Source organism: Eutrema salsugineum, unplaced genomic scaffold (genome assembly GCF_000478725.1).
Source record: "Eutrema salsugineum unplaced genomic scaffold, Eutsalg1_0 scaffold_23, whole genome shotgun sequence".
NCBI classification, from domain to species: domain Eukaryota; kingdom Viridiplantae; phylum Streptophyta; class Magnoliopsida; order Brassicales; family Brassicaceae; genus Eutrema; species Eutrema salsugineum.
The window spans coordinates 1,237,520-1,296,085 of record NW_006256805.1 but is presented as its reverse complement, the minus strand read 5'-3'; the positions used below and the strand labels follow the sequence as shown (position 1 = coordinate 1,296,085).

The 58,566-nt window shown below is 40.9% G+C and overlaps 3 protein-coding genes and 3 non-coding genes across 6 annotated transcripts; 3 read left to right on the top strand and 3 right to left on the bottom strand.

Annotated features, from left to right (window-relative positions):
- Nucleotides 1-15,824: 15,824 nt before the first annotated feature.
- Nucleotides 15,825-17,351, bottom strand: LOC112086128. The gene is made up of 3 exons (XM_024154905.1): nt 16,856-17,351; nt 16,471-16,708; nt 15,825-16,410 (listed from the first exon to the last, which is right to left on the bottom strand). The coding sequence occupies exons 1-3, from the start codon at nt 17,349-17,351 to the stop codon at nt 15,825-15,827; spliced, it is 1,320 nt and encodes a 439-aa protein (XP_024010673.1).
- Nucleotides 17,352-20,314: 2,963 nt separating this feature from the next.
- LOC112086162 lies at nt 20,315-20,419 on the top strand. Its single transcript, XR_002899340.1, has one exon. It is a non-coding gene; the product is annotated as a small nucleolar RNA R71 (small nucleolar RNA).
- Nucleotides 20,420-26,005: 5,586 nt separating this feature from the next.
- On the top strand, nt 26,006-27,105 carry LOC18015400 (ubiquitin-conjugating enzyme E2 11). Its single transcript, XM_006397416.2, has 2 exons — nt 26,006-26,031; nt 26,622-27,105. The coding sequence occupies exons 1-2, from the start codon at nt 26,006-26,008 to the stop codon at nt 27,103-27,105; spliced, it is 510 nt and encodes a 169-aa protein (XP_006397479.2).
- Nucleotides 27,106-43,800: 16,695 nt separating this feature from the next.
- Nucleotides 43,801-43,907, top strand: LOC112086149. Its single transcript, XR_002899329.1, has one exon. It is a non-coding gene; the product is annotated as a small nucleolar RNA R71 (small nucleolar RNA).
- A 4,160-nt stretch (nt 43,908-48,067) lies between these two features.
- Nucleotides 48,068-49,942, bottom strand: LOC112086127. Its single transcript, XM_024154904.1, has one exon. It carries the CDS (start codon nt 49,940-49,942, stop codon nt 48,068-48,070), a length of 1,875 nt encoding a protein of 624 aa, XP_024010672.1.
- A 5,634-nt stretch (nt 49,943-55,576) lies between these two features.
- Nucleotides 55,577-55,681, bottom strand: LOC112086161. The gene has a single exon (XR_002899339.1). It is a non-coding gene; the product is annotated as a small nucleolar RNA R71 (small nucleolar RNA).
- Between the last annotated feature and the right edge of the window lie 2,885 nt (nt 55,682-58,566).

Sequence of the window (58,566 nt, the reverse complement as noted above, 5' to 3'; positions counted from 1 at the left end):
TAACCAATCCTCTTTCAAAACCACATGCACTCTTGTTTTCTATTGTCTTATATGCAGATATGTGTAAACACGTTGGAGAGAAAGAGGAACGACGCAGTTTTCAGTCACCAAAGACAGAGACCTGCGATTTGCCGGAAAAGTTCCCGGAAGGATTCAACACAAGAGAAAGCTCAGTTTGCCTTAGAAAAATCTCAAATTTTAATACAATCTCGTCCTCTAGTCTCTCTCTCTTTTAAAGGCATTTCCTTGCTAAAAAAAAAAAAGAAAAAATCCGAAAATAAGAAAAGAAAGGAAATAAATGCCTTACAGAGTCTATAGAGGTCGAATTTTAAGTCCCAAGGCAACTGAAGTTCCATTTTATGGAATTTTGGAGACCATTTTCTGATTCCCGGAAAGAATCTAAGTCTGGGGGAATAGCTGTTGACAACAAAGGAGGAAGGATTATGCAACAACATTGGATAAGAAGAAGTGACTGAAAATTGCGGTCATCAACAGGTCCTTATCTCTCTCGCGGTTTTGCATATTATCTTGCATCCTCCAGATTCATCAGGTAACCCAAAACACTTTAACTCTACCACTTAAACAGCCTTTTAATGCCAAACGCCGTCTACCCTGGATGATGTTTTTAATGAGAACTCACTATTGAACTTAATGAATGTAGAGAGCTAGTTGACTGGAATCAAGATTTAGATAGTTTAAGTTTTGCATGATGGAAAAAGTGGACTATTATCTTTTGTGTATTGGTGAAAATTTTCCAGACTAAGTTGTGGATTGATGCGCAATCTTTGGTCCTAGTTTAGGAGTTCATGTCTCTGAGATTTGTGCATTCCCTATTTTTGTTTTCACTTAACCAGTTTAGACTTTTGCTTTGTTTGAGGACAAACAAAGGTTTAAGTCTGGGGGAGTTGATAACACCGAATTTTGACCACTTTTATGGATCGTTTTGAAATACTTTTTCTATGTTTTTTATTTCTTTCAAGTACTTTTATTATGTTTTTCTAGTATTTGTAGTTCCAAGACTCTTTTTAGGAAAATTAGGGAAAAGCTTAACAAAATGGATAGAAGACCAGATTTTTAGCTTAGAGTCAAACCGTCAGAAGTTCACCCCCGATTGAAGGCTTCTCACCGTCTGATCCAGCTTAAATTTGGAGATCTCAAAGATGGCTTAATTTGTGTCTTGATACTTGAGAAAAATTAAGACTTGATTAGAATCCTAAATCACTTGAATCATATTTCATTATTGTCATTAGCATGTCTAGTTTAACACCAAAGCACCCTAGCCATCTATCATGTCTAGAATCTCATGCTTCCATCATTTCATATTCATTCACTTGTTTAGATCATTTGCTAGTTTCTTAATCTTTTTTAGTCTTTAGTTAATCACTTGTTTGAATCAAAATTCATCATATTGATTGGATTAAGAGACTATTGATAACACCGTATTTTGACAACTTTTATGGATCGTTTTGAAATACTTTTTCTATGTTTTTTATTGCTTTCAAATACTTTTATTACGTTTTTCTAGTATTTGTAGTTCCAAGACTCTTTTCAGGAATCTTAGGAAAAAACTTAACAAAATGGATAGAAGACTAGATTTTCAGCTCAGAGTCTGATAACACCGTATTTTGACCACTTTTATGGATCGTTTTGAAATGCTCTTTTTATGTTTTTTATTGCTTTCAAGTACTTTTATTATGTTTTTCTAGTATTTGTAGTTCCAACACTCTTTTCAGGAAACTTAGGGAAAAGCTTAACAAAATGGATAGAAGACAAGATTTTTAGCTCAGAGTCATATCAGAAGTTCACCCCCGATTGAAGGTCTTCTCACCGTCTGATCCAGCTCAAATTTGGAGATCTCAAAAATGGAACTATCAGCTTTCCAGCCCACTTTACAGCTTGGCAATCCAATGGTTCAATCAAAAGATACGCGAAGAGCAAGAAGTCCCAGAAACAAGCCGGCAAACATTTCCACCCGCGGCCAACAGCCATTTCACCATGGTCAGAGGCTTCCCGACCGCGGCCAAGCATCCATTCCCCGCGGCCAGCCAATTCCGAACTAGAAGGCCCATTTCTGAAGCCCAAAATGATTCCCTCATTTAGAGAAACCCTAAGTGACGCCCAGAGATGTCTTGAGCACTATAAAAACATGTTTTATGATCCCTAATTCATATGACATCATATGCTCTTATTGTTTTAGAATACTTTTTAAGATTTAGCTTTTAGGGAGAGAGAGATTTGTCTCTTGAACCCTTGTTCTTCCTTTTTCAATTTCGATTATTGCTCTACTTTTTAATACTATGTTTTTGATTTCGTTCATCATGTCTGAGTAGTTTTATTGTTGGGTATAAGGGATTTTCGATGGGGATATATATGTTCGATGAGGATTCCATGAGCTATTGAAGCCGAGTATTAGAACTTTTTCTTCTGAATTTACTTTTATTATATGAGACTAGCGTCATGAACTACAATCTGATCCAGATGCTTGGTGACACGAAAGTGTTAATCCAGTGTCAGATCTAGTTTGGGAGATCAAAACAAACATAGGAGTGGAAACCTACCTATGGGCGACTTGTGAATGCTGACGAGTCTTAAACATAATGCATCTTTTCTCTTCCAGGGCCAGAGTGGAAAGCTACTGGTCAGGGTTGAGAGAGATAGTTGTCTATCATCACGACAGTGGCGTATTCATACGTTGGTGACTCTAGTTCGAAAAGTTTAAGCTAAGATCTTATCAAATTTACTCTTTAGCAATGTTTTGATTCGTTCATACCCTAGAGAAAACTTCCCTGAAACCCAGCTCCTTCTTTTCTATAGATTTACACCGATTTTATTTCAAGCTTGAGTTCATCATTTTCATTCTCTTAATCGATTTTTATTTAAGCAATTAGGTTTAGCCGTTTTTCTCGTTTTTAGTCGATTTAATTAAGTTTAGTTATTATTTTAATTCCCGTATTTTCTCGTTAAGATTAGTTTTTACATTATGAAAGACACCACCAAAACCCTTACCAAAATTGTCTGGTTCTAGACTTCCTTACTTTATATTTCTTTCGAAGGCTTTTGTAGGAAAGATCCTCCTTCCATGTGGATTCGATCCCTAAATGCTACAATCGATCAGCTGTGCACTTGCGGCTATTGATTTCATTTAGTGTAAAACTTGACACCCTCACCACACGACACATCAAGTTTTTGGCACCGTTGCCGGGGAAGGCACGCGTTTTCTTTTCCGCAAAACCCTTACAAAGGTTGGTAAATCGACTCTAAAACCCTTTTTCTACATATTTCCATTTTTTGGTTCTTTTGTTTCCATTCCTGAAGCAATGGACCCTATAAATTGAAATCCCTACTATGAGGGAGGTTTTTACAACACTCCTCAAGCCACCAGACGCAGAGAAGAACATCAAGCTCGAGATCTTAGCTACATGGATCGATACACCCATCTGAATCACCCATACTACCGGCGCAGAGAGCCTGCTCGACGCCGAGAAGATCCTTATGGTCCTCCTCCGACCTATTTCGAGCCACATGCTTACCATCCTCCACCACAGAACCCTCACCAAGAGGACAAATTGAGGCTCAGCAAACGTTTGGGACGTCTCGAAGGAATGATAAACCAGTTTTTAGATCAGCAAATTCTCACCGAAAACACCCTGCTCAAGAGGATTGATTCAATTTTCGAAGAATTCAACAGAAAATTTGATGATCTGGCCAATCATGTACGAGTTCTGGAAGAACAAACCCACAAGGACGCACAAACACTAGCTGGGATGATCAACCAAGTCACAGCATAGCAGACAAGGCAAGGGTATGACATCATACAAAACTCAAGTTATATTGTCGAATCAAAGCAGCAGATCAAAGAAGTTAGAGAATTCGCCTCCTGGTATAGAGAGAAGACAGACGAAGAGTTGCAGGAGATCGAGCACAGGCTGAACTAACTCGAGCTCAAGGCACGGGAGATTGATGCAAGAATTGGACAGATGCCCAACATTGAGCCAATTGTGAGATTTTCTAAGAAATCTCCCAAAGATCCTGATGAAGATGTACAACAACACCCTGGTATGAATTCAGATGATGCTAGTTTACCAAAGAAAGAATCTGAAGAGGTTTGCACCAAGTACGAGAAAGAGGAAGCAAAAATGAGCCGCGGGTCCGTCCACTCTACCGCGGCCAAGGCTCCTTTTCCCGCAGTCGCGAGGCCTCTGACCATGGGGATTGGTCGTTCAAATTCGCCTCCGGGATTTGAAAGAAAGATGGTACATCTTCTGGCCCAACTTCAACCTCCAGCACCTAAAAAAGCAACTCAGGGAGAAAGAAACCAGGTTTCAGATGAAGAAACAGATTGGCAGGAATCATTACCTTGTATGATGGCAATGGAATATGTTGAGGATTCAGCTGACTCTTCAATCCAAGGAGACCCGATATGCAGCAAGATAAAGATGCCATACATCGATTCAATAATTGAATACAACGCTGCATCTTTCTTTTGTGAGTCCTATTCTGCATTTGAAACACCAGCCAACACTTACAAGGAAAGGCAAGTTCGAACTCTTTATAAGGTAAAGACTGTAGGTCAGTTTCTCATCTCTTGTTCTATTAGAGGTGAAATGTTTAAGGATATTCTTTGAGACTTGGTATTAAGCACCTGCGCAAGACTATAGCAAAGATTAGTCTAGCTGATGATTCCAATGCAACACCTAAAAGAATAGCTCATGACCATTCCTTTGAGAATAGGAGATTGCATTGTGCCTGTCGAATTCTACATTGTCGAAACAAGAGATGCAGCACCCTCAGTGATTCTCAGATGGACTTTACTAGCAACTTCCGGAGCTATAATGGACTGGCTAAACCGGAGGGTTTTATTTGCTAATATCGACAAAGATGTCTTCACAGAAGCTGTCCCATACAATAGCAAAGCAGGAAAACGTTCTCCAACAGAAGAGTTTGAAGAAGAAATTTGGAGTGACGAAAAACCTGCTAGGCTAAGCAAGGACATGTCGAAAAAGACTTGTCTCAGGACAAGATCTTCTTCATTGGACTAAGCCACGTCCTACACCAAAGTCGAGCTAAACGACATAAAACAAAAGCGCTTAATGAGAGGCAATCCATTAAGGTATTCTTTTCCTTAGGATTTTTCTTTCTTTTTCTATTGATCTTTTTCTTTTTCTTAGTTTCAGGTGTTTTTCATAAATCAATAAAGCCAAAAAATCAAAAAACCGAAAAAAAAACAAAAAAGAAGGATGGTCCCTGACTGCTCGGACCAGCAGGAACCAAGGAGAAGCAGGAACAGGCCGCAAAGTAAGACCCCGCGGTCACAGGCGTTCTGACCGCGTGAAACACCACTTCGACCGCGGCCGCGTCTTTCTGACCGCAGCCGAGCACCATTTTACCGCGGTCTCGTGACCTCTGACCGCGGTTAATGGTCGTTCAGATGATACCCGACCCCAAACCATCCACTTCACCTCATTCCACCTCACCAAGCCCCACTCCACCTTATTCTTCACTTCCCACCACCTTCCATCACCACCTATCACCTTCCCAAACCTCTTCGAATGGATCTGGTCCATCTCAACCAGCATCCCGGATCCAGGTAAGTTCTTTTTGGCCTTACCAAGTTCGATTATCTATGCATTTTTCTCATCCAATCTCGACTTGTTTCACACTGAGGACAGTGTGATTTAAGTCTAGGGGAGGATTTCATCCTTTCTAACCACTTTTCTTTCATGAGTCTTGCATTATCTACATTTTTTGGATTTTCCTTAAAGTTTTTCAAAATCGATTTTCAAAACAAAATACGTTTTAAAGGGAATGGTGAACATGAATCAGTGATACTTGACTGTAAGCTTTTAGATTGTTCCTAGTGACATGCTCATTCATGATTTAGGACTACACTAGGCGGTAGCTAAGCACATTTGAATGAAGTACCCCAGAGGAATTTGAATGATTTCGATTCAGATGAAGGAATACACTAGCTCTGTTTGATTTGGACTTAACTTGAACTTAATTCTCTCATTAAAGCATTAGACCAGGGAAACGAATCATACATTCAGGACTCTTTTACCCTTTCTACCACTCTCTGTTGATCCTGAATGGCTAGTTCATCTTTAGCTAGTTCCCCACCTGAACCAAGCCTTTTTCAAACCACATGCACTCTTGTTTTCTATTGTCTTATATGCAGATATGTGTAAAAGCGTTGGAGAGAAAGAGGAACGATGAGTTTTCAGTCACCAAAGACAGAACCTTGCGATTTTGCCAGAAAACTTCCCGGAAGGATTCAACACATGAGGAAGCTCAGTTTGCCTTTGAAAATTCTCAAATTTTGGTACAATCTCGACCTGTAGTCTCTCTCTCTGTAAAAAGCATTCCCCCTTTTCAAAAAAAAAAATAATAATAAACCCGAAAATAGGAAAGGAAAGGAAATAAAAGCCTTAGAGAGTCTAGAGAGGTCGAATTTTAAGTCCCAAGGTAACTAGAATTCGATTTTATGGAGTTTTGGAGATCATTTTCTGATTCCCGGAAAGAATCTAAGTCTGGGGGAATAGCTGTTCACAACAAAGGAGGAAGGATTATGCAACAACAATGGACAAGAAGAAGTGACTGAAAATTGCGGTCATCAACATGTCCTTATCTCTCTTGCGGTTTTGCATATTATCTTGCATCCTCCAGATTCATCAGGTAACCTAAAACACTTTAACTCCACCACTTAAACAGCCCTTTAATGCCAAATGCCGTCTATCCTGGATGATGTCTTTAATGAGAATTTACTATTGCACTTAATGAATGTAGAGAGCTAGTTGACTGGAATCAAGATATAAATTATTTAAGTTTTGGATGACGGAAAAAGTGGACTAGTATCTTTTGTGTCTTGGTGAAAATTTTCTAGACTAAGTTGTGGATTGATGCACGATCTATGGTCCTAGTTTAGGAGTTCATGTCTCTGAGATTTATGAATTTCCTATTTTTGTTTTCACTTAACCAGTTTAGACTTTTGTTTTGTTTGGGGACAAACAAAGGTTTAAGTCTGGAGAAGTTTATAACACCGTATTTTTACCACTTTTATGGATCGTTTTGAATGTTTTTTTAGCTTTCAAGTACTTTTATTACGTTGTTCTAGTATTTGTAGTTCCAAGACTCTTTTCAGGAAACTTAGGGAAAAGCTTAACAAAATGGATAGAAACCAAGATTTTCAGCTTAGATTGAAACCGTCAGAAGTTCACCCTCGATTGAAGGCCTTCTCACCATCTGATCCAGCCCATATTTGGAGATTACAAAGATGGAACTATCAGCTTTCCAGCAAATTTTACAGTTTGGCAATCCAACGGTTCAATCAAAAGATACGCGAAGAGCAAGATGTCCCGTAAACCAGCCGGCAAGCATTTCCACCCGCGGCCAACAGCTATTTTACCACGGTCAGAGGCTTCCCGACCGCGGCCAAGCATCCATTCTCTGCGGTCACGCACTTCCCGAGCACGGCCAGCCAATTCCGAACTAGAAGGCCCATTTCTGAAGCCCAAAATGATTCCCTCATTTCGAGAAACCCTAAGTGACGCCCAGAGATATCTTGAGCACTATAAAAACATGTTTTAGGAACTCTAATTCGTATGACATCATATGCTCTTATTGTTTTAGAATACTTTTTAAGTTTTAGCTTTTAGGGAGAGAGATATTTGTCTCTTGAACCCTTATTCTTCCTTTTTCAATTTCGATTATTGCTCTACTTTTCAATACTATGTTTTTGATTTCGTTCATCATGTCTGAGTAGTTTTATTGTTGGGTCTAAGGGATTTTCGATGGGGATATATATGTTCGATAAGGATTCCATGAGCTATTGAAACCGAATCTTAGAACTTTTTCTTCTGAATTTACTTTTACTGCATGAGAGTAGCGTCATGAACTACAATCTGATCTAGATGCTTGGTGACACGAAAGTGTTCATCCGGTGTCAGATCTAGTTTGGGAGAGCAAAACAAACATAGGAGTGGAAACCTACCTATGGGCGATTTGTGAATGCTGACGAGTCTTAAACATAATGCATAATTTCTCTTCCAGGGCCAGAGTGGAAACCTACTGGTCAGGGTTGAGAGAGATAGTTGTATATGATCACGACAGTGACGTATTCATACGTCCGTGACTCTAGTTTGAAAAGCTTAAGCTAAGATCTTATCAAATTTATTCTTTAGCAATGTTTTGAATCGTTCATACCCCAGAGAAAACTTTCCTGAAACCCAGCGCCTTCTTTTCTATAGACTTACACCGATTTTATTTCAAGCTTTAGTTCATCATTTTCATTCTCTTAATCGATTTTCATTTAAGCAATTAGGTTTAGCCGTTTTTCTCGTTTTTAGTCGATTTCATTAAGTTTAGTTATTATTTTAATTCACGTATTTTCTCGTCTGGTTCTAGACTTCTCTACTTTATATTTCTTTCGAAGGCTTTTGCAGGAAAGATCCTCCTTCCATGTGGATTCGATCCCTAAGTACTACAATCAATTAGCTGTGCACTTGCGGCTATTGATTTCATTTAGGGTAAAACTTGACACCCTCACCTCACGATACATCAGCTATCATCATGAGCTAGTGTCTACCCACACATTTGGATTGATAACCCCCACAAAAGGCCTAAAAACCTTAGTTATCACTAATCAAGCCTTAATCTTTCTCAAGCATCAAGACACAAATCAAGCCATTTCACATACCCAATCATCATTGTAGATCAAACAAGAAGACAGCATTAAGAATGAATCCTAAGTGATCATTTATGCAAATAACAAACATCATCATGGCATTAATGCATAGACCTCTAATATAGCTCTTTCAGAAATTTCATCAAACACTTTTGGTGCATGAAAAACCTATATTCTAGATCACAAGTGATGTGCAAGGATCTAGCATAGAGATCAGCTATTTAGAGAAATGAAAACATGGATCTAGCCTTAAGCACTCCTAATCTAACACTTTAGCACCCTAACCTACTCATCTAAGACCTTAAGATGGATATACTCACTACTCATGATTATCTCCCTTGATCCTTTGCAAGATGGGTAGACAAGCATGATTATCTGATGAGAAATGATAGAAAATGGATAGATGATGATGAAATGGTGATTAAAGCTCTTAAACTCTCTTGATTCAAGAATAAAATGGAGATATATCTCTCAAAGTGAAAATGAGATCCTACGAAGGATAAAACCCTAAGAAATATTTATAGTTGTCTCTTAATTTCCGGGTCAACCCGGAACAAACCGGGTATTGACCCAGAAAGAAAAGCTCTTAAAAATCCTGAAGTGTTTACACCGAGGTTCATTGTCCGATGCTCTGGCCGGTGTAGAATGTCCTGAAGCTTGTCTTGCGCGTGTAAGCTGACACCGGGATAATTTTGGCCGGTGCTGTCCCAGGTGTTGTGCAGGAAGCTTGGACGAAGGAGCTAACACCGGGATGCATTTCCCAGGTGTTGATGTCGGTGTAAAATGAGCAGAACTCCAGTGAGATTTACACCGGAGAGCACACCTGGATGAGGCTGCTTGGTGTTGGGAAGGTTTCTGGAACGTGTGAACTAGCACCGAGGTCCATATGGCCGGTGTGGAGCTCGATATGGCAGGAAAGGTTGAAACGATGCAAATTACACCGAGGTGCTCTTCTCCGATGTTGTGGCTGGTGCTGAACATGAAAAGGGATTGGTGCAAGGCTGAACTAGCACCGGGATGCATTATCTTGGTGTGGACCATTTTGTTAGGTTCAGTGTAGCAAAATCCTCAAAGTATGACCAGCACCGAGGTTATTCTGCTCGGTGTTTATCTCGGTGCCAAAAACCTCTCAGCACTTAAACTATTGTAACTTCCTGGTCAGCACTCAGAATCCAAATATTCCAACTCCAGGGGAAATCCAACTCACTCAGCTCCAACTTTGGTGAAGGAATTATCTGCATCCGGGGAAAAGAAGGTTGTCCGGATGGTCGATCATTGAAGTGCACGGGAATGCACCAGAAAAGGCTTCTAAACTAGTACTTACTCCGGAAGCGTTATTTCTCAGCTCAGAGCTCCAAATTGTGTGATATCAAGCGTTATGGAAAGAGGACTTGAAGATATTGAATCTTGATGAAGGCCTTCTAAACTTAATCGGAACGGAAAGGCATCTTCCTGCATAATCTTTGTAGCACATCGGATTGGTCTGGAATGCAAGCGAGACAGGCATATCTTCCGGTGGCCATAACTCTCAGCTCACTGATCTGAATTCACTGATTTAACTGTTCTGAAACCATGACTCAATCCTATCCAACTTTGATGCAGACTCCGGAAACCAAATCGGACGTTAAGATTCCCCGGATGAGTGATCTTTGAGACGTATCGGCAGAACAAGTTTTAGCCGAGGGCTCATGTACTGATGCGCAACCTTTAGCCGATAAACTGGACTCCCGATGAGCATTTTGGCCGATAAAACTCGATCCACTCAGCATGAAGTTTCAGCCGATAAACTCCTGGTCCAATACAAAATTTGGCTGAGACAAATCACCCGGTGAACGTTTTTAGCCGAGAAATAGTAGCCCGCAGTACATGGTGTTGCCGATGGATCCAAAAACGCCATTTCCACCTTTTCTGAACCTCCAAACTCCATTTGACCACTTGGTTTCACCTCTTCCACTCCAAAAGCCTCCAAAGTACCTGATTAAGACTACAAACCATGCAAAGACTCACTTGGACCTAATGCAAACCCCTAAGTCCTAAAACAATACCTAAAGACCTAAAATGCATGAAATAAGACATGGTTTGGACTAAAACATGCAAGCTAAATGATGCATTTTATGAACATATCAACTCCCTCACACTTGTCATTTGCTTGTCCTCAAGCAAATAGAACAAATGAGAGAAAGAGGTTGAATGTATTGGGAGTTCATTTTCCTTAATAAGAGAGTGGATCACTAAAAGAATTCAAAGTTCATTGTCCTAGTTGCTAATTCTAAGATGCAGTGCAAAAAAGATTACTCATAAAACTTTTGCCATACTCATCATAAAGTGAATCAAGCCTCAGCATCAGCTTTTACAAGCAGCTCTAGTTCCAACCTTTTGACATTCACTAAAGTGCAATGTGGATCATGCTCATGCAAATCATGTGAACTCATTTGTCTTGGGACTAGGTTTTTGAGGCTAAAATGATCTCAACAAGTCACTAGTTACTCCAAGCAAAAGGATCTCTCAAAGAATAGCAGACTCAATAAAAAGCTAAGGGTAAAAAGAAATGGGTGCATACAGAGTCAGAACCATATCTACCCATACCGAAAAGATGCATTCACTCCTTAGTCTAAACCCATCAAGCCTCTCTTCTCTTCACCAGCTCTCATCACTCCTTTTCATTTCAACTCAAGGGGAATGCTCTCTCTTTTCTTTTCAAACACTTTTTTCTCATTAAAACACTCAGCTATTTTCTTTATTCAAGTCTCTCTTTTCTTTTCTTTTTTCATTCTTTTCTTTTCTTTTTCAGAGACTTAGCACGTAAACTTAGAGCTCTCATTTCTTTTCTCATTCACTTTTCTTTTTAGAGCATATTCCCCCTTTCTTTTCCATTTTCACTTCTCAAGATCTCTTTTTCAGCTCACAAACTCAAACAAGCTCTCACACAGTCGCCTAAACCTGGACTAGTCCTTGATGTTGGACCAGTGTCTACATGCGGCTCTTTCTCTATCACTCTAAACCCAACACCATTTACCGAGTCTACTAGAACAAGGCCTCACACAAATGCACACACAAAGATTTGTTGGCTTCAAATAAATGTTTGGTTCAAGGCATGGAACTGTCTCAAGATGAGAGAACAGCTATTTGAGCTAGCAAAGAGTGGTAAAAAGGGATAAGAAAGCTCAAATATTTTAAGGTACCCATGAGTTCACAATGACATGCACAAACATGATAATTAGATTTTCAAATTATGGTTCTCACTTAGACAAGGCTGGAACTATTCAAAGCTTGATTCACTCAACACAAATTCAATGAAATAACAAGTTCCAAGCATGGATCAATCTTGATTTCTTTCTTTTTGCATGCATCAAATAACTAGAAACTAGGGCAGTGAAATGAATTCTTCAAGTGATATTGTCTCAAGGAAAAACCTATCATCACTCCCATGCAATGATGCAACCTATATGATTATGCAACTAGACTCAATCCTAAAAATGTGAATGCAACTAAATGAATATTTTTTGTGAAAATTTTTCTGATTTTTCAATTTTTTTGGTTTTATGTATGCACTTAGATGCAGACTCAAAATGAAAAAGAAAATAAGATCAAGAACAAAAATGGTTAGCAATATTAAACTCCTCCCCCATACTTAAATAACACAGTCCCTTGTGTTATAAAAACATAAGAAAGGAGTGTAGATCAAGCTCAAAATGCAAGATGAGAAAGAAAAATAAAATGCAAAATGTTATGTACAAGTTGGAGTGGTACCTCCCAAGGACTTGGAGGTTGGGTTGGAGACCCCACTGAGTAAGATGGATTGCTGGACTGGTCGGAGGGTGATCTCATGGCGGCTCTCTTTGCCCTCAGATCCTCATCAGATGACTCATGATCGATGTACGCCACCAGTTGTCCTCCTTGCTCAGAACTCTCTCCTTCAGTCTCTTGAGCTTGCATCGGTTCAACATTAATGGGCTGGGAGCTTTCTCCTTTCTCTTCCTTGCCGCTAAGCTCCTTGATCTTGAGCTTCATCCCCTTAACCGTCCTTTTCAAGCTCTTAACCGATTTCACCAGCTTCCTGGTTGTCTTGTCTTGCCACTTGTTCCACCCTTGAAGCTGATTAGTGTGGTGATGAGATTGGGCAATGGGTTCAGGCATTCTTCCATTGTATGGAGTGAAGAAGTATCTCTCACTTCAATACTTTGGATCAGGGATCACTGTCTCATCCTCTTGAGCTTCTTCATCATCACTCATTGCCTGATTTCCCTTGTTCCCTTTTCTCTTGATACTGATGATGGGAGGATGAATATCTGGGTTGTAGTGGAGGTCTTTGGTGATGTGAAAACCAATGTTCCTCTGATCAGAAAGTGAGGTGATGGATGTATTGGGCAGCAAGATCCTCACTCCTCTATCATAGAAAGTGAGGTTATAAGCAAACAAGCCTCCTTCCACAGATCCCTCAATGAAAGTTGTTCTCACAAGATATGCTGCATCCATCAACTTAAAATGCTTCTTCTCACCAAGTAGAGGTGCTCCTTTAGAAATCAAGAGAGGAGTGATCAGACCTACACAGTACAGGCGTGGCTTCTTGCTTTTGGTGGTGAGAGCCCATTCCTTGAGATGCATAAAATGCTTGATTAAAAGTGCTGCCATAGAAGGCTTTGTCTCATCTCCAATAAATGGTACACCACTTTGATAAAAAGGCAAGAAAGCCTTCATCTCCATTTGCACAATCCTCATCTCTTCCTGAGACACAGACCCAAACTCTTTCTTTCCAAAGAATGTCTAAGCAACAACCTTGTGAGCCATTCTTATCGCTGGATTCCTCATGTTAGAAGCTTTGCTTATCCCAACAAGACAACCTCCATTGGCTGAGAGTTTCCAAGTTATTCTACATCTTTTGTGGATGCAGATGGCTCACCAACATCAGATCTGTTCTCAGTGGCAAACCCAAAGACTTCACATATCTCAGAAAAGTCATCGCATATCTCTCCACACCAATCTTGAAGTCAATGAAACAATGCGCTTCATTTTGGTGGTAAGTGACAAGCAATGAGGCAAGGAATTGAGCTGTGGAATCACTGTAAGCATAGTGAGGCATGTCAATCAAGTTCCCAAGACCAGCTACCTTGGTAATGGTCCTCACATCTTCTAAAATCCCAAGCTTCTCAAGGAACTCACAATCAGGAAACCAAGTTGGCTCCATCTCTATCTATCTCAGCTTCTTCAAGTAATCAGGAAAAGATGTTTCCTTGGATTTATTTGACCCTTTGCTCTCTGTCTTTTTTCTTTTCCTAGCAGCTGTTTGAACAGCTCTCACATCATCACCAGCGGGCTCTCCCCCTTCAGTTCGTTTTCCTTGGGCTTTGGAGGTTGAGGCTTCTCCTTTTATCATAACAATCTGCTTGTTTTTCTTAGCAGCTTTCTTTGCCCTTTCTGGTTCATCAGAGCCTCTGGTCTTTGCCATTGTTCCTGAAAACACAAGTCTTACACAAGAAATGAGCATCTAAACTAACAGAATACCACTTGTGCGATTTTATGAGATCAAAAATGGTAAAGTCACTGTGAATTTTCGGAAACAATTTTAGCATGAAGAGTACATCCAAATCAATCCACAGCTATTTACCACATTAAAAACAAAAATCGGATCAGACCAGAACAATTCTTGCACCATAAATCACTGCTCAAAGACAAGTTTCTCAAGAAATGCAAAACTCAGCTCAAGAACAGAAATTAAGCACATGGGTTCCTTACTTACTCATTTCCAGCCTAAATCCCAAGGTTCTAAGTTCCTCTAACAGTGCATTAACCGATTTCAAGAAAACTTTCTTCAAGAAAAAATCTTTCAAAAACCGATTCAGTTCAACTACAAGATGGGATGCTTTCATGATCGATTACCTTGGGATTAAGTGAAATCAGCTAGATACGTTAGCAAGAGCAGAAAGAGGATGGAAAAACGAGCTCAGCGCAACAAGAATCACAAAAATCCGACTTGAAATGAGTAAGTTATGAGAAAAAGAAGTTCAGAGAGTGAAAGAAAGCAAGCCTGGTGTTGGGGAAGAAGAGACTTAAGTCTCTAGGTCGGTGTGGGAAACAGCTGGTGAGGGCTGTCTTCTGTTGACTTTGACCAAGTTCACCCAATGGACCGCTGGGTAAAGATGTGCATCATGCTACACCGAGTTCCATTCACTCGATGCTACACTCGATGCTACACTCGGTGTTGATCAAGTTTGGTTTTGAGAAGTTCCACACCGAGCTTGTTCTTTCAGGTGCCGGTCCCGGTGTTGTTTTGCGTGGACTCGGGAGGTTCAACACCGGCCTGCTTCTGTCCGGTGTAGACCTGGAGTGCTGGTGTACGCGTTGGGGAAATTTTCAACACCGAGCTCCATTTACACGTTGTGACCCCCGGTGCTGAGTTTCCCTTCCCACGTTGCGTTTTACACCGGTTTAAGTCTCCCAGGTGCTTGTTCTGGTGCTGTCTTCTTCTTCTCAAGTCGTGTTCTACACCGGCCTTCATGTCCTCGGTGTGATCCCCGGTGTTGAGTCTTTCTTGGAGAAAATTTCTACACCGGCCTTCTCTGACCCGGTGTAATCCCCGGTGCTATTTTGAATGCTTTTAGGCCAGAATTACACCAAGTTTGATCTCCCAGGTGCCGATCCAGGTGTTGTGCTGCACGGTCTAGGGAGTTTCTACACCGGCCATCATATTCCTGGTGTTGTCCCTAGTGCTAAACCCAGGCGAGTCAAGGATGTGCACACCGAGCTCAAGAATCCCGAGGTGCATCCCAATGTGAAATCTCCACGTTCTCCTGTTAATTCTACACTGAGGGTCATTTGCCCAATGCTTTCCCCGGTGTTAAACTTTTCCAAAGAAAATTTCCCACACCGAGGTGCATATGGCCGATGTTGAGCTTGGTGTGTCCGAGTCCAGATTTAACTTGGTGCAGCATATCTTTACCTTCCCTTTGGCACCATTCCTTCTTCTTTGGACAACTCCTGAACACTTTTATACTTGAACACACTCAACAAACACATCAAAAACATCATAAAAAACATAAAAAGAAAGAAAATAAAATATTAAAAATAAGTATGTACAAGGATAAGCTTGGGGTGTCTCCCAAGAGCACTTTGTTTAATGTCGCTAAGTTTGACTTTGAAAACCTGTTTAACAGGTTGGTGGATCATCAAGAGAAACTGTAGAAGCCTCCTCTCTCTTCTCTGAAACCAGGTAATGCATGACTCTTTGTCCATTCACCACAAAACCCTTGCCATCCTTACCTTCCAAGACAAATGCTCCATAGCTTCTAACCTCTAGAACTCTGAATGGTCCTGACCATCTTGATCTTAACTTGCCAGGGAAGAGTTTGAGCCTGGAGTTAAACAAGAGAATAAAATCTCCTTCCTTGAACTCCCTGTTAAGAATCTTCTGATCATGCAAGATCTTGGTCATTTCTTTGTAAATCCTTGCACTCTCAAAAGTATTGAGTCTTATCTCCTTTAGCTCATGTAACTGGAGAAGCCTCTTCTCTTGGGCTGTCTTAATGTCAAAGTTCAACATCTTAACAGCCCAAAGAGCCTTGTACTCAAGCTTTACTGGTAAGTGGCAGCTCTTTCTATAGAGAAGGTTGAAGGGAAATATGCCAATAGGTGTCTTGAAAGCAGTCCTATAGGCCCAAAGATCATCATCTAACTTCTTGCTCCAATCCTTCCTTGAGTTGCTCACTGTTCTCTCTAAAATGGCCTTGATTTGCCTATTGGATGCCTCCACTTGACCACTAGTCTAAGGGTGATAAGGGCTTGCTACCTTGTACTTGACTCCATGTTTCCTCAACAGCCCTTCCAAGGTCTTGTTAATGAAGTGGCTACCTCCATCACTGATCACCACTCTTGGTATTCCAAACCTTGGAAAGATAACACTATTAAAGAGCTTGCACACCACCTTTGAATCATTATTTGGGCAAGCAATGGCTTCAACCCACTTGAAGACATAATCAACAGCCACCAAGATGTATTGGTTCCCATAAGAACTGATGAATGGCCCCATGAAATCTATGCCCCAGCAGTCAAAGATCTCAACCTCCAAGATTGGGTTTTGAGGCATCTCACTCCTTTTTGATATGTTGCCCTGCCTTTGACATGAATCACAACTTGAGACCACTCCTTGGGCATCCCTGAACATAGTAGGCCACCAGAAACCTGATTGCAATACTTTGGCCACCGTTTTAAAAGCTCCCAAGTGTCCACCATAAGCTGAGCCCTGACATTCTTGTAGGACTGGCTGGACCTCTTCCTCAGCTAGACATCTTCTGTATAGATGATCCTTGTTGAGCACATAGAGAAATGGCTCATCCCAAAAATACTTCTTGATGTCTTTAAAGAACTTCTTCTTTTGATATCCACTTAGCTCTGGTGGTTCAACCCCACATGAGAAGAAGTTCACTATATCAGCAAACCAAGGCAACCTTCTTTCTCTAATGGTATCAACCTCCTCAACCTTCATGTAACTCTTGAGCACCATAAGGTGTTCTTCAGGTAGAGAATCATTAAGAGGGATCTCAGAATCCACTCTTAGTCTTGAGAGGTGATCAGCTGCACCATTCTCTATTCCTTTCTTATCCTGAACCTCCATATCAAATTCTTGCAAAAGAAGCACCCATCTCAACAACCTTGGTTTTGCATCCCTCTTTGTCATCAGATATCTAAGTGCACCATGGTCTGTGTAGAGTAACTATCCAGAAAACAGAAGAAGGGATGATTAGCTAGTCTTTCTAACATTTGGTCAATAAAAGGAAGTAGGGAAGTGGTCTTTCCTAGAGGTTGCATTCAACTTTTTGTAATCTATACACATCCTATTACCTATGATGGTTCTGGTTGCTATCAGCTCATCCCTTTCATTTTTGATCAATCTCATTCCACCCTTCTTGGGCACCACATGAACTGGTGAAACCCATCTAGAGTTTGAGATAAGATAGATGATTCAAGCCTCTAGGAGTTTTAGAATTTCCTTTTTCACTACTTCTTTCAAGTTAGAATTCAGCCTCCTTTGGTGTTCAATGGATGACATAGATTTTTCTTCAAGATGAATCCTATGAGTGCATAAGTTTGGTGAGATACCTTTTATGTAAGATAATGAATAACCAATGGCTCTCCTATGCTTTCTCAACTCATTCAAAAATGCATGCTCTTGATCATCTAGCAACCTATCATTTATGATGAAAGGGTAAGACTCATTGAGGCCTAAGAATGCATACCTGAGCCCTGTTGGTAGAGGTTTGATCTCAACAGGGGGTGCTTTAGTCTCATCCCAATTCTCCATGAAGCTCCTTTGATCAGCTTCTGGCCCAATGCTGTTAGCTTCTCCCCTTTGTTTCTCCTTGAAGACCCACTTTTCCTTTGTCTTTTGAACCTACACCGGGTACCACATTGAGCTAATGCACCCAGGTGTTGTTTTCTTCATTTGTCTCGCCAAAAATTTCCTACACCGGGCTTGTTGAAGCCAATGTCCTGCCCGGTTCTAACTTCTGCGCATCTCCGACTAGTTTTACACCAAGTACCGCACCTGGAAGATGCACCTCGGTGTTAAAACTGTCGAAACTCCTTTGTTCCTCAAGCATGTACACCGGGTAAGACTTGTCCGATGTTGATCCCGGTGTATACTCCTTCTGTTGATAATTTCCAACACTGAGGTCTATAATGCCGGTGCTGAGCTCGGTGTAGACCCCATCCGAACTTGTTGAGCTCAAGACATTCCACATCGGGCTTGAAATAGCTGGTGTCCTGCTCGGTGCTGGTTCCTCCGAATTTTGGTGTTCATCTACACCGGGTTCCACACCTGGAAGATGCACCCCGGTGTTGATGACCTCTTGACACTTAGGCGTTTTTGAGCCTCCAAAACCTTCTTCTTGAACTCTGTAGTCTAACTCCATGAAAGATGCACTTCCTCCCTCTCGTTTGTGTGCATCAAGAAGCTTCATAAACCCCAAGGTCTCAGGATCTTCTAGATAGCCATACTCACCATATTCCTTTGTTAAAGCTATTTGGAGGGGGTCCTTCAGATTTAACTCCTCCAAAAGCTCATCAGCTAGCTCATCCATGGTCTCTATGAAGAAGACTTGACCTTCTGTGGTGGGTTTCTTCATCATCTCTTTCACATCAAACTTGAGTCTCTCTGATCCATGCTGAAGTTCAATCATGCCACCCTTTACATCTACGATGGCACCAGCAGGGGCAAGGAATGGTCTGTCTAAGATGGGAGGATCAATGGGTTCCTCATCCATTTCCAAGACCACAAATTCTGTTGGAACCTCAAAGCCACCTATCTTGACTGGTAGATCTTCAAGCATTCCAACTGGTAGTCTAACAGACCTATCAGCTAAGACTAGAGAGATTCTTGCTGGCTTGAACACTCTGTACCCCAACTTCTTTGCTATTGAAAATGGCGTCAAGCTCATTGCCTCTCATAGAAGCTCACTGATCGGTTGCCCTGCTTTGTATGATTACACTACACTCATGACTCAACACAACCATCCCTGTTAGCTCCTTTGTCTTGTTGAGGATGGCATCTTTTAAAAAATTTCCAAGCCTTGGCATCATAAGGAAAGCTTCTATGAGAGGCATGGTGAATGGGGTCTCATTAAGCTGCTTTTCAAAAACTGCTCTAGCCTTGTCTAAGAGTTGCTTCTTAAACCTTCCAGGAAATGGAAGTTTAAGCTGATAAAGAGGTGGTGAAACATAAGGCTTCTCAGTTTATGATTCCTTCTCCACCTCTTTAGCTTTTCATTTCTTTGAAACTTCAACCTCTATCTCATCCCTTGGGGCTGCCTCCCCACCAACTTGCTCATTGTCCTCAATGAGCACTCTATGTTGTTCTAGACCTGGTAGCTCGTTGCCACTTCTCAAGGTGATGGCATTAGCATACTCCTTTGGATTATTTCTGGTTTACCAGGTAGAACTCCTTGACTTCTTGAAGTAGAGGCTTGATTCTGCTATAGCTCTCTTATCTCTTGCTGCATGGATGCATACTTTGAACCCAGATCAGAAAACTCACTCTCAACCCTTTGCTGTCCTTGTAACAACTGCTGTAGCACTCCACACAGGTATGGACCCATCTGCTGCTGTTGTTGAACCGCTTTTGGCTGCTGAAACTGCTGCTGACTGAACCCAGGTGGTGCCTTGCTTTGCTGCAGCTGAGAACTGAAGTTTGTACCCTGGCTCTGCTGCTGTTACTGACCATACTGTTGTTGTGGCTGCACAAACTGTTGCTTTGGTTGAAAAGAACTTTGAAACTGAGGCTTACGGGCAAAGCTTTGCTGGTTTGGTTAGTGCTCATATAAGACAAGTTGTTGTTGGCATTAAAGTTGTTGAACTTCTGGTATATGTTCTGGTTCCCAATGTAGTTCAACTCTTCTTGGGTTAAACCTTCTTCATTGATGTTCTCAAAGCATGGAGACACATCAAATTCACCAACATAATGGATTGGTTTTTTAGAAACCATCTTCAGCTTGTCAAGTTCATTTCTCAGCTCTTTGACTTCTCTAGTAAGCTTTTGCTCTGAGCTTGAACCATCTGATCTGTTTGCTCTGTCATAATCTTCACCATATGTGTCGTTAGACATTGCCAGATTTTCCACAAGTTCCATAGCAGCTGTAATCTCTTTTGCCAAGATATTACCATTGGAAGTTATGTCCTGAACCGCTCCCATGCTTCTCCAAAAGTTTCATTTGAGTGTTGTGTGAAACTAGAGATCTGGTTTCTAAGCTTTGATGTCCTGCTTGTGAAGAAGAACTTGGTGAAGAAAGCTTCTTTACATTGTTCCCAAGTCTGAATGCTCCCAACTGGTAGATTCCTCTCCCATTGTCTTGCTTTGTCTCCCAAACTGAATGGAAACAACCAGAGCTTAGAACCATCTTCTGAGACTCCATTTATCTTGGTCAATATGCAGACCCTATCAAACTGATCAATATGGTCCAATGGGTCTTCCATTGGCAGTCCATAAAACTTAGAGTTTTGGACCATATTAATCAGTGATGCTTTGACTTTGAAGTTATTGTTTTCCACTAGTGGACAAACAATACCAGCTTTTTCTGGTGAGCATTGGCTGTATCATTGGCTCCCACATAGATTGGTTGGTGCGCTTGATGTCTTTGAGCCATTTGGTGTTGCTGCGCATTTGCCTGATGCCTTTGTTGGTTATGCGGATGCTGTGTCTGATTCTGATTGCTCTGAGCATGTCCCTGGTGGACATTGGCTTGCTGATTCGGCACATTACCCTGCTGAACTCCTATACCAGCTCCCTGACCGTGTGCTTGAGCCTGTTGCTCTTCCTAAACCGACTGTTCTATATCAACGACGTGATGCTCCATATCAACAACTTGTTCTTCTTCCCTTGGCTGTGTATTTACCAAGAGGTTGATGTTGTCGTTGAGAGGAAATGGTGGACCACAACTTCTAGACCTTGATCTGGTGTTCATACACCTGAAAACAAAGACATAACTTGCAAAGTAATTAGTAAACAAAAGAAAAGGACTTGATCTCAAGAAAGTATCAAAAACTAATGTTAAACCCCACTTTGGCAATGGCGCCAATTGATAACTAGAGGTTTTTAGGTCTTTAGATGGGGTTATCAATCCCTTGTCTTTGTAATACAGAGGGCTATCAATCCAAATATGTGGGTAAACACTAGTTCATGATGATAGTTTCTTAATCCAAGCAATATGATGAGTTTGGTTTGTGACAAGTACTTAAAATGAAACTAAAACAAGTATTAAACAAGTGATAAATGGAAATGAAACAAACAAGACAAGCAATGACAAGCAAGATGATAATGATATGATATGATGAAGGAAAGGCCTTAGACAAGATAGATGGTTAGGGTGCTTTGGTGCTAAACTAGAAATGCTAATTACAATAATGAAACATGATTCAAGTGATTTGGGATTCTAATCAAGCCTTTTCCCAAGCATCAAGACACAAATCAAGCCATTTCACATACTCAATCATCATTGGCGATCAAACAACAAGACAGCATTAAGAATCAATCCCAAGTGATCATTTATGCAAATAACAAACATCATCATGGCATTAATGCATAAACCTCTAATATAGCTCTTTCAGGAATTTCATCAAACACTTTTGGTGCATGAAAAACCCAGATTCTAGATCACAAGTGATGTGCAATGATCTAGCATAGAGATCAGCTATTTAGAGAAATGAAAAAACATGGATCTAGCCCTAAGCACTCCTAATCCAACACTTTAGCACCCTAACCTACTCATCTAAGACCTTAAGATGGATATACTCACTAATCATGATTATCTCCCTTAATCCTTTGCAAGATGGGTAGACAAGCATGATTAGATGATGAGAAATGATAGAAAATGGATAGATGATAATGAAATGGTGACTAAAGCTCTTAAACTCTCTTGATTCAAGAAGAAAATGGAGATATCTCTCTCAAAGTGTGTTCTTTCACAAAAGAAGCAAAAAGCTTAAGATAAAATGAGATCCTCCTAAGGGTAAAACCCTAAACTGTATTTATAGTTGTCTCCTAATTTCCGGGTCAACCCGGAATAAACCGGGTATTGATCCGGAAAGAAAATCTCTTAAAATGCTGAGGTGTTTACACCAAGGTTAATTTGTCCGAGCTCTGGCCGGTGTAGAATGTCTTGAAGCTTGTCTTGGGCGTGTGAGCTGACACCGGGATGCTTTTGGTCGGTGTTGTCCCAGGTGTTGTCCAGGAAGCTTGGACGAAGGAGATAGCACCAGGATGCATTTCTAAGGTGTTGATGTCGGTGTAAAATGAGCAAAACTTCTGTGAGATTTACACCGAAGAGCACACCTGGATGAGGCTGCTCAGTGTTGGGAAGATTGCTGGAACGTGTGAGCTAGCACCGAGGTCCATATGGCCGGTGTGGAGCTCATTGTGGCAGGAAAGTTTGAAACGATGCAAATTACACCGAGGTGCTCTTCTCCGATGTTGTGGCAGGTGCTGAACATGAAAAGCGATTGGTGCAAGGATGAACTAGCACCGGGGTGCATTATCTTGGTGTGGACCACTTTGTTAGGTTCAGTGTAGCAAAATCCTCAAAGTATGACCAGCATCGAGGTTATTCTGCTCGGTGTTTCTCTCGGTGCCAGGAACCTCTCAGCACTTAAACTATTGTAACTTCTTGCTCAGCACTCAGAATCCAAATATTCCAACTCCAGGTAAAAGCCAACTCACTCAGATCCAACTTTGGTGAAGGGATCGTTTGCATCCAGGGAAAATAAGGTCACCCGGATTATCGATCATTGAAGTGCACGGGAATGCTCCAGAAAAGGCTTTTAAACCAGTTCTTACTACGGAAGCGTTATTTCTCATCTCAGAGCTCCAAATTGTATGATCTCAACCGTTATGAAAAGAGGACTTGAATTTCTTGAATCTTGATGAAGGCCCTGTAAACTGAATCGGAACGGAAAGGCATCATCCAGCGTAATCTTTGTAGCACATCAGATCGGTCTGGAATGCAAGCAAGATAGGCATGTCTTCCGGTGGCCACAACTCTCAGCTCACTGATCCGAATCCCCTGATTCCAACTGTTCTGCAACCATGACTCAATCCTCTCCAACTTTGATGAAGACCCGGAAACCAAATCGGACGTTAATATTCCTCGGACGAGTGATCTTTGAGACGTATCGGCAGAACAAGTTTTAGCCGAGGGCTCATGTACTGATGCGCAACCTTTAGCCGATAAACTTGAGGCTTGTAAAAGGTTTCCTTGGGGTAGGTATTCATTTGATGTAAATATGAAGGAGATTGAGCACACAATAACGCATTTCAAAGGGGTCGTCGAAACAGATGCCTGGACATTTCCAAGCTTTGTTACTCCCTTGGAGGCAGGTCACATTATAAAGAATTTGTAAGTATGTAATACTATGAGCTTAAGTGTAATTTGTTGGGTTTATGTGTAGTTGCTAGCTTTTGAGGCCATCCCATGTCTGAAGAACAAATACAGAGAAGATGTTAGAGGAGCAGAGAGGGATTGTCTCCGGATGTGCAGACAGAAGTTCCAACCATTCACCCTTAAAGGTTTCCCTTGGTTGGAACTCTATGAAACACTGGGTAACACTAGGGTCATCTTGAATATATTGCAACCATCCGAGGATGAGGTAATTATGCTTGTTGGAGTCATGGAGAGGAATTAAGAGGAAGTTGTCGGTGATATTGTTCCTGAAAATTGGACGAGGCGTTTAGTTGAGGAAAAGAAGCCGATATTCTGGAAAGAGATATGCAAGATCGATGTTGATGCCCGAGATAATAAAGAGTGGGTACACCATCCTGCAGCGGCTAAGAATAATCCGAGGACGGAGAATGTGGCACCTCTTGGATTGGTGGAACAACTTCAGAGCTTGCAGAAGAGTATGGACGCTCAGTTTCTCCGAATAAGTGCCCGAATGGATGGCTTTGATATAAGACTCTTCTCTGTAGAACAATATGTAAAAGAGACAAGAAGAGAAAGGGAAGGACCAGGAGATGAGGGAGGAGAAGTTTTTCGAAATGATGTAGAACATGAACATGAACAAGGTGGAGAAAAACTTGAAAGTGTGGTGACAACTGAGAAAGCGAGGAAGCAGAAACAGCCAAAGAAGAAGCAGCCAAAGTAGAAGCCGAAGAAGAAGTAGAAGGAGCCGGAGCAGAAGAAGCCAGAGCAGAAGGAAGCAGAGCAGAAGGAGGCGGAGCAGAAAGAGGCAGAGATGAATGAGGCGGAGCTGAATGAGGCGGAGCTGAAAGAGGCGAAGCTGAAAGAGGCAGAGCTGAAAGAGGCAGAGCAGAAGGAGGCGGAGCAGAAGGAGGCGGAGCAGCTTGTAGCCCGATCTCCGTACTTGCTTAGAAGTAAAGAGGTATTGAAGTTTGAAGAGTAATATCCATTGTTTTGGTAATACTAAACATTTCGTGATAACACTATGTTGTATTAATAGGTAGACAGAACTAGACGGTGCTGACGCTGTGAATGCAGAAGTGGGTGCAGCTAAACGGAAACAAGAGCAATCGAAGCTAGGGTCAAACACAAGGCAGAGACGTTAAGTCTCCTTTGACATTTGGTATATGTATTTGTATTTGGATTAACTCTATTAGGGTGTGTACTTCTATTTTTATTATTGATTTTGGATTACTAAGTATTTTTTGGATTATTGAAAACCAAAAATTGGAAAAACTTGGTATTATTGGTGAAACCACATGTAAATTGTATAACCTAGTATTATTTGGTGTAACCGCTTATATATGAGGAATACTAGACCTAAACAGTTTGAGTTAAAATTATTATAATAATATTTATACACAACATAAAGAAGTACATAACATTACGAATTGTTAACATAAGGAATCCAGAACATAAGGAAGTACAAAAAACAAAAAAAACATCAGACACATTCACCAGTTGACCATTTCAAGAAAAGCTCTAACTACCCGTTACACATATAGGAAGAACCTTCCGCATTCGCGAGTTAAGAAGTAGTAGTACCAGTTGTTCCCTGGTTTATACTCATCATTCCACCAACGCTCCCAAAGGTTAATTGTACCGCACGGAGAGTGGATAAGAGTATTGAGGCGCGGTAAAAAGCGACGGTGGCTTTCATCGAACATCTCTAGCAGCGCCATTGGCCGACGAAGATATACTTCTTCAACGAGCTCGCGGCTGCACTTCCTTATTGTTTCCCGGCTTAGTTTGATGAGGTACTCATCACCCTCGGGATGTTCCATAACAAGTTTCATGAACATCCCGTAGACATATACTGCACGCGTGTACCCTCTATCTGTCATCCTTTATCAGTTGAATCCCTCCAAAATCGTGTCGATGAAAATAAAGTTGCATACCTCGCATGAAAAGCATTCCTGGATTTCATGCATCATAGAACTCTCTAAAGACATCAATGATGAGATGGACATCTTGAACCACTCGATGACCCATATTAAAGGGATCAACTTCAGCATAGAAGCCAAGGCCTCTGGTGCAGGCGTTGAACCTATGACAAATCGAGCAAATCCTTATTAGATCACCAATTGTATTAACCGACGTTGCCAGAACCTTTTCAAGTAGTTTTTCTGGTAGGGCTAGTAGGTAGGAGTACTCTGTCATGGTTTTATATATTAAAGTGGTCGAGGCCGAGTTTTGTGAAAGGGATTTTGAGGAAAAGATCTGAAACCCTAAGAGAAAATGATGGATTTTGTAATATAAAAGGAAAATCTGAACCCTAAGAGAGAGGAGGAAAGAAAAAGTGATTGATTTGGAAAAGTAATGAAGAAGTAGAATGTATTTTAGAACTTCTTTCCGTATGGATTAGATTTGCAAACTTAAATAATAGAAAATGGAGGAACTGAGTAGTCTCGTCGAGTAAACGCGAACATATGAGAGAGAAGAATAACTGCTACTCTCATTAATACGTTATTGAAAATATATGATTTTTACTCATAATATACTGAGATATTCGGATATTTGTCTGGATTACTGAGGTATTCGGATATTTACCTAGTCAGCATTTACTTACGTGAGAGGAATTATTTATTGTAAAGACGCGTTCCATGGATGAAAGATGAGGAAAGAGAGAACGACGCGTTTATTTATCTCTGTAAAAGTAAATAAATATATAATAATAACTAAATTTAGCTGTCTAAAAGATAATCATGCCGTGTTTCATCGTTGCATGGATGAGAGAGAAAACGGTCAAACTAGTGTTGGTAGTTATACTATATTTCATTTTTACCACTACATTAATTAAATATATATATTTACAACTACCAACACTGTAATAGGGGAGAGAGATGTGACTTTTAACTTCTCTGCACGATTCTCCTAAGGCTGAACGGTTGAAGGGTATTTATTATATGAGTCGCACCCTAGGGTTTTCCTTTCTCTTTCTATAAATATAACTCACTCTCCCTCTCACTCATATCTATCTTCTAAATCATCTTCTCTCTATTTAGTGCTATCTTTGCTCTCTTTGTCACTTCAAATGGCCCCTATGTCGTGGATCATGATTCATCTGAGGGAGTTGCTGAGGTTTCCGGCGAGTGGGTTCAGTGTGGGGCCGATGGCGGAAGACATTTACGATTGGCAAACAACGCTGTTGGGCCCCCTAGAAGTCCATACGAAGGGGGCCTCTTCTTCATCTCCATCTATTTCCCACCGGAGTACCCCTTCAGGCCACCGAGGGTGTTGTGGAAGACGCCGATTCTGCACCCCAACATCGACAAACCCCGCGTCTTCTATCCACTACTCGTCACCGCTACCTGGAGGGTTGGAACGACAGTGAAGGAACTCCTCCAAGCGCTCCATGACATGCTGCTTCACCCTATGATGGAGGAAGACGACCACTTCCTCAAAGACGTCGCCAACATGTGCGTCTTGGAGCCAGAGAGGTTCGAGAAGGAAGCCCGCTTGATGACCGAGGCACACACCATAAATTAATTCATGGCGTTTTCACCCTAAAATAATGAATTTTATGTTTTACTGTTTTAGTTATCTAACATCTAAGGTTGAAGTGTGTTTTTAATTTTTTGCTTCCGTTGTAAAATATTTTATTATTTAAAAATAATTATTGTAAAATATTTAATTAATAAAATATTATTAAATCTACCTGTTTTATTCTATCCACTATATTATCTCAGCCGATAAATAAGGAAACCCTAATATATCGGGGATAACTCAGTATCATTTGATGTAACCACATGTTTATCAGAAAATTGAAAAATTGTAATACTCAGTATCATTTAGTGTAATCAATGTTATTAGGAAAATTGAAAAGTTGAATTCTCAGTATTATTTGGTGTAACCAAATGTTATTCGGATAATTGAATAGTGGTATAACTCGGTATCATTTGGTGTAATCAGTGTTATTCAAAAAATTGAAAAGTTGTAATACTTAGTATTATTTGGTGTAACCAAATGTTATTCGGATAATTGAATACTGGTATACCTCGGTATCATTTGGTGTAACCAAATGTTATTCGGATCATTTAATACTGGTATAACTCGGTATCATTTGGTGTAACCACATATTATTTGGCTAATTGAAAATTGGTATAACTCAGTATCATTTGGTGTAACCAAATGTTATTCGGATAATTGAATATTGGTATATTGGTAACCTTAGGTAAGTCTTGAGTAGAACCATGAATCGTAACTACTTGAACAGGTAGATAGTTAAAAACCGAAGCCACAGCAAGAACATATAAAACAACCATGTCCTTAACTTCCTTAAATATCCTATCTCGTCGCGTATGTTCCAATTCCCTATCCATTTCCTTCAAAACCCAGTCCTATACTACCTCATAAAGGAGAGCATGAGACCTCGTTCCCTCAACCATTTCCTCCTTCAGCTTGTTTACTGATTCCTGTAGCTGAGAAATCTCCGTCAAGTGAATCTGGTTCATGGTTCTAGTCCAACCACTCCGGCCTTGCATCCCGGTCAAATAAGGCCGAACATCTTGAATCTCTTCTTGCATCGTCTCATCACACCACTTGAAGAGATGACATCCGGGATTCTACAGGACACAAACCGTATAAATATTTTTGGTACGAAATTAAAAGCAATCAACAGCTGAACTTTGCTTATATATTCCTTATTGCAAGCGAAAAATCTTCTTCCCGGATCCAAAACGGTGTAGGAAGTTTTGATGATTGGTTGACGATGACAATAACAGAATCGCGGGATTCGAGATTCGAGAGTTTTCCAGTTATACTCATCGTCCACATAGTTGTACTTTTGGTGGATATACCGTATTCGCAGTAATACTGAATTTTAAATAAAATATTCTAGTTATACGATTCATTATTGGTTAAAAAATCAATTTATCAACGTGTTCATCAAACAAAATTCGAGGAAAAGTATGATACGTATTCTTTCCATCATTGATGGCCTAAGCTTGAAAATGTGACTATAGAAGCATAAGACACTTAAGTGTCGGATGTGGTGAGATTCATATTATTTCTTCATTATTTTTAGTATTTTAAAACCCTGGTTCGTAGTCCCTGATAAGTGTTAGCATGAAAACGACCATATTTTAAAATACTGATTATTATCGTGGTTGTATTTTGCCATCTTTAAATTATGAAATCGGTTTAAATTGGTTTATTGGTGGTTAAAGGTTGGTTAACCTCTTGTAAAACGACGTCACATGGAAACGGGTCTCCTTTAATCTTATTTCCTATTATTATAATAATATTCTACCTGACATATGATCACCTTTTTCCTCTTCCGACGAACATTCCATCGGATTTTTAACTTTTACACGATATTCTGTGACCTCAAAGTACTACTTTCACTTTTCTTTTACACAACATTTTCGCTCTTGCTTGTCCTCTCTAATTCACAATTATTTGTGTTTGACAGAACAACAAAGGTCCGTACTAAACATTATAACTAGAGCGTAGTTATATCAAATTTTCCTGAGCAAAACTAAACATATACATTGTTGATACACTTAAAAGCTAGACATCATTTTATTTTATTTTTTTTAGCATTGTTTACAAATAGTCGAATATAAAATAAATAGTCTAAGTAACAATAAACACTTCAATTTTACATTGAACTTCTGAGAACATCGATTTGAGAGAGAGAACAATAGATATGCCACTCCTTCGCGAAGAGCAGTGAGAGTATCAATTTGGCCACTCCTTCGCGAACATCCTGATAATTTGACTGAATTTTTCCTCCTGCATTGTCCAGTAGCAAGTATCGCATATATTGGTGGGTTCCTCCATGGATCCGTATATAACAAAACAACTGTGGGATAAGTCCATGTTTCCGCAGTGCAAGTTACAAGCTTTGTGAAAAACCAAAGTAACATTTTCTTCAAACACTTGCGGAGGGTTAGCGTTGGAACCCCTCGGGCTTGAATGTTCCATTGTTCGAAGCATTTGTACTGCCTCCACCCGGGTAATATCTGTCACAGATGTTAAGCTTACTTCGCATCTGGACATGATGAGGACAAGCATTTTGTGGCAGTATTTAACCATAGAGCATCCCACTTCCGCTGACTCCTTAATCATAGCCATCCCTGCTTCAATATTACGGTCATAGAAAATAATTGAAAGACCTCTTTCAAATAAATCCGTTGGATTACCTGCTGCCAAACATCTGTCCTTAAACATTCTTATCCATGCCATATGAAAGACCCAAGGTGTGGGCACGTTTAACAAATCCACTTGGAGATTTCGTTAAAATCCCTAAGGGCCACTTTAGCAGAACAGTAATCTCGTACGTAATTACTGATTATCTTCCTTAATATTTCGGTTTTCATCTCGATGGGATAATCATAAATCCCTACTTGTTTTGCCATAGGAGACGAAATGTGTTTCAGATACTTCTTGAGTCTATGTTAAATAAAAGAGGGCACAACTCCCTAAAAACTCTTGGAGTCGCCGTTGGAAAACGAAATGACACTTTTTTTTTTAAATAGTAAAACATCACAATTCTAATAAATAGTCGACTGTAATTATACCAAATAATCCCGAGTAAAACATCACATTTCCAAATACAATAGTCGACTGTAGTTGTACCAAGTAATCCCGAGTAAAACATCACATTTCCAAATATAATAGTTGACTGTAGTTGTACCAAGTAATCCCGGGTAAAACATCACATTTCCAAATACAATAGTTCAGAGTAACTAAACCATGTTATCACCCGCAGTACTTTCAGAGGCACTTGCAGCATTTTCAGCTCCAGCATTTTGACCTGCAGTAAAATAGGAATAAATTATATAAGATTCAGGGCAACGCTTATTATTCGTCTTCGCTTTCGTAGACTTCAGTCGACGCTCTACAACGGATGGGTGCTTTTTCTGCTGTTTTGCCCCCCTCTTTTTTCGTGTTCCGGGGGTAAAGCACTCAATTGCTTTATATCATCGGGGACAACCCAGTGTGACTTGTGTGGGACTGGATAGATCATTCTGTTATAAGCAAACGCCCACTGCTCGGTTAAATAATACTTTGAACACAAGTCCTCTACGTTTATATTCTCTTCTCTGTCTGGCCGTTTCATGTAATGCTCTAGTGCGGCTAAGGCATGCATACAAGGATTGTCTATATCAAAACACTTGCACGAGCAAGTTTTACTTTTCAAGTTCACCGTGTAATTCATCTCATCGCTTCCAATTACACTGTATTCAATCTCATTGATGTTTAACTCGGTGACAGTTAGCCTTTTCCCTTCAGCAGATCTACTGTGAAATGTATTCTCCACAAAGGCCACTAGTTTACATCCTGGTGGCGTAGAAGCAGCCTCGTTCCTATGCTTGTTAAACCACTCACACAACTTCGCAACAATCTTATCCACCATAGGTAATACTCATAGCCTCCTTGCATCCTTAAATACACTATTCAAGAACTCCACAACGTTACTAGTCTCTAGATTGTACCTATCTCCTTGAAAATAGCACCTGGCCCATTTTGATACTTCTACACGCCTTTCTAGATACTCGGTCACATTAGGATACTATAATGCCATCCTTGTATAATGATCAAGAGGCCTCTGTATACTGTCTTGCGCACTCCATGAATGTCTCTGCAACAATTTCTCTATCCCTTGAAACTTGTAATTTCACATTCTGGCTCAGATGCCAGATGCAATACCCATGTTTAGCTTCTGGGTACACCTCAGCTACTGCATTTCTGTCAGAAACAATAACCAATTCAGGACTATCGCGTATAACAGTTTTCAACTCCCTGAAAAACCAATGCCCCAACTGTCATTTTTTTCTGCATCAATTACTCCAAAAGCAATCGGACAATGGTGACGATTACCATCCTGACAAGCAGCAAAGACTAGCTGACAACCCATTTTGGCTTTCAAAAAAAGTTCGTCAACAGTTACCACTTTCCACATTGCTACAAACCCGTCAATGCAAGCTCCCAAAGCAATAAATAAGAACTTGAATCTTCGTTGTCCGTCCAGTAACACATTGTGTTTTGTACCTGGGATCGCCTACTCTAGCATGTACAAATACGAGTACAGATCTCTATAGCTGTCTTCAGGATAACCACGAATCAGAGATTTAGCTTTCTGTGTTCCTCTCCATGCGGTAGAGTATGACACACTCACAGAAGTATTATTTTTAACCATAACCATGACATCGTGAGGAGTTGGTGTATCTAATTGACCTGAATACGCTTCCTTAACAACAGATGCAACTAATTTTTATGTTCTTTTCCTTTGTTTTCTGTATGTACTCGAACTGATCCGAGAACAACTATGCATCTTCTGGTATACTGTAACAGAAAAACAGGGTGTATTCGCATCCTTCGAAGCTCGTAAATACCAATTACAACCCGTTTCACCGCATTTCACCACATATTGCTTCTTATCTGAATTCTTTATATTCAGACCAAAACAATTCTGATGTGAAGCTCTATACAATAAATCTATCAAATCTTGTTTACATGCAAATTGTTGCCTTACTCTCAGATTCATACCATCATCCAATTCAAAATGTTGTGTTTCTACTTCAGCACGGAGACCATATTCAAAATCAAACCGTCTGTATTCTTCCTCCTCGTTATCAAACTTTGCTTTACCATCATCTCCTCAATTGCCATATCTACTCCATTGTCACGTGATACATCATCACCACCTTCTCCATTGTCACGTGTTACATCATCACCTTCTTTTCCCTCGTCAACATCATCCTCATCAGCTTCCTCTATCACCAGGACATTCTGTTGATGTTGTTTTGCTGAACAGTTGCCTGTGTAAATGTACACCATTATTTAATCCACCATTACCTAAACGCAACCCCCCCCCCTCCCGTAATTGATACCAACTGAACTTACCCTCTCAACTCTGGAAAATTCTTCACCAACTTCAACACCTTTGATGACCTCTACATGAATAATACTTCTGCGTCCTTCTTTATCCAATGAGGCCAAGAACACAGCTAGGTCATCGTCATTCGAAATATAAAATTGTCTCTGAGTTTGCACTAGTACCAAGATGTAACTCAGTTTCAGCTTACTCGAAGATTTGACAATCCCAACTGATGTAAGAACCGGTGGTGGCTTTCACACTGATGATATGGATGGGAACTAAGACTGGTGGTCGCCCTCTCCTTAGCTCGGTTGATGATCGATGATGGAATGATCTGACACGCAGGCGGTCGCCCTCTCGTGTGGGATCTAAACGGGGTGTGATGGCGGCGTGAGTTCACAACACAGAGGGATGATGAGTCTCTGATACGGTGAAGGCCCAAAGCTTGCTAAAATCGTACAAACAAACCAAGAAAAAAGAGAAATCGCTTCTCGGGTAAACTTTGAAGAAAGTTCGATATTTTATTGATATGGGGAAAAAGTCTCCGGACTACAATGCTGCAAAGGAACCTTATAAACTGGTTCGTCAGCTTGAACCTTCTAGGGTTCGACTCTGGACTCAAAACGACAGGACTAAGTAAATAAAACTCAAAGAAAACAAACCTAGTCTAAGAAACAAAGCTCATCGTTTCATTTATTACAGAAATGGAAAGTTTGAAATAAAAGACTTAAACTACACGACTTGAGTCGTTTAACTCTGACACTTAGTCGCTGGAGATGTCGATTCCTCCTGCAAGCACAATAAAATAATTGAAACACTTGCCTTGGGGTGGCGCGGCTCGTTTGGTGTCGTGCGTGGCCTCGGTGTTTATTGAAGTGTCCTGCCTTGGCCTGCTGTGGCTTGGGTCGCTTAAGGCGTCTTCTAGTCCCAGAGAATCTTGATCTTCATGTTCCTTAAGCTCTATGACCGTTGCTTCTTGTATGGCTAGTCGCTCGGCCTCGGTTAGCTCGTTATCGCGTCCACTTGGTATGTTGTGAAGCAACTCCAATTCTGTTCGTTCGCATTGGCCGCGTGAGAATCAATGGTCTGGTGTGTCTTCTCCTTGAGTCATGTTCTCGGGCCCGATTTGGTCGCATAGGTCGTTTAAGCCGTGTATGACTTGTAGGTCTGGCAGCAGGGGGTCGTTTGGGTCCAGTGAGTTTATGAAGACGTGCAGTGCCTTCTTGTATCTATTCCTTATCTGTTTGATCTTGGACCGAGTCATGGCCCCGTCTTGGACCTCCGGCATATGTCTCTCGATGCTTGATGGGTCGGTGGGATCGATGTCCACATCATTCCCTCCCTCTTCAAAAGGTTTTGACCCCAAAACTTCTTCACCTGCGTCAAAATAAGACAGATCAGCAATGTTGAAAGTGTGAGAAATGTTAAACTCACCTGGTAAATCAAGACGGTAGGCGTTGTCATTGATTTTGCTCAAGACTTTGAACGGTCCGTCTCCTCTTGGTGCGAGCTTGGAGGCATGTTGATTAGGGAATCTTTCAGGTCTCATGTGTAACCACACCCAATCTCCTGGTTCAAAGGTGACTTCTTTTCGACCTTTGTCTGCGGCCTTCTTGTAACCATCGGTCTTTTTCTCAATGTTGTCGCGGGCCGTCTCATAAAGCCTTTTGAACAACTCGCCTCTTCGCAGGCCGTCTAGATTGGTCTGCTCTACCTGTGGTATAGGCCTTAAATCCACTGGAGACAAGGGGTTAGTACCATAAACAACCTCGAAAGATGACAGCTTAGTAGCTGAGTGCCTCGCGCTGTTATAAGCGAATTCTACAAATGGTATACAATCAAGCCAAGTTTTCATGTTACGCCCAAGGGCTACTCTAAGTAAAGTGGAAAGAGTACGGTTTACCACTTCAGTTTGCCCATCCGTTTGAGGATGACAAGTAGTTAAGAAAAGGAGCTTTGTACCTAGCTTCCTCCACAAGGTTCTCCAGAAATGACTTAGAAACTTGGTGTCACGATCAGAGATGATGGTTCTTGGAATCCCGTGTAGGCGTACTACCTCTTTAAAGAACAAATTAGCGATTTGGGTTGCATCGTTGGTCTTCTCGCATGGTATGAAGTGAGCCAACTTTGAAAAACGATCAACAACTACAAAGATGGTGTCCTTGTGTCGTATCTTGGGCAACCCTAAGACAAAGTCCATGGAAATGTCTACCCAAGGGGTGTTAGGTATAGGTAATGGCATATAAAGACCGTGAGGATGTAACCTGGATTTGGCCTTGTGACATTGCACACACTTGGCGCAGAACCGCTCCACATCTTTCTTTAAGTGCGGCCAATAGAAATGGTCCATCATTACGGCTAGAGTCTTGTCCACTCCAAAGTGCCCCATTAGTCCTCCTCCATGTGCTTCACTAAGCACCAGGTCTCTCATGGATCCCTGCAGAATACACAAACGCTTATCTCTAAAAAGGAATCCATCCTGTAAGTAAAACGAACCGTAGGGTCCCTTAAGGTACTCTTGATAGTATTCTCCGAGCTCAGGGTCGTCTTGGTATTGAGTCTTGATATGCTCAAACCCAAAGACCTTGGCCTCCATGGTGGAGATCAATGCATGCCTCCGTGAAAGTGCATCGGCCACCACATTTTCCTTGCCCTTCTTATATTTGGTGACGTATGGAAACGTCTCAATGAACTCCAACCATTTGGCGTGCCTCCTCTTCAAGGATGTCTGTCCTCTTAAGTGCTTCAAGGTCTCATGATCGGTGTGTATTATGAACTCCTTAGACAATAAGTAATGCTGCCATGTCTCGAGGGCTCGCACAAGAGCATAAAGCTCTTTGTCATACGTGGGATAGTTGAGGGTAGCCCCACTGAGCTTCTCACTGAAAAACGCCACGGGTCTCTTCCTTTGATGCAAGACAGCTCCTATGCCCAGTCCTGAGGCGTCGCACTCCACTTCGAACATTTCGTCAAAGTCGGGTAATGCCAAGACCGGAGCTCGCGTAAGCCTCTCCTTGAGAGTATTGAAAGCCTCCTCTTGAGCTGTTCCCCAAGCAAATGGAACGTTCTTCTTGGTAACGGCAGTGAGAGGTGCTGCTAGCGTGCTGAAATCTCGCACAAACCGTCTGTAGAAGCTGGCTAAGCCGTGAAAGCTTCTCACGTGCCCGATGGTGGTAGGCATAGGCCACTCTTGTATGGCCCTGATCTTTTCCTCATCTACTTGTAGCCCTTCCCTGCTCACTACAAAGCCTAAGAAAACAAGCTTATCAGTACAAAAAACGCACTTCTTCAGGTTGGCATAAAGCCCTTCCTTTCGAAGTATTTTTAGAACGAGTTCAAGATGATTTAAATGATCAGATGGTCCTCTACTGTAAATGAGTATATCGTCAAAGTAGACAACAACAAATTTACTAATATAAGACCGTAGAACCTGGTTCATGAGCCTCATAAAGGTGCTCGGTGCGTTTTTGAGGCCGAATGGCATCACCAACCATTCGTATAGGCCTTGCTTGGTTTTGAAGGTCGTCTTCCACTCATCTCCTTCTTTCATCCTCACTTGGTGATATCCACTCTTTAGATCTATCTTGGAGAAGATAGTGGCTCCACTTAACTCGTCAAGCATGTCGTCTGAACGTGGGATCGGATGGCGATACTTGATGGTTATGTTGTTGATAGCTCGACAATCAACGCACATCCTCTGGCTGCCATCTTTCTTGGGGACCAGTAGAACAGGGACAGCACAGGGGCTAAGTGACTCCCTTATGTACCTTTTGTCCATGAGTTCTTGTACTTGTCTCTCCAATTCCTTCGTTTCCTGCGGGTTCATGCGATATGCGGCCTTGTTGGGAAGCGCCGATCCAGGAACAAGATCGATCTGATGCTCTATGCCTCGCATAGGTGGGAGACCAGGAGGGATCTTGATGGTCGTGTCAACTGCATGAGGGAACAAGTTTTACCCTTAACAAAGCAAATGAAAGCCGCAAGTGCACAGCTGATCAGTTGCAGTATTTAGGGATCGAATCCACAGAGATTTGTGTGCCTGGTATTCTTCTACGGTTTTTTTTTAACTTTATGTCTAGACTAAATTGGTTTTAAAGGTTGATTGTTTTTCTTGCGAATTAAACTAAAACAAAAGAAAGCAAATAAATCAATCCTAAAAAGCAGGTAAGAAAATCGAATGAAATGCAATTAGAATAAGCAAATATCGAATGAAAGACTAATAAGGCAAGTAAAATATCGCATGAAAGGTAAATAAAGCAAGTAAATAATGAACTAAGGAAATTGAAATGCAGGTCTACGAAAGCAAGTAAAAATCGATAGAATTGTAAGCTATGACTAAAAACGCTGAGCTTTTGGGAACTCTAAGGGATCATAATCGGTTTTAACACTAAGGTAGATAGATTGAGATTGACGGATAACGATATATGGGTTCTAGAGCTAGAGTACGGCGGTATGACTACGTCACTGTCGTGATCATAACCAACTGTTTCTCGCAACCCTGACCAGTAGGTTTCCACTCTGGCCCTGGAAGGGAGAGAACGCAAGAGCTGCACAAGACTCGTCAATACTCACGATCTCGCCGCAGGTAGGTTTCTACTCCTACGGAAAAATCGCCCGTTTCATTCTAGGGCTGATACTTAATGAAAACTTTCGCAACACTAACTATCTAGATCAGATACTAGGTGATCAATCAAGCATACATGCAATAAGAACAAGAATAAACAGAGAACAGGTCGAAATCCCAGATCTATAAACCTAGATGTCTTAATCGATTATGAGAGCCCCTTTCGGGAACCCTAAGCCCAACTCGGGATCTACTCAGACATGGCTGAGTTCGACATCATCATTGGTTTTAATAAAAGTACTGAAAAACAGTAAAGAAAAGAGATAAAGAAAGCTTCTCTATTGAAGAACTCGGACTTGAACAATCTTCTACAAAAAATCTCATAAAAACGGCTAAAGGAAAAGGATTTAGGGTTGTGTCTAAAAACGACCTAAATGACATGTATTTATAGTCTCCAATACTCCATGGTCTCTAGGGTTCCGGAATTGAGGCTGAGAATGACTTTGGGCTTCAGATAAGTGGGCTTTAACTCGGAGATTGATTGCCGCGGTCGGGAGTGTTGTGACCGCGGCAATTGGCTTGTTGGCCGCGGTTGGGAAGCTTCTGACCGCGGCAAATAGCTTGTTGGCCGCGGTCGCGTGAATTGCTGACCGACTTCGAGTGGCTCCGGGGCTAATGGAATATCTTGAGATCCAACCGTTGGAATGTCTCCAAACCAAGTGCATTTGAAAGCTGGTTGATGCTTCTATAAGTTGTCCAATTTTGAGGGTGATCAGACGGTGAGAAGGTCTTCGTCTCTCCATGAGAGTTCTGACGGTCTGCATTTATCCAAAAGAGTCTTTTTGTTTCATTTTGTGCCTCTTTATCCCAAATTACCTGAAAAGTCTTTTAAAATCCGGAAACATAGAAATCCTTTGAAAACCTTTGAAAATGGAGTAAAAACACCTGTAAAAGACATTAAAATGATCTATAAAAATGGTCAAAATCCGGTGTTATCAACTCCCCCAGACTTAGTCTTTTGTTTGTCCTCAAACAAAACAAGGCTAAATCTCGGCGAGAGGTTTGAAAACGCAGGAACTAAACAAAATCTCAGAGACCAAACTTCTAGACCAATATCAATCAGTATGCATCAATCAGGAATAGCCTAGAAAATTCTCACTAGCAATACAGGCATAACTAGTCCGTTAATCCGTCATGCAGAAATCTATGCACTAAGATCTAACTTCCAGTCAACTAGCTCTTAACATTTATTAAAAATCTCGATGGTTCTCATCAAAGAAAATCTAGGCAAGGCGATCTAGGCTAGGTGTCAAGAAGGATTATTTTGGGGGGGGGGGGTAAGGCTTAAAGTGTTTACGGGTTACCTGAAGATTTGGAGGATGCAGGATATTATGCAAAACCGCAAGAGAGAGTGAAGCTGTTGGTATCCACAGTTTAGTCACTTTCTTCTTGACATAGATTCATGGTCTTCTTCCTCAGATTCTCTCCAAACTCCCCCAGACTTAGATTTTTGTAAATCTTTCAAAACAATAGCTCCTTAAACGAATAGTGGTTGCTCATTGCTCCACAAATTTCGACAATCTAAGACTCATTAGGCTTTTTGTTTCCCTTTCTCTTTTCACTTTTTTTTTTTAGAGAAAGAGAACACCTTTAGATATAGAGTCTTAGAGAGCACGAATTTACCAATTAATATCTGTCTTGTAAAGCTTTATTATGTTTCTGATACTCTTCCTTCCCAATTCCATTCAGTCTCCTTTGTGAGTGACTGAAAACTGCGTCGCTCCTCTTCTCTCCGACGTTTTTGCACATATCTGTTGATATAAACTAAAGAGAGAATGCATGAGGATTGAAAAAAAGGGTTTTGGGTTTAGGGTATGGTACCAGATAAAGATAAACTGATCATCTAGGACGACAAATAGTGGTAAAAGTGATGGTAAAAGACGTCCAAGATGTGTATGTCGATGCCTGCCTAAAATCAATGATGAGAAAATTAGATATCAATATTAAGTCCAAATAAAATGAGCTAGTATATCCTGTCAGAAAGAATCTCCATGAATAGAAGTCCTCTGGTTGGAGTTCGTAGTGCAAGTACTCTAGCTACCGCCTAGTCTAGTGCTAACCACAAATGAGCTATCATGCATAGTGTAGAAGTGTGCAGGTATAAATCATCATAGTTTTGCGTCAAACATTCCTGAAAAATACTTAATGTCGAATATGTTACATATTAAAATTTAAAAAGTACTTGAAATTTAAAAGCAAAGCAGGGAAATGATTAGTACGGATAGACATCCTCCCCCAGACTTAAATCACACTGTCCCCAGTGTGAAAAAGTTGGTGAGAAGATGGTGAATAAAAGCAAAATAAAATAAAATAAGATAAAAGAAAAGAAAATGATGATAGAACCATGATGGTAGTGAAGTGCTAATCAATCACTCATCCTCCGAAGTGTCGTCTGCGAACTGGTGCTGCTCCTGTAAGAAGGTGACAACGCGCTCAAAGCGTCGTCCCTGTCTTCAAACTCTGCGCTCCAGATCAGAATGAGTGTGTGATGATGTAGATGATGAGGTGTGGCCAGTAGAAATAGATGGCTGAAAATGAGCACGGGCCGCAGCTGCATCACGCTTCGCCTTGACCACTATGTATTGGCCAATGGTGAATGGTAGACGAGGTACAGATGGCAGAAAATCATCGGATACCGGAGTACATCGTGGGCGTCCTCCGTTGCACAATCTCGGGATAGATGCTGAAGGTAAGCGGACTCGGTGCTCCTCGGTGCCAGTGCAATACTTGTAACCAAACCTGTCTGGATCGAAAGCGGCACGAGAGATAGATCATACCAGACATCGGGAAGTGGATCATCAGATGAGAAATCGAATCCTACAGCCTGTAATATCGCTGTAATAGCACTCCCGAAAGCTGGAGTAGCGTCCTCGCAACCATGTAAATCATGCTTCACCTTTACCATATTCTGCGCTATGATCCATGCGAAGCAGGAAAGTCGTGGATCATCCATAAACGAAATCTGAAGTGTGATGATCTCAGTCTTCAAAACACTTCCCATGTTGGCTCTAGAGAAGATCGTGTGTGCTAAGAGTTTGTGCACAACTCTCACTGCTGGGTGGCTAAGAAGGGCTGACTTCGATCTCCCACTATCATAGGTTCCATGACCCATCTCTCTCCACAGGTTAAGATCAGGTTCATCTTCAAGGTAAATGCCATCAGTGTATGGAAGCTTAAGAGCTTCACAAACCTCGGAAATGGTGAGAGAATAAGGCTGTCCGCGGATAGAGAATGACAAGATGCCATCTGATGCTCTGGGGTTCCTCCTCTTCGTATGGTGGAGTGTAATAGTCGCTAAAAGCTCACGGACTAGCTCAGGATAAGTCGGAAGGTTCAGCGCCATGTAGGGTCTCAGCTTAAGTGCATCGATGTATTAGATCACATCCTCTCTGATTCCAAGCATCTCTAGTGTATGATAATCAATGCAAGGCGTGGGTTTGATGTTCAGCTTCTTGAAACGCTTTGCATAGTCCACTCTCGGGTTTGTCTCCCTCCCAATGTATCGAATTTGTGGTGGCTCGGGAGCTGCTCGTGTTTCTCTTGAGTGCTGGAGCAATCTCATCACATATCTTCTTCTTCTTAATCTGGCTTGGTTCAGCATGTACTCTCCTAGAGTAGCATCATCAGGAATGTCCTCGGAGCTGCCACCAGTGCGACGGCTCCTTCGGGATCTGGTTTCGTCCATTTTCTGCAAAATGAAATGATTCTTGGAAAAAGAATGAATATGGATGCTGATTTTAACACATTAAGATCTGTTATACTAATAATAGTACAAAGAGATTAATTAAAACCATGAGCAAGCAAAATTTATATTGAATTAGAGAAATCAAGTAGTTCATGACTAAATTCGGATTTTTGATGTTCTTAACATAGAAATCTTGTAAAAATCGGTTTTGATGAGCAATTTCCATGTAAATTCTAAAGATTACCCAATACTAATCACTAATCACACAAGACTAAATCAAATTCATCAATTTTACTGTTCCAAATTCGAGTTTTATTAAGCATGTAGAATCCAAATTTCAAAAATCTCAATTTCTCTTAAGCTAGGTGCTAAAATCGATTTTTAGATAACCTAAATGGATAATCAATCATTCTTAAGCTATTTCCACCATCAATAGACCAAGATTTTGGGTTTTTAAAGAAAACCCTAAGTTCAAAATCGAGTAAGAATGGTGAGTTTGAGGTTCATACCTTGCTCGAAAGAGAGAATTGATGGCAGAATTGAAATCAGCTTTGAAAAAGAGTGAGGTTTGAGCCAAAAATCTCTTAAAAAGCTTAAGAATTGAAAAATGTGTTCTTTCTCCTAAATCTCTAAGTCTTTTGGAAGAGAAGAGAAGAAAGAGTTTTGATCCAAAAAGTTTGTTTCTTTTCTTTAAAAAGCGTTTTTGAAGCAAAAACGGAAAATTTCAGGAAATTTTTAAGTTACGGGAACTTACCTTTTCTTGTTTACACATTAGAAAAGTTTAAAATTTACGGAGGATCTTTTCGGGTTTTACCGGGAATATTTTGGAAAACACCGGGAATCACTGGGAATCACCGGGAATCACCAGGTAACACCAGGTAAACACCAGGCAACACCGGGAATCACCAGGCAACACCGGGAATCACCAGGTAAACACCAGGCAACACCGAAAAGCGGCAGACATCAGCGGCGTCACCTCAACGACCAACGGCTGCGGTCAGGAGCGCGCAACCGCGGTGATTGAGGGCTTGGCCGCAGTCACGTTCACGGTGCCGCGGTCGATGCACCCTTGGCCGCGGGTCGAACGGTCGCGACCGCGGCTCTTCCTCCTGCGGCCTATTGTCCAATCTTCTCGTTTTTGCCGGGCCGAGCAGCTAAAAACCTACCTTTTCTTCTTGGTTTTTTCTAATTTTCTGATTTTTTTGTGTTTTTGTTTTATAACATACCTAAAACTTAAAAAGAAAAAGAAAGCATAAATTGTAAAAAGGAAAAGAAAACTAAAAGAAAGAGTACCTAAATGGGTTGCCTCCCATTAAGCACTTTTGTTTTAAGTCGTTTAGCTCGATGTAAGCATTAGGAATCAGGCTGATTTAAATGGCACTCCACTTGATGTGCCTTTATTACTTCCGGTTGCTGGAGGTTTTACTTCTTCTCCTTGAGGAGCCGTCTTCTTTCCTTTATTCTTCTTTCGGACTTTAATGTTGTTCAAAACCCTTTTTGTATTTTCGATCAGCTCCTGGATTTGGTCCTCACTAGTTCCTGTTGCATCTGGTGGAATGATGATCTTGATCTTTGCAGCTTTCGGCTTCTCCTTTTCTTTCTCTTTTGGCCTGTTTCCTTTGCTTGGAAATTCATCTAAGATAGTAGGATAGTACCTTTTCTGTCCACATTGAGGAAAACAGCATGCCGGTTTGCGTGATCGATAATTGCTCATACTGTAGCTAGGAATGGTCTCCCGAAAATGAGTGGCCTCTCCTTGTCTTTATCCATCTCCTGGACTTGGAAATCTGCTGGAACAATCTTATCGCCCACTAGAACTTGTAGATCATGAATCGCCCCTTCAGTATCTTTTTGAGATGAATCTCCAAAGATAACCTTAACCGTCGATGTCCTTAAGGTTTTTATGCCCAATTTTTTGGCAAATGCCTTAGACATGATGTTGACATTGGCTCCGGAATCGCACAAGCAGTCTGTAAACTTGATTCCTGAAATGAAACACTGGAAAACAAAACGTCCCGGATCATCGGCTTTGGTAAGCCTTTGAAACGGTGATCGTTCAGGTACCTTAAACGGTGGCTGCTTGGGATCGATATCCTTGTACAGTGGTACAAAGATTGGGGTTTCTTCTTTCTTTCCATCGGTTCCGGCCTCTTCTTCGGGCAATGTGGTTATGGCTTTGCAAAACTTCTTAGGGTTATCTTCAACTCTTCCTGGAAGAACTCCACTTTGCCTCTTCATAGAGTCGGCTGTTTGGGCGACTTGCACATCTAACTTTTTTACGTGCGAAGATAGAGATTCAAACTTACCATTCAGATCATTGTACATGCAGTCCACTTTCACGTTCACGTCTTTAGATGCTTTTTCGTTCGTCATAACAAGTTGTTGGATTGACTGTTCAAGTCTACCGATTTGTGAAGCTAGCTGGTTCGTCGTGACTCCCTGCTGTTGTACAAATTGATTGTTAAAACCCGTACCTTGGTAGTTATATGGCTGTCGCGGTTGATATGGTACTATTCCCCCAAAGTTTCCACCTTGAAACTTGTTTTGGAAGGATTTTTGCTGAGGTGGGTAGTACTGATCTTGAGGATTCTCCACATTTGGATTGCGGTAAGAGAAATTGTTGTAATTTGCATTCCGGAAGTTGTTGTTGAAGTTGTTGTTGGAGAATTTTGGTATGGCACCAGTGCTCCTACGTAGTTCACATCTTCTTCTTGAAATGCTTGATTAATGTGATCGATATCACTAGGTCCTTCATCTTCTGCGCCATTGTTGGTTTCACAGGCATGGATCGGGCGATTGTTGCTCTTCAGAAGCTGGCTCACCATGTTCTTCAACTCGGTTATCTCCTTGTTGTCTGTTCCGGCTTGCTTCATCGATCGATCGTATTCAGGACAGTCATTGCTATTGGCTTGAGCCAAATTTTCGATGAGAGCTCTTCCTTGGGTTATCGTCTTTTGCCCAAAATCTCCATTGCTAGCTGTATCAAGTGAAAGTTTGTATTTTGGTTGCAAACCTCGGTAAAATGTGCTCAGCAGGCTTGATCCATGAAATCCATGGTGAGGGCAATAACGTTCATACTCCTTAAAACGTTCCCAAGCTTCATAGAAAGATTCAGTTGGCCCTTGTTGAAAGGTTGAGATATTCGTTCTCAAATTGTTCGACCTTGACTTAATGTAGAAGTGGTTTAGGAAAGCAGTTCTACATTCTTCCCAATTGGTAATCGATCCTGCAGGCAAAGACTTCAACCAACGGTGAGCTTTATCTGCTAATGAAAAAGGGAACAACTTACACTTTAAATAGTCAGGTGGAACTTGGTTTGTTCTCATCATGCTGCAAATTTCTTCAAAAAGCTCGATATGGTCCATTGGGTGCTCAGAAGGAACTCCATGGAACTGGTTTTGCTTCACCAATGAGATGATTTGAGGCTTGACTTCAAACTCATTCCGGTTTGGAAATGGTACTTGAATTGCAGATCGATTCTGAAAATCTTGAGTAGGTGCATCAAAATCAGCTATGCGATGGTTCCTGGCTTGTCTTCGGTGTTGATTTGCTGGCGGAATGGGGCGGTGAATGCGTTCATTCGGCTGCATTGCTGGGTGGTGATAACACCGTATTTTGACCACTTTTATGGATTGTTTTGAAATACTTTTTCTATGTTTTTAATTGCTTTTAAGTACTTTTATTATGTTTTTCTAGTATTTGTAGTTCCAAGACTCTTTTCAGGTAACTTAGGGAAAAGCTTAACAAAATGGATAGAAAACCAGATTTCAGCTCAGAGTCAAACCGTCAGAAGTTCACCCCTGATTGAAGGCCTTCTCACCGTCTGATCCAGCTCAAATTTGGAGACCTTAAAGATGAAGTATCAGCTTTCCAGTGCACTTTACAGCTTGGCAATCCAACGGTTCAATCAAAAGATACGCGAAGAGCAAGATGTCCCGTAAACCAGCCGGCAAGCACTTCCACCCGCGGCCAACAAGCAATTTCCCGCGGTCAGGAGCATCCCGACCGCGGCAAACCACTCATTCCCCGCGGTCACACTTGTCCCGACCGCGGCCATCAACCTCCGAGCCCAAAAAGCCCATTTCTGAAGCCCACATTTGGAGAAACCCTAAGTGACGTCCAGAGAGGTCTTGAGCACTATAAATACATGTCTTAGGAACCCTAAACGAGGAGACATATCGTGTAACCTCATATCATCTATTATTACTTCATTGTTTTTGCTGTAGCTTTTAGGGAGAGAGAGATTTGTTCTCTTGAACCCTTGTTCTTTCTTTTTCAATTTTGGTTTCTATTCTACTTATTAATACTATGTTTATGATTTCGTTCATTATGTCTGAGTAGTTTTATTGTTGGGATTAAGGGATTTTCGATGGGGATTTATATGTTCGATGAGGATTCCATGAGCTTTTGAGCCGAATCTTAGAAATTTTTCTTCTGAATTCGTTTTTACTGCATGAGGGTAGCGTCATGAACTACAATCTGATCCAGATGCTTGGTGACACGAAAGTGTTCATCAGGTATCAGATCTAGTTTGGGAGAGCAAAACAAACATAGGAGTGGAAACCTACCTATGGGCGATTTGTGAATTAGGACGAGTCTTAAACATAATGCATCTCTTCTCTTCCAGGGCCAGAGTGGAAACCTACTGGTCAGGATTGAGAGAGATAGTTGTCTATGATCACGACAGTGGTGTATTCATACGTCCGTGACTCCAGTTCGAAAAGTTTTAGCTAAGATCTTATCAATTTTCCTCTCTAGCAATGTTTTGAATCGTTCGTACCCCTGAGAAAACTTCCCTGAACCCCAACGCCTTCTTCCTTATTGATTTACACCAATTTTTCTTTAAGCTTTAGTTCAATATTGTCTTTCCTTTTTAGTTCATTTTCATTTAGGCATTAGAATATCCGTTTTTATCATTTTATTTAGTCATTTTCATTAAGTTTAGTTATTACGTCATTTAATTCCTGTATTCTCTTTTAATATTTCGTTTTTACATTTTAAACACACTACCAAACCCCCACTAAACCGTTTTTTTCTAGACTTCCTTACTTTAATCTTATTTCAAAGGCTTTTTGCAGGAAAAGATCCTCCTTCCCTGTGGATTCGATCCCTAAGTACTACAATCGATCAGCTGTGCACTTGCGGCTATTGATTTCATTTAGGGTAAAACTTGACAACCCTCGACACACACCGACACCAAACATCAGGTGGTCACCATCGGCTGCATTGATGGGTGGATCAAGGTCTTCACGTCCTTCTCTCTCTCGGTTCTGGTGGTTTCTTGGAAGAACCTCATCCTCCTCTCCATCTTGTCGAGCATGATCACCTTCTATGTGATCATTCTCTTCGTTTTCTCCATGTTCGGACCCATCTTGGTCCATATTTAAATTTCGATTAATAGGATCTCCAGGCTGGTCGTCGTTGGCCATTCCTTACGTTCGTCTAAGTCTTCGAAGTTCTCTTTCATGTCTGTCTATCTCGTCTAGAATTGGAATGTCTCCTGCAGGTCTACGCCTGGTATTCATGCAATTCAGATAAAAACAAAAGAAGGGAAAGATAGTTCAGAAAAACTTTAAGAAAGAACTAGAGATCAGGTGTCTAGAACAGAAGTTAAAACAAGAAAAATAGCAAAAGGCAGCGAAACAAATCCCCGGCAACGGCGCCAAAAACTTGATGGTCGTGTCAACTGCGTGAGGGAACAAGTTTTACCCTTAACAAAACAAATGAAAGCTGCAAGTGCACAGCTGATCAGTTGCAGTATTTAGGGATCGAATCCACAGAGATTTGTGTGCCTGGTATTCTTCTACGGTTTTTTTTTTTTAACTTTATGTCTAGACTAAATTGGTTTTAAAGGTTGGTTGTTTTTCTTGCGAATTAAAATAAGACAAAAGAAAGCAAATAAATCTATCCTAAAAAGCAGGTAAGAAAATCGAATTAAATGCAATTAGAATAAGCAAATATCGAATGAAAGACTAATAAGGCAAGTAAAATATCGCAAGCAAGGTAAATAATGAACTAAGGAAATTGAAATGCAGGTCTAAGAAAGCAAGTAAAAATCGATGGAATTGTAAACTATGGCTAAAAACGCTGAGCTTTTGGGAACTCTAAGGGATCATAATCAGTTTTAACACTAAGGTAGATAGATTGGGATTGACGGATAACGATATATTTGTTCTAGAGCTAGAGTACGGCGGTATGACTACGTCACTGTCGTGATCATAACCAACTGTTTCTCGCAATCCTGACCAGTAGGTTTCCACTCTGGCCCTGGAAGGGAGAGAGCGCAAGAGCTGAACAAGACTCGTCAATTCTCACGATCTCGCCGCAGGTAGGTTTCCACTCCTACGGAAAAATCGCCTGTTTCATTCTAGGGCTGATACTTAATGAAAACTTTCGCAACACTAACTATCTAGATCAGATACTAGGTGATCAATCAAGCATACATGCAATAAGAACAAGAATAAACAGAGAACAGGTCGAAATCCCAGATCTATAAACCTAGATGTCTTAATCGATTATGAGAGCCCCTTTCGGGAACCCTAAGCCCAACTCGGGATCTACTCAGACATGGCTAAGTTCGACATCATCATTGGTTTTAATAAAAGTAATGAAAAACAGTAAAGAAAAGAGATAAAGAAAGCTTCTCTATTGAAGAACTCGGACTTGAACAATCTTCTACAAAAAATCTCATAAAAACGGCTAAAGGAAAAGGATTTCTGTAAAGTATGAAGGGTTGTGTCTAAAAACGACCTAAATGACATGTATTTATAGTCTCCAATACTCCATGGTCTCTAGGGTTCCGGATTTGAGGCTGAGAATGACTTTGGGCTTCAGATAAGTGGGCTTTAACTCGGAGATTGATTGCCGCGGTCGGGAGTGTTGTGACCGCGGCAATTGGCTTGTTGGCCGCGGTCGGGAAGCTTCTGACCGCGGCAAATAGCTTGTTGGCCGCGGTCGCGTGAGTTGCTGACCGACTTCGAGTGGCTCCGGGGCTAATGGAATATCTTGAGATCCAACCGTTGGAATGTCTCCAAACCAAGTGCATTTGAAAGCTGGTTGATTCTTCTATAAGTTGTCCAATTTTGAGGGTGATCAGACGGTGAGAAGGTCTTCGTCTCTCCATGAGAGTTCTGACGGTCTGCATTTATCCAAAAGAGTCTTTTTGTTCCATTTTGTGCCTCTTTATCCCAAATTACCTGAAAAGTCTTTTAAAATCTAGAAACATAGAAATCCTTTGAAAACCTTTGAAAATGGAGTAAAAACACCTATAAAAGATATTAAAATGATCCATAAAAATTGTCAAAATCCGGTGTTATCAGATCTCTTCAGGGAACATGTCTTTGTACCTGTCTAATAGGGAGCTGACCTCTGGTGGAATCTCCATATCTGTTGATTCTGCGCTTAGACATTCTTTGTAAAGCATTAGTAACATAGTGCCATTGGCACTTAAAGCATGGTTTAATCCTCCATAAGTAATATATAAGCTAGACTTAGACTTAGACTCTTGAGCCATCTTACTTTGAAGCTCGTGAACTTCAGATGGGCTTAAGGGTGCTAAGTTAAACTTACGGTCCATGTGTGTGAAGCTATAGTAATTAGTTCGGCCGTTGTGTAGGGTAGCTTTGTCAAACTGCCAAGGCCGACCTAGTAACAAATGCCCGGCTTGAATTGGCACCACATCACATAGCACTTTATCTCGGTATTTAACAACGCTGAACGGTACGGTGACTTGTTCGGTTACCTTGAGCTCTGTGGCATCATTAAGCCATTGTAGCTTGTAGGGCCGCGGGTGCTTTGTCTTTTCAAGACCTAATCTGTCCACCATAAACTTGCTAGCCACGTTAGTACAAGACCCACCGTTGATGACTACATTACATACCTTGTTCTTGATTGTACATCGCGTGTGGAACAAGTTTTCTCGTTGTACCATCTCCTCAGGTTGCACTTGAACGTTCAGAACCCTCCGAGTCACCAATAGATACTCTCCAGTGTCGGGGTACTCCACATCTTCCTCCTCACTGTTCACCTCCATCTCGGCTTCATCTTGGGACTCATATCCACTTGGAGTAACCACAATGACCCGTTGGTTGGGGCAGTCTCGCTGATAGTGACCTCGTCCCTGAAATTTGAAACAAACAATGTCTCGGGTTCTAGCTTGGCTAGTGTTTTGGAACTTACCTTGTTCCGGTTTGTTGGGCCTTGGAGGCTCGGTGGATTTGCCCTTGAATCGAGATTCGATCTCTATAGCTTTGCCTTTGTCGAGGGGTTTGCTGGTGCTGGCTTGCCAAGGCTGATTGTTTAGGCCTCGGTTTGAGAGAGATGACTTTCTCTTGATTTGTTGCTCCACTTGCACCGAGAGATGTAATAGCTCATGCAGGCCACTATACTTAACTCGCTCCACCTTCCGAGCTATTCTTTCTTGAAGACCATCGACGAATTGAGCCATGAGAGCCTCCTCGGACTCTTCTAACTCCAAGGAGTTCATGAGTTTCTCGAACTCTTCGAAATACTCCTCAACGCTCCTTGATCCCTGTGTCAACTTACGAAAACGTTTTTGTAAGTCCCTATGATAATGTTTGGGCACATACCTCAACCGCAGTAGGTATTTCATGTCGTGCCACGTTTGAATTGGGCCAAAGACTTGTCGCCTCCTCTCGGCCACGGTGCAATCCCACCATGCCAATGCATTGTCGGTGAGCTGAGCCGCAGCTAACGCGACTTTCTTGAGCTCTCCATAGCTGTAACACTCGAAGATATACTCCAAGCGCCTCTCCCAGTCTAAATAGACCTCAGGGTTTGATTTGCCTGCAAAAGTGGGAGGAGTTAGTTTCACGTCATTGTTAACTTCCCTATGCTCTTGTTCTCTTGGCCTGTTTCTGAGCAAAGGGTCTTGTCTCCTCTGGTGACGCCGGTTTAATGGATCAGGGGGTTGATCCTCCTCTAGTTCCAGCATGCTATCCATCTCCGAGTCCTCAGGGTGATGGTCTCGGGGGGCTCGCACGTTCCTCCGAGCTGGTGGGAGTTCTGCGTTGGGAGCCCTCGGTTGTCGTTGTTCGAGACGCGCGGCTTGCTCACGAGTGTCTCGCAACTCCTCTCTCATGGTGGCAAGCATCGCCATAAGCTCATGATGTTGCTGACCGTTGGTGTGGGCTGGTGCGGCGTTGTTGGTAGTCTCACTGTTGTCCCCCATGGTTTTAAAACACGGTTCCTCGTAAACACAACTAAAACAACGATCTGTCAAAGTATTAAGTGTAAGACGAGTAGATAACGCTAAAAGGAACTGAAGCTCTAATAAAATTCTTTTGTTCTTTTCTAGTTTTTGAATGAAAACCGGTATGCAAAGATATGAAACAAGACTATGATGATATAGAAAGTTTTTTTTTTTGTTGACTACTTAATAAACGGAAACAAATAACGCTTAACTAATAAACCCTAACTATATTTTTTTTTGCTTTTCTTATCAAAGTTCAACGGATCTAAACAATCTAGTGAAAGCGGAATAAAGAGAAAATAATGAAGGATAAGGGTAAGAAAAACCGAAGCAGGAACTTCAGCTCTGATACCAAAATGATGTAAGAACCGGTGGTGGCTTTCACACTGATGATACGGATGGGAACTAAGACAGGCGGTCGCCCTCTCCTTAGCTCGGTTTATGATCGATGATGGAATGATCTGACACGCAGGCGGTCGCCCACTCGTGTGGGATCTAAACGGGGTGTGATGGCGGCGTGAGTTCACAACACAGAGGGATGATGAGTCTCTGATACGGTGAAGGCCCAAAGCTTGCTTAAATCGTACAAACAAACCAAGAAAAAAGAGAAATCGCTTCTCGGGTAAACTTTGAAGAAAGTTCGATATTTTATTGATATGGGGAAAAAGTCTCCGGACTACAATGCTGCAAAGGATCCTTATAAACTGGTTCGTCAGCTTGAACCTTCTAGGGTTCGACTCTGGACTCAAAACGACAGGACTAAGTAAATAAAACTCAAAGAAAACAAACCTAGTCTAAGAAACAAAGCTCATCGTTTCATTTATTACAGAAATGGAAAGTTTGAAATAAAAGACTTAAACTACACGACTTGAGTCGTTTAACTCTGACACTTAGTCGCTGGCGATGTCGATTCCTCCTGCAAGCACAATAAAATAATTGAAACACTTACCTTGGGGTGGCGCGGCTCGTTTGGTGTCGTGCGTGACCTCGGTATTTATTGAAGAAGGACTCGATGATCTCGTTTGGTGTCGTGCGCGTCGGCCTGTGGGCTCCCCATTCGACCCGTCTTGAAACACGGACCATTCCCATTCCCATTCCCAAAATCAAAACGAGGTAAGAAAATTTAACCACAGAAATTTCAATTACCTCGATTAGCCTTCAATGTCGGATCAGTGCAGCAAAATGTCAAGAAGGACTCGATGATCTCTCGTTCTCTCTGTCGCGATCACTGAGAGAGGAAGCTGGTCAAAGATGGTTTCAAGATGGTCCTCCCGATAAAGCCTGTTCCTGATTGGATAAGTTTTTGGCGCCTAATATTTTGTCTCCTCCCTCCTGATTGGTCTATTTTCTAGACGCTCATCTCTGATTAGCTAGTTGTACTTATATCTCATTGGTCGAAATTTGGTAAGCCGCTCTTCATTGGTTCATCTACGCTTAATATCATTGGCCAAATTTCTATTTCTAATTTTCTTCTATAGAAAATTACAAGGACTACTTGGACATTTTCAAGCTCATTAAAAGGTGAGAGACCCGCGAGGGATACGAAAGAATGAAGGAGTGTACGAGAGAATAAATAATTTCTCAAATGAGTGTTTTAGATTATTCCTCGCATTTTGGCCGATAAAAACTCGATCCACTCAGCATGAAGTTTCAACCAATAAACTCCTGGTCCAGTACAGCATTTGGCTGAGACAAATCACCCGGTGAACGTTTTCAGCCGAAAAATAGTAGCCTGCAGTACATGGCTTTAATTGCCGATGGATCCAAAAACGCCATTTCCACCTTTTCTGAACCTCCAAATTCCATTTCACCACTTGATTTCACCTCTTCCACTCCAAAAGCCTCCAAAGTACCACTCCAAACCATGCAATGACTCACTTGGACCTAATGCAAACCCCTAAGTCCTAAAACAATACCTAAAGACCTAAAATGCATGAAATAAGACATGGTTAGGACTAAAACATGCAAGCTAAATGATGCATTTTATGAACATATCAAGAAGTCATGAACCTAAAACTGAAAACAATATGTTTAAAAAACTGAAGAATAACAAATAAGAATACTAAAACTAAAAAAAATTATTAAACAACATAAATATATATACTATCTAATTTATATTTAACTATGTTAAATTAAAAATACTAAAACATAAACTTAGAATGAATGAAATTAAAATTTACTAAGCATAGTGATTGTTTTCTTATTTTATTTTTCATGTGATTTAATCGTCGTCTTTGAACTAATAAAAAAAATAATCAATAAAAATGAAGGAAAAAAACAAATTTTGAAACCAAAAATAAAGTCAATAGTCAAAAATAAATTCAAACAATTGAAGAACAAAAAAAACACAAACTACAAAACTACAACACACAAAAACAAAAATCAAAAAGTAATAGAGAAGATAAGAAAATATAAAAATTAGAGACAAAAATGATAGAAAAGAAAACAAGAAAAGAATATGACAACAAATAAAAAAATAAAAATAAAAGTATGGTTGAAAATATAGATGCAATGAAATATATGTACTAAAAAAAGTGGAAATAATAAATCGTAAAAGTTAAAAATAGTTGTTGTGTGAGGATTTAATGAAAATATTTTGAAAAAAATGGATAAAGAAGTTACTAAGATTATAAATATGTTAATGGTAAAAAAGTAAGTTATGAGCATAAACTAAAAAAAAATATATTTTTTAAAATAATAAACAACTGAAGAATAATAAGTAAGAAAAATAAAACTATAACAGAAAAAAATTTAAGAAAATATGAACATATCAAAAATAAAGAGAAAAAAATAATATAAAAATATACGGGAAGAATTTTGAAGGTATCGATTGTAAAGATGAATTAAATAGAATATATGTAATAAGAAATTATGAAAAATAATAAACTAAGAAAGTTACAATTGTTGTTAGTCAAGATTTTGATGAGAAAAATTCAAAAAAATAATAGATGAAAAAATTTACTAAAATCATAAAAAAAATGTATATTGAGAAAATTAAAAATTATCTCCAGGTCAAAATTTAGATCAAGGAATTTGAAATTTGGATGAAGGTGATAACACCGGATTTTGACAATTTTTATGGATCACTTTAATGTCTTTTACAGGTGTTTTTACTCTATTTTCAAAGGTTTTCAAAGGATTTCTATGTTTTCGGATTTTAAAAGATTTTTCAGGTAATTTGGGATAAAGAGGCACAAATTAGAATAAAAAGACTCTTTTGGATAAATGCAGACCGTCAAAACTCTCATGGAGAGGCGAAGACCTTCTCACCGTCTGATCACCCTCAAAATTGGACAACTTATAGAGGAATCAACCAGCTTTCAAATGCACTTGGTTTGGAGACATTCCAACGGTTGGATCTCAAGATATTCCATTAGCCCCGGAGCCACTCAAAGACGGCCAGCAAGTCACGCGACCGCGGCCACCAGCCCATTCCCCCCGGTCACAAGCTTCCCGACCGCGGCCAACCACCTATCTCCCACGGTCATGTTACTCTCGACCGCGGCCAACCACCTATTTCCCGCGGTCACGTTACTCTCGACCGCGGCCGGCTAACTTCGAATTAAAACCCATATTTCTGAAGCCTTAAGTCATTTCTCAGCCTCAATTCCGGAACCCTAGAGACCATGGAGTATTGAAGACTATAAATACTTGTCATTAAGGTCTTTTGTAGACACCGCCTTCATACTTTTACAGAAACCATTTTCCTTTAGCCGTTTTATGCGATTTTTATAGAAGATTGTTCAAGTCTGAGTTCTTCAACAGAGAAGCTTTCTTTCATCTCTTTTCTTTACTGTTTTTGATTACTTTTATTAAAACTGATGATGATGTCGACCTCAGCCATGTCTGAGTAGATCCCGAGTTGGGCTTAGGGTTCCCGAAAGGGGCTCTCATAATCGATTAAAACATCTAGGTTTATAGATCTGGGATTTTAACTTTGTTCTCTGTTTATTCTCGTTCTTATTTCATGTATGCTTGATTGATCACCTAGTATCTGATCTAGATAGTTAGTGTTGCGAAAGTTTTGATTAAGTATCAGACCTAGAATGAAACAGGCGATTTTTCCGTAGGAGTGGAAACCTACCTGCGGCGAGATCGTGAGTATTGACGAATCTTGTGCAAATCTTGCATTATCTCCCTTCCAGGACCAGAGTGGAAACCTACTGGTCAGGGTTGCGAGAAACAGTTGATTATGATCACGACAGTGACGTAGTCATACCGCCGTACTCTAGCTCTAGAATCCTATATTTCGATATCCGTGAATCCCAATCTATCATCCCTAGTGTTAAAACCGATTATGATCCCTGTAGAGTTCCCGAAAGCTCAGCATTTTTAGCCATAGTTTACAAACCAATCGATTTCTGCTTGCTTATTTAGATCTGCATTTCAATTGCTTTAGTTCGATATTTTGCTTGTTTCATTTGCTTTCATTCGATTTTCCTACTTGCTTTCTAGGATAGATTTATTTGCTTTCTTTTGTTTTAGTTTAATCCGAGACAAACAACCAACATCTAAAATCAATCTAGTCTAGACATAAAGTTAGAAATCGTAGAAGAATACCAGGCACACAAATCTCTATGGATTCGATCCCTAGATACTACAACTGATTAGCTGTGCACTTGCAGCTTTCATTTGTTTTTATTAAGGGTAAAACTTGACACCCTCACGCAGACACGCATCAAGTTTTTGGTGCCGTTGCCGGAAATTTGTTTCGCTGCCTTTTGTTATTTTTCTTGTTCTAATTTCTGTTCTAGACACCTGATCTCTAGTTCTTTCTTAAAGTTTTGCTGAATTATCTTTCCCTCCTTTTCTTTTTCTCTGAATTGCATGAATAACAGGCGCAGACTTGTAGAAAACATTCCAATTCTAGACGAGATAAACAGACACGAAAGAGAACTTCGAAGACTTAGACGAACGCAAGGGATGGCCAACGACGACCAGCCTGGAGATTCTATTAACCGAGCTTTGAATATGGACCAAGATGGGTCCGAACATGGAGAAAATGAATAAAACGATCACAGAGGAGGTGATCATGCTTGACAAGATGGAGGAGAGGATGAGGTTCCTCCAAGAAACCATCAAAACCGTGATAGAGGAGAACATGAAGACCTTGATGCACCCATCAATGCAGCCACTGGTAACCACCAGGGGATGAGCCGATGGTGACCACCAAGGGATGCAGCAGAATGGACGCGTTAATCGCCCTGTGCAGCCAGCAAATCAACACCGTAGACAAGCCAGGAACCATCGCATAGCTGATTTTGATACACCTACTCAAAATTTTCAGAACCGATCCGCAATTCAAGTACCACTTCTGAACCGGAATGAGTTCAAAGTCAAACCTCAAATCATCTCATTGGTGAAACAAAACCAATTCTATGGAGTTCCTTCTGACATCCAATTGATCATATTGAGCTCTTTGAAGAAATCTGCAGCATGATGAGAACAAAACCAAGTTCCAGCAGACTATTCAAAGTGTAAGTTGTTCCCTTTTTCACTAGCAGAAAAAGCTCACCGTTGGTTGAAATCTTTGCCTGCAGGATCGATTACAAATTGGGAAGAATATAAGACTGCTTTCCTGAACCATTTCTATACTAAGTCAAGGTCGAACTTGTTGAGAACAAAGATCTCAAGCTTTCAGCAAGGACCCACTGAACCTTTCTATGAAGCTTGGGAACGTTTTAAGGAGTATGAACGTGATTGCCCTCACCATGGATTTCCCAGATCAAGACTGCTGAGCACATTTTACCGAGGTTTGCAACCAAAATACAAACTTTCGCTTGATACAGCTAGCAATGGAGATTATGGACAAAAGACAATAGCACAAGGAAGAGCCCTCATCGAGAATTTGGCTCAAGCCAATAGCAATGATTGCCCTGAATACGATCGCTCGACGAAGCAGACCGGAGCAGACAACAAGGAGATAACCGAGTTGAAGAACATGATGAGCCAGCTTTTGAAAAGCAACAATAGCCCAATCCATGCTTGTGAGCCCAACAATGGCGCAGAAGATGAAGGACCTAGTGATATCGATCACATTAATCAAGCCTTTCAAAAAGAAGAGGTGAATTATGTAGGAGCACAAGCACCATATCCAAATCGCTTCAACAATGGCTTCAACAACAACTTCCGGAATGCAAATTACAACAATCTCTCTTACCTTAATCCAAACGTGGAGAATCCTCAAGATCAGTACTACCCACCACAACAAAAATCCTTCCAAAACATGTTCCAAGGTGGAAACTTCGGAGGGGCAGGAGCTTATCAACCGCGACAGCCATATAACTATCAAGGTACGGGTTTTAACAATCAATTTGTACAACAGCAGGGAGTCACGACGAACCAGCTAGCTTCACAAATCGGAAGACTTGAACAGTCCATCCAACAGCTCGTTATGACAAACGAGAAAGCATCTAAAGACATGAACGTGAAGGTTGACTGCATGTACAATGACCTGAACGGGAAGTTTGAAGCTTTATCTTCGCACGTCAAAAAGCTAGACATACAAGTAGTCCAAACAGCCGACTATATGAAGAGGCAAAGTGGAGCTCTTCCCGGAAGAGTTGAGGATAACCCCAAGAGGTTTTGCAATGCCATAACCACACTGCCTGAGGAAGAAGCCAGAACCGATGGAAAGGATGAAAAAACCCCAATCTTTGTACCACTTTACAAGGATGTCGATGCCAAGCAACCACCATTCAAGGTACCTCAACGTTCACCGTTTCAAAGGCTTACAAAAGCCAACGATCCGGGACGTTTTGTTTTCCAATGTTTCATTTCAGGAATCAGGTTCACAGAGTGTCTGTGCGATTCCGGAGCCAATGTCAACATCATGTCAAAGACATTTGCCGAAAAATTGGGCATAAAAACTTAAAGACATCGACGGTCAAGGTTATCTTTGGAGATTCATCTAAAAAAGATACTGAAGGGGTGATTCATGATCTACAAGTTTTAGTAGGGGACAAGATTGTTCCAGCAGATTTCCAAGTCCTGAAAATGGATCAAGACAAGGAGAGACCACTCATATTCAGGAGACCATTCCTGGCCACTGTAGGAGTAGTAATCGATCACGCAAACCGGCATGCTGTCTTCCTCAATGTAGATCGCAGAAGGTTTTATCCGACTATCCTAGATGATTTTCCAAGCAAAGGAAACCGGCCAAAAGAGAAAGAAAAGGAGAAGCTGAAAGCTTTTGCAAAGATCAAGATCATCATTCCACCGGATGCAACAGAGACTAGTGAGGACCAAATCCAGGAGCTGAATGAAAACACAAAAAGTCCGAAAGAAGAGTAAAAGAAAGAAGACGGCTCCTCAAGGAGAAGAAGTAAAACCTCCAGCGACCGGAAGTGATAAAGGCACATCAAGTGGAGTGCCATTCAAATCAGCCTAATTCTTCTTGCTTACGTCGAGCTAAACGACTTAAAACAAAAGCGCTTAATGGGAGGCAACCCATTTAGGTACTCTTTCTTTTAATTTTCTTTTCCTTTTTCCAATTTATGTTTTCTTTTTCTTTTAAGTTTCAGGTATTTTTAAAAAACAAAACATAAAAGAATCAGAAAATTAGAAAAACCGAGAAAAAAGAGAGGTTTTTAGCTGCTCGGCCCAGCAGAAAACCTGAAAGTTGGACAAAGGCCGCAGGAAAAAGGGTCGCGGTCGTGACCAACCGACCTGCGGCCAAAGCATCATCGACCGCGGCACCGTGAATGTGACCGCGGCCGAGCCTATAACCACCGCGGTCGCGCATCTTCTGACCGCGGCCATTGGTCGTTGAAACGTGAACTCGGACTTCCGCTGCTTTTCAAAAGTTCTGGTGTTTCCTGGTGTTTCCCGGTGATTCCCGGTGTTACCTGGTGTTTTCCGGTGTTTCTTGGTGTTACCAGGTGTTTCCCGGTGTTACCTGGTGATTTCCGGTGATTCCCGGTGATTCCCGGTGATTCCCGGTGATTTCCCGGTGATTCCCGGAGCATTTCCGGTAAAGCCCGTTAAGATTTTCCGTAAGTTTTAAACCCCCGTTGCGTGCAAGACAAGAAAGGTAAGCTCCCGTAAACTTTTGAATTCCCGGAAATTTCCCGTTTTCGCTACAAAAATGCTTTTTAAAGAAAGGAAATGCACTTTTTGGATCAAAACTCTTAAGCTTTTTAAGAGATTCTTGGCCCAAACCTCACTCTTTTTCAAAGCTGATTTCAAATCTGTCATCGAATCTCTCTTTCCTGCAAGGTATGAAGCTCAAACTCGCTCTTTTAATTGATTTTGGAATTTAGGATTTTCTCAAAAAGCCCAAATCTTCGTTTATTTAGCTTAAGAACATTAGATTATCCTTCTAGGTTATCTGAAAATCGATTTTAACACCTAGCTTAAGAGGAATTGAGATTTTTGAAATTTGGATTCTACATGCTTTATAAAAAATCGAATTTGGAACAGCAAAATTGATTAATTTGATTAAGTCTTGTGTGATTAGTGATTAGTATTAGGTAACCTATAGATTTAACATAGAAATTGCTCATTAAAACCGATTTTTAGAAGATTTCTATGTTGAGAAAATCAAAAATCCGAATCTGGTCATGAACTACTCGACTTCTTCGATTTAATGTCAATTATGCGTG

Coding starts and splice junctions, on each gene's coding strand:
- LOC112086128 (XM_024154905.1), bottom strand. CDS start 17,351: ATGACAAAGAGGGATGCAAAACCAAGGTTGTTGAGATGGGTGCTTCTT. Junction 16,709..16,855: donor GGCCAAAGTATTGCAATCAG/GTTTCTGGTGGC, acceptor GCTGGGGCATAG/ATTTCATGGGGCCATTCATC. Junction 16,411..16,470: donor TTGAGGAAACATGGAGTCAA/GTACAAGGTAGC, acceptor GGCATCCAATAG/GCAAATCAAGGCCATTTTAG.
- LOC18015400 (XM_006397416.2), top strand. CDS start 26,006: ATGGAGGAACTGAGTAGTCTCGTCGA. Junction 26,032..26,621: donor GAACTGAGTAGTCTCGTCGA/GTAAACGCGAAC, acceptor CTCTCTATTTAG/TGCTATCTTTGCTCTCTTTG.
- LOC112086127 (XM_024154904.1), bottom strand. CDS start 49,942: ATGGGGGACAACAGTGAGACTACCAACAACGCCGCACCAGCCCACACC.